This window comes from Durio zibethinus, chromosome 6 (genome assembly GCF_047325235.1).
Source record: "Durio zibethinus cultivar Kanyao isolate XHJ-2024 chromosome 6, ASM4732523v1, whole genome shotgun sequence".
Taxonomy (NCBI): Eukaryota; Viridiplantae; Streptophyta; class Magnoliopsida; order Malvales; family Malvaceae; genus Durio; species Durio zibethinus.
In genome coordinates, this window is record NC_143167.1 from 20211717 (window position 1) to 20283805 (window position 72089).

Below are 72089 nucleotides of genomic sequence, written 5' to 3' on the forward strand. Positions count from 1 at the left end.
CGTTGTTGGTGCCCCACATGAACCTTGAAGAAGCCAAGCTTGGAGGGTTCACCATTCCTAAGGAGTCCAAGGTGGTAGTCAATGCCTGGTGGTTAGCCAACAATCCCAAATGGTGGAAAAATCCAGAGGAATTCAGGCCAGAGCGATTCTTAGAAGAAGAATGTGGCACAGATGCCGTTGCTGGTGGGAAAGTTGATTTTAGGTACTTGCCATTCGGAATGGGCAGGCGTAGCTGCCCCGGAATCATACTTGCACTGCCAATCCTGGGGCTTATCATTGCCAAATTGGTTACAAATTTTGAACTGAAACCCCCCCTAGGAACAAACAAGATTGATGTGAGTGAAAAAGGAGGGCAATTCAGTTTGCACATAGCAAACCATTCAACGGTTGCTTTCAGCTCGATCATGTTATGATTGAATATTGGCAGCTAATTTTTCTTTTTCAAATTATATTACTGCAACTATTGAACAAAGAAAAGTTTCTCAAAAAGGGGCGTGTGGTACACCAGTGGGAAGCATTTACCATATTGTATTTATTTGTTCATTTCTAGCTCAAGTTTAGTTCTCCTGTAACATTACTTTTGTTCATGTTTTTTTGGACAAGAGATTAAAGAAATAAGTGTTTGAATTTATATAATCGTATATTAAAATTTAAACCTTTTCTTGGTACAGTATTGATGTTCAATGAATTATATTCAATGAGAGGAGAAAAGAAACATCCAAGATTATCTCCCCGCTCCCCCCCTCCTCCCTTGTTTCATTGTGAGCAACAATACGGACCTAACAATCCTATGATGTCCCCAATATGAGGAAATATGCCAAGTGCCGAGCCAAGCCCAGCCAAGCCAAAAGCATCATCAAAATCTAGGCCAAGTGGCAGTATTCCTCGAGGACTCGGGTCATCAGTTGATTCAGCAATAGCAAGCACAAGCCTTCTAAGCGTGTAGCGATCCAGCTTAAGCTTATATCATTTCAGCTCACTACAAAAGGCAATCTCACCAAAGCCATTTAACCAAAGTTAACAGAAGAGTTGCTGCAATAACTCCGTTTTTTTTTTTTATGAAAAAGGAAAGGAAAAAAGGTCTTTTTCATAATCGCAAAATTTTCTTTTGAGCAGAAAACAACACCATTGAACAAAATCCTTTAAATAGCAACCAAAAGGGATGGAATGAGGAAGGCAGGGGGAAAGTTGAAAACTTTATGCCAAGGGTCGGTTGTATTCCATCATACAAGTGTTAGGAAAATGGGATCCAGCCTCATGTAAGTGGTTTTGGACCAATCAAAGGTCATGGGCCTTGATCTTTCATTTTACACAAAGCCCTAGCTACTTAATAGAAAAGAGGTGGGGTTGTTTTAAGGGTGTGTCGAAAACCAAGTAGAGAAAGAAGAAAAGCCAAAAAAAGTAGAAAGAAAAATGAGAAGGGAGAGTTGGTTGAACGAAAGTCGATCCGTGGTCCGATTGAGTTGAAACCTTGTCATGAGGTTTATATGATTCAGAGTTCTACATTTTGAACGGTGAAGGTCGGGTTTGAAGCTCTCTAGGAATAAATCTATGGTGTATTTGTTGAGTCACTTATTTGATGAGATTTCTCCAATTGTTTTCTCTAGTTGTTGTTTAGCTCTAGTTTTAGCTAGAGAAGAACTTTGTATACCTATTGTTTGATAGTGAAGATTTTTTTGGTGGTCCGTGGTTTTTTTTCTCTCTACACTAAAGGATTTTTCATGTAAATCTTGGTGTGCTTTATTTTTCCTGCATCTTTGATTATTGATTGTTGTCTATTGCTTCTGTATTGTTGTGATTATTGCTTCAGGCATAAAAAGAAAATAGATTGGAATTAATTTATTCTGACGTAAGTGGTCCCATTGAGGTTGAATCATTAGGTGGTAGCAGATATTTTATTACTTTTATTGATGATGCTTCACGTAAGACTTGGGTGTATATGTTGAAATACAAAAGTCAGGTACTATAGTATTTTCAAAAATTTCATGCCATGGTTGAAAGGATGACAGGGTTACCCTTGAAGTGTATTCGAACTGATAATGGTGGGGAATAGACATCTAAAGGCTTTGAAGAGTATTGCTCAAAGCATGGGATCAGGCATGAGATGACAGAACCTAGAACACCGTAGCATAATGGTATAGCTGAAAGAATGAATCGCACCATTGTGGAAAAAGTCAGATGTATGTTGAGGATGGCAAAATTACCAAAGCCATTCTGGGGTGAAGTAGTCAACACAGCTTGTTATTTACTTAACAAGTCACCATCAGTTCCTTTGGGCTTTGACATTCCAGAAAGAGTGTGGACAGGAAAAGATACTTCATACTCTCACTTGAAAGTTTTTGGGTGAAAAGCATTCATGCATGTGTCGAAAGAGCAGAGATCAAAGCTTGACAATAAAGTTACACAGTGTGTTTGTAGGATATGGTGATGAAGAATTTGGCTACAGGGTATAGGATCCAGTAAAAAGAAAGACAGTCAGAAGCAGAGATGTGGTCTTTCATGAAAAAGAAACCATAGCAAAGCTTGAGAAAAATGAGAAGACTGCACGAGTTACTGTTGAGTGTGATGTTTCAACACCGATAGGGATTCCACAGGAAAGAGCCACAGATGGTGGAAATAAGCAAAAAATAGTACTTGAGGATATGAATGAGCCAGTCACAGTAGGTGATGAGCCAGATGCAATTAGCTTTGAGTAGGGGGAGCAATCCTCTCTACCTGAGAGTGTTGAACAGGAGGAGCTACCTTTGGCATCAAGTGATGTAAAGTCTCAGCCCAGGAGATCTACTAGAGAGCGCAAGTCATCTACCAGGTATCCAAGTTTAGATGAGTGGGGGGAGCAATCCTCTCTACCTGAGAGTGTTGAACAGGAGGAGCTACCTTTGGCATCAAGTGATGTAAAGTCTCAGCCCAGGAGATCTACTAGAGAGCGCAAGTCATCTACCAGGTATCCAAGTTTAGATTTTATTTTAGTTATCAGTAAAGGGGAGCCAGAAAGCTTCTAAGATGTGCATGCTACTCCAGATAGAGAGCACTAGTTAAAAGCAATGAAAGAAGAGATGGAGTCATTACGAAAGAATGGTACTTATGATCTTGTTAAACTTTCAATAGGAAAGAGGCCATTAAAAAATAAATGGGTGTTCAAGTTGAAAAATGATGGTGACAAACTAGTGAGGTACAAAGCTCGATTGGTAGTAAAAGGTTTTTCTCAGAAACCAGGCATCGATTTTGATGAGATCTTTGCTCCAGTTGTAAATATGAGTTCTATTCGAGTGATACTGGGATTAGCAACTAGTTTGAATCTTGAGCTTGAGCTTGAGCAACATGATGTTAAAATTGTATTTTTACATGGTGATTTGTAGGAGGACATTTATACGAATCAGCCTGAGGATTTTGAAGTGAAAGGGAAAGAGCACTTAGTTTGCAAATTGAAGAAAAGCTTGTATGGCTTGAAACAAGCTCCACGACAGTGGTACAAGAAGTTTGATTCTTTTATGGTCAGTCTTAGCTATAAAAGAACAGCAACGGATTCTTGTGTGTATATTAAACAATTCCCTAATGGTAACTTCATTATCCTATTATTATATGTTGATGATATGTTGATTGTAAGACAAGATGCTAGTATGATTTATAGGTTGAAAGAACAATTTTCTAAGTCCTTTGATATGAAAGATTTAGGTTCAGCAAAGTAGATTCTTGGTATGGACATTATCCGAGATAAGAGTGCTGGAAAGCTGTGGTTGTCATAGGGAAAGTATGTTGAACGAGTGCTTGGTAGATTCAACATGCAACATGCTAAATCAGTTAGTAGTCCACTTGCCAACCATTTTCATCTAAGTAAGAAATCTTGTCCAGTGTCTAAGGAAGAGCAACTAGCTATGTCTAGTATTCCTTATTCTTCTGTAGTCAGTTCTTTAATGTATCTTATGGTTTGTACAAGGCCTGACATTGTTTATGCAGTTGGTGTAGTAAGTAGATTTCTTTCTAATCCGAGAAAGGTTCACTGGGAAGCAATGAATGAATTTTTAGATATTTGGGGGGTACCTCAAAAATATGTTTGACTTATGGAGTTTCATAACCAGTTATAGAAGGGTTTACTGATGCTGATATGGCAGGCGATTTTGATGGTAGGAAATCTACTTCAGAGTATTTGTTCACTTTTACAGGAGGAGCTGTATCTTGGCAATCTAAGTTATAGAAGTGTGTTGCTTTGTCAACTACAAAGGCTGAGTATATTGCAGCAACCGAAGCATGTAAAAAAATGCTTTGGATGAAATTTTTTCTTCTTGAATTGAGGTTGAATCAGAAAGAGTATGTGTATTTGGTGATTGCCAGAGTGCTTTAGATTTGAGTAAGAATGCCATGTACCATGCTAGAACAAAGCACATTGATGTTAGATATCATTGGTTACGTTCAGTGATTGAAGAACAACAGATGCTATTGAAAAAAGTCCATACTGATAAGAATGTAGCAGATATGTTGACTAAGATACTTCTCAGGAAAAAGCTTAAGCTTTGCAGTAACTTAGTCGGAATGAGTTTCCTGACCAAGGTAAGTTCCAAATGAAACTACTATAGTGATGAATCTCCTCCTAATGGGGTTGAAGGGGGAGATTGTTAGGAAAATGGGGTCCAGCCTCATGTAAGTAGTTTTGGACTAAGTAAAGGCCATGGGCCTTGATCTTTCATTTTACACAGAGCCCTAGCTACTTAATAAAAAAGAGGTGGGATTGTTTTAAGGGTGTGTCGAAAACCAAGTAGAGAAAGAAGAAAAGCCAAAAAAAGTAGAGAGAAAAAGAAGAAGGGAGAGTTGGTTGAACGAAAGTCGATCCGTGGTCCAATTGAGTTGAAACCTTGTCAGGAGGTTTACGATTCAGAGTTTTATATTCTGAACGGTGAAGATCGAGTTTGAAGCTCTCTAGGAATAAATTCAAGGTATATTTGTTGAGTCACTTATTTGGTGAGATTTCTCTAATTGTTTTCTCTAGTTGTTATTTAGCTCTAGTTTTAGCTAGAGAAGAACTTTGTATAGCTATTATTTGATAGTAAAAATTTTTCTGGTGGTCCATGATTTTTTTCCCTCTACACTGGAGGGTTTTCCACGTAAATCTTGGTGTGCTTTATTTTTCCTGCATCTTTGATTATTGATTATTGTCTATTGCTTCTGTATTGTTGTGATTATTGTTTTAGGTGCAACAACAAAGAGCCTGCAAAATACACATTAACGGATTAATAATACACATTAACGGATTAATGGATTTCGCAAACTTGTTCACCAAAACATCTTGAGCAGCAGCAGGGAGTTGGTACAAATTAACACATTTCCAATGTTCAGATTTTTTGAATTACTCAATTATAGAAGCAGAGGGAAGCCATATTCACATGCCTTCCCACCACAGCTAATCTCTGGTAAATATTCAAGCAAGAGAACAATTTTAAGTTGAGAAACCCATGCCTAGAAACTGGCAATTCAATGATTCATGTTCGCTAGTTAATAATTGTCTCTTCGAGATGGTGGCATAACGAACAGAGATACTGGTCAAGATGAACTTGACGCAATCGATTCTGTCACCTTCGCTTAAATTAAACATGTTTATGAAGCAGGTTACACGCATAACTAACAATTTGATTAAACAGGTCGTAACAGAAGTTATATGACAAGAGTCGATACAACATGCTTACACGACAAGAAGAAACTCTACCCATTTAAACTGGTAATCTTGCATCGAAATAAAATCATATATCAAAATTGAAATTCAGATAAGTGAATATCAATGGAAACAAAATTATTATTAGTATGATGGAATATAATAAAAACCAAGTCAAATAATAACATACCAAAAAAAAAAGTTGGTATTCTATTAACTGTGAAAATTTTAAACTCTACAAGCAATATTAAAGAATTGACATGTTGAATAATGGAAAACACTATAAAATAAAGAAAAAAAGGTTCAATAGAGAAACTTCCTAAACTGTGTTTACAAAAATCCTAACAGCCAAAAATGGAAAATAAAAGGAGAAGAGCATGTGTGTCACAATAATGTGGGAAGGAGTAGGAGCGAAATAGTGGATTTTTTAAAAATCAATTTACCTGGTATTGATTAAAAAAAAAAAAAAACCCTCATCAAGCATTCTGGCACTCCTAATAATGCTACCCTCAAATATATGGTCATCTGTATTACCTCGGCAAAAGTTGCATCCTGAGGAAAACAATCAAAAAAAGAGTTAAAACCAGCAGCCGATTAAGAACGAAATTGAGTCGGACACATATGTTGTATCTGCAACCATTAAGAGATATTTCTGTTAATCTGATGATGATCAATATAATCAACGATTAATTGTTATTCCGTTCTCTCACACTACTGAATTTAGAATTTAAAGCATGTTGTTCAAATATATTCATATCACCCCTCGATAAGTATGATGCTCATGGAAAAACAGATTAAAGAGCACAATGTTCCACTACAAGAAAATAGATAATTGGTGATGCCTTTTTAGCCGTGTTTCACTATAAAACGTCACGAAATTTCATGTTTTTTCAAGTGTAGCAGTGTTTGCATTACAAACACTATTAAATTTGTATTTAGAGGCGTTTATAAAATAAAACACTACTAATGATAAAAATTTTAAGGCGTTTATAGAAAAACCACCACTAAAAGGGTTTTTGGTTCAAGGGAATCCAAACATTTTTTCCTAGAATTTTATTATTGGATATTTAATTTCAAAGTTTGGTTCAGGATAATCAGATTCTGGGGAAAACTGACAGATTCTCAATAGCACCCAAAGTCCCGGAATTAAAAACTCACATCTTCCTATGGTATTCTAGGATTTCGAGAGGAGGAGTAGCATTATTTCCAAATTTGATCTGACTAAAAAATTGTGAAATAGCCATTACCATTTTAAAAAGTATGACTTGAAATGAATGCAAGTTAGTTATAGGTTTCAGCTGGTAAAAAATTTGGTTTATATATGGCGTTTGGCATGAAAAATGCCTTTAATAATTCTTTGCAAAAAATTGAATAGTTATTGAAGGTGTTTTTAACCAAAACTACTTTGAATAATCCCCTTCAAATTTTATGAGAAAATTATTCAAAGTATTTTGTATGATTATTGAAGGTGTTTTTGGTCAAAAAAAGCCTTGAATTATCCCTTTCAATTTTTATTGAAGGTGTTTATGTGCAAAAACACCTTGAATAACCCCATTTAATTTTTTGTAACGAGTTATTCAAGGCGTCTTTTGGCCAAAAACGCTTTGAATAATCCCTAAAAAAATGAGATTATTAAAGGTATTTTTGATAGAAAATGCATTGAATAATCCTCTCTCAGATGGGATTATTTAAGTCTTAAATAATACCTTTTAATTCTAAAAACACTAGAGTAGCTTAGTCAGTTAGAGCATACGGTTATTGACCATAAGGTTATAGGTCTCTCTCTAGCATTTTTTTGGGTTTTTCAAGGCATTATTTAAAGCATTTCTACGACCTTATGGTTAGCAATCATAGAATTTTTCAAGGAATTATTCAAGGCATTTTTAGCAAAAAACACCTTGAATAATTCTCTCATAAAAATTAAAAGGGATTATTAAAGGCATTTAAGACAAAAAAAAATACCTCGAATAACCCAATTAAGGGATTATTCAAGGTATTTTTCTAGTAAAAAATCCTTGAATAATCTAAAAAAAAAAAGGGAAGGGATTATTGAAGGTATTTTTAGCAAAAAACGCATTGAATAATACTCTCATAAAAATTAAAGAGGATTACTCAAGGCGTTTTGGCCAAAAAATGCCTTGAATAATCCCTTATTTTAAATTTTTAATAATGGTAAATGTAATTTTTTTAAACTCTTTCCAACTCAAAACATTAAAATTTAATGACGTTTGTTTGTTGAAAAAACCTTTATTTGTCAGATTTAGGGGCGTTAGTTTATACAAATGCCACTAAAATTGTTCCCAAACTTAGTGTTTCGAATTCCTAACTTTAAGCTTCAGTTTCATTATTCTATTATTTCTTTTTTCAAACCAACTATAATTTACTTCCCCTTTCCTTTAGTTTTTACTATTCTAGCTTTGACCTTTGGAACCTTATTTCTACTATTCCTTCATTCTTTATTTCAGCTTTTACTTCATTCTACTATTCTTTTAGCTTTTGCAGATAGAATAAGGAGTTTCTTCAAGAGAGCATAAAGCAACGTGAACATCTTTTTATTTTACAACTTGGCTTGAAGCCTAGACACAAGGTTCTTCCACTTTGATAAAGTGCAGAGAAATTCTAATTATGAGTTTATTGTTTTCTATTTCATTTGAATTTTGAACTTGAGCTTTTATTTTTTATATTAGGTGTTGCATGTTGGATGTGGAATTGGTGGACCACTAAGAGAAATTGCTCTATTTAGGTAAATAGTAGTTTGTTTTAGAACCTCCTTTGTTTATTTCATCCTTTTTTCCTTTTTCATTGGTTATCATTTATGTGGCTTATATTGTTGATTAGGCTAGTTTTCATGGTTGTTTTTTTATATGTATAGATGAGTGTATAGACTAGGGTCAACAAATCAACCCGAAACCGTTGGGTTTTGACTCAACCTAATCATTTAGGGTCAGGTTTTTTTTTTTAAAAAAAATAGGCTTCAAGTCGGGTCGATTTTATTTTTTAAAATGTCAGTTTCTGGTCGGAGTCAGGTTTATATAAAACCTGAGCCAAAATACTTACCAAAATACCCTATATATATATATATTTTTTTTTTTTTTAGGGTTTCTAAATTTTGATTTCTTTCGGCCTCCTTGTTTCTTATCTATCCAGCCATCCCACCTTTCTCATTTCTTTCGATCTCTTCAAAATTTCTCATCCACCCATCCAGCCATCCCATCTTTTTTCTTCCATTTAGCTTTCATCCATTTCTTAGTAACAGGACAAACAGGAAAGGCTTTGATCCCAATAGGACAGGAAAGAACCAACAGTTTTGAGGTAACCCAAAACCATATCTTTTATAGATCTTATTTACAAGTATCAATTTTTTTTTATCGATAAATTAATTTCTTTTTTTTCATTTACCAAGATTTGATCTTTGATATAAGCTCATCAGCTCTTCTCAAAAGGCAAAAGCTCTTAAAAATCCTTAAAAACTTTTTTGTTTTCCATCAAAGTTGCCCAAAACACAGAACCCTCCAAAACCCATGTGCTCAGGTACAAAACCCTTTAAAAGTTTTAAGGTTTCTCAGTACTCATCTCAATCCACCAAGTTCCTTGAATACATAGAGAATGTCATCAATAAGCCAGTAAATATCTGAGATCCTCTTGAATGGACTCTTGTTGTCTGACTTTTTGGTATGTTAGCTGCCCCCTCCACTTTGAAGTGCACTTTTTACGGATATGGTATCTCAAGTTAGGCTGAAGCCGATTAGATGATTTTACCCTTGTATTTTCATCTTGGACCTTCAATAATTTGATATTATCAAATATCAAACTTGTTTTTTACATTGATGTAGACTTTTGTATACTTTTCGATGTGGGTCTAGGCTTGCCTCTTTGAATAATCCCCACCACTAGTAATGCGTGAAGGGACACTAACCTTTGCCCTCAAATGAAAGCCCAAGCCAGTAAAGTAGTGAATATAGTGCACATGCTTCTGACCTGAAAGTGAAATGCCCTCTGTCATTTGGGGTGTTGTTCAAGGGAAAAAAAAACTGGTTAACCGTGTCAAAATATGTAATTGTTTTAAAACCTTAGGAATAATCCCTAATGAACTAAAGAATCTAGAATTACCCTCTACTGTTAAGGTTATGTCTGAGCGTGTTAAGTTTTTACAGAGACTTGGATTAACTGTTGATGATATCAATTGAATACCTTTTAATGCTTGGTTGTAATATGCATAAAAACATGATACCTGTCTTAGGTTACTTGGAAAAAATTAGAATTCCTAAGTCGAAACTAGGGGAGTTTGTTAAGAATTATCCGTAAGTGTTACAGGCAAGTGTGGTTGTTGAGCTTGCTCTTGTTATCAAGTTTCTTAGGGCGTTTGATATGGAGAAGTAGGATATTTGATATGTTTTATAAAAGTACACAAAGTTGTTAGGGTTTAAGCATGAAGGGACAATGAATACTTCTATTAATTAAAAAAACTTCTATTAATTGGTTTTGAGATGAATATATAAAACCAAAACATTTTTTCTATGTTCTTTTTCTGTAGCAAGCTAATTATCTATTACTAACAATGTAGGCATACATTGGGATTCACCAGCCAAAGAATATAGATGAGGCTGATTTAGCTCGCAAAAGGCTCTTATTTGACGAGTTCTTTTACTTATAGGTAACCTTTATTTGTGATTTAGTATTTGCTATTTAAAAAAGTGAGATGTTAGTATTAGGCACATTTTTCAATATTGCTACCATTATGATTTTTGTTTCCATTTTGGCATCTATCTCTATTGGAAAACATCTTTTTCAATTAATCAGATTTACTTCCATTATTGTTAAAAACCTTCATATTCATAAAATCCTTCTCCTAACCATTAGCCTATATTTGAGAACTACAAAGGGAAGGGAATGAGAGGAAACAGAGGAAGAAGGATAGGATATGGTTCATGAAGTGCTCTTGTTGGACTTTGGCATCATTTTAGAATGCATTCTTTTATTACATTTTTGGCTTCAATTTTGGTTGATTACTTACATTACTTACATTGCTTTTTATGTTTATCAAGTGTTTCAACTAAGATAAAAACTGTGATTCTGTACTTTAATATGTTATATTTTATGTTTATCTTTATTTTTTTTTGTTGTATTTTACTTTAATTTGACCCCATAGGAGCCCACATGTGGGGCAAACAAAGAAGTCAAATTGTTGTTAATTGTGCTTTATGCCCCTTGGAAATATCTTGGTTGTAAAAATTTGATTCTCTTGCATTAGTGAAGACACATGAAAATATTTTTACTTGTTTTATATGTTAATTAACCTCCTTATTTGGCTAAAGGTGCATGCTAAGTGAACAACCTAAAGGTGTATGCTAAGTTGTACATAATAGGATAATCTTTTACTTTTTTTTTATGGAATGAACTTTTCTAATTTTTTTGATACTTAGATTCTAAGTTTTTTTTAAAATTGTTTCAGTAACATTAACCTTAATTTTTTTTTTTATGAAAGAAGCTACAATGTTTAATTTTGGAGATAATTCGTGTTCTTCAACACCTCATACTTCTACCTCACATCAATCATCAATTCAGCAAACTCCCATTTCAACATTTGATGAAAATACAACTCCATCACTAAGTGTGACTAACGAAGGTACTGAAGTTGATGATAGTGGGTATAACTCAAGTAAGCTAAAATCAGAAGTATGGAAACATTTTAAAAGAAAGAAGATCAATAATGAGTGGAAGGCAATATGCGATTATTGTAAGAAAAAACTTGGTGGTGATTCTAAGAATGGGACAAGTAATTTGCATGAGCATTCAGAGAGGTGCACAAGTGATTTCAAATGGATATTCATCAACAAGTGCTGCTAGCAAATCAAAGGAAGGCAGATGGAAAAGTAACACTAAAAAACTTTTTCTTTGATCAAAATGTCACAATGAGGGAGCTTGCCAACATGATAATCATGCACGAATATCCATTATCAATGGTTGATCATGTGCAATTCAGAAAGTATTCTTACAGTCTCCAACCTTTGTTTGCTATGCCTTCTCAAAATACTATAAAGAATGATATTTTAAAGATTTTCAAAGAGGAAAAGGCAAAAACAATATCCAAGTTGAAAGCTAATGAAAGGAAAATTGCTATCACAACTAATATGTGGACTGCTGATCACTAAAAAAAAGGATACATGGCTGTTACTGCTCATTACATTGATAATCAATGAAACTTACAAAAACGCATCATCAGGTATATTTTATTAAATTGTCTTATTTTGATAGTATTCATTTTTTATTAAGTGATTATTACTATTGAATTAATTATTAAATTAGTGTAAATAATTGATTGTTTAATTAAGTTTGAATATGTGCCAACTCCACATACGAAAGAGGTCATTGCTTCAAGTTTGATGAAATGTTTCTTTGATTGGAATATTGATAGAAAACTTTCATCTATTACAGCAGATAATTATTGTGTGAATGATGGTGTTATTGAGTTGTTAATTGATAGAATTGATTGTGATGCACTTTTTACTTAATGAGGCTTTTTTTCATATGCGTTGTTGTGCACACATCTTGCATTTGATTATAAAAGATGGATTGAGTGTGATTGGAGATGGAATTGAAAGAATTTGTGATAATGTCTTTTTTTGTGGTGCTACACCAAAGAGGTGGGAAAATTTTGAAGAGGCAACACGTTAATTGCCTATTCCAACTTTAAAAAAGTTGTGTTGATGTCAAAACATGATAGAACTCTACTTACTTGATGCTTTGAACAGCTTTGTTTTATAAAGATATTTTTCCTCATTGTGTGCAATTACATAGTGATCCTTTGTATAAATATTTGTCAACTGAAAATGATTGGATCATTGCAACTGAGATTTGTAAAAAGTTAAAATTGTTTTATGATATCATTGAAGAGTTTTTTGGCACAAAATATGCTACTGCAAATCTTTATTTTCCTAATATTTGCAAAATCAGATTGGCATTGAATGAATGGATTATGCATTCCAATAGAATTATTTCATGTATGGCTATAAGCATGTTAGGCAAATTTGAAAAATATTAGAATGATGTGCATGGTATAATAGGTGTTGCCACAATTTTAGATCCAAGGTACAAAACAGAGTTGTTGGAGTATTACTTTGAAAAGATTTATGAAGAAAATGATGAATTTGAAATTGAAAAGATTGTGCAAATATGTCAAGATTTACTTAAGGAGTATGAGGACAAATTAGCTTTGGAAAAGGAAGAATGACCTTTTATTTTAAGCTTTTCATTTTTGGATGGTGTTGGTGCTATTGAATTGGAAAATTTGAGAGATTATGATGATTTTGTTTCAAGGAAAAAAAAAGAAATCAAAAGTAAAATCAAAGTTAAATCGTTACTTGGATGAAGAAGTCATACCAAGAAAAGAGAATTTTGATATATCGAATTGGTGGAAACTAACTGGACCTCAATTTCTGATCTTACAATTTATTGTTAGAGATATTTATGCCATACCAGTTTCTACTATTGCTTCAGAGTCTACTTTTAGTACTAAAGGGAGGTTGTTGAGTGCATAACGTAATAGACTTCAGCCATCAACTATAGAAGCTTTAACATATTGTCAAAATTGGTTATGGGCTGAAGAAGAAAGTACGATAATGCATATTATGTAATTTTATTTTTTATTTTTAACATATTGGTAGTTATTATATTTTGTTGTTATATATTATTTGTTAATTTTTATTATTTCATTTGTAGGGTCAATTTCATTAGAAAAAAAGTTTTTCTATGAAGATATTGATGAGAGTGAGATTGAGGAAAAGATAACTAGTTGGTAAATAATATTATCTTTTTTAACTAATTCATTTTTTATATTATTGTTTTTAAATATATTATTTTATGAGATTTATTTATTCATCTTATTGTTTTATTTTATAGGACTAGTGTGGTTAGAGGAAAATGAGGATATGGAGCTTAATGATGATGAAATGATTTGTTGCGATTTAGGCAAAAGGTAAATGACACTCCTATTGCTATTGGTCATGCTAATGAACTAGGTGAATGTTGAATAGTGTATCACATCCAGCTTTACTACTTTAGCCCTTTTTTCATTATTTATTGGCAATTTAAAAACTGATCATGCACTTCTGTTATTTTGTTGACATTAAATGATGTGCATTCTCCTTTTGATAATGCTTAAGATGAGCTTCATTTATTTCCATATTTTTTAGGAATAATACAACATTTTTAATAATAATATTCTCAAAATGGTTAGTTTATTGCAGAGAAGGTGTTCTTTGGAGGATTGGATGGAAAAACTTTTATCAGATATTAATATTTCCAGAAATGCCTCAGTGGCAACATTTTTTGAGCTGAAAGCTGTTGTGTTTGAGCTGGAAGCTGTTGTGAGGTCTTGTAGGTTTTTTCTTGATGCCTCTTATAAATGGATGAATATATGCTTAACCTTTAACTGCAGCCTATTTTTATTGTTAGAATTTAACTGTAAATTCACATTAAATTATGCTTCATGGTCTAAACGTGTTTGTCTGTTACAGATGCTATTTCATCTAAAAATTTAAATTGGTAATAAACTGAATTCGGGTCGGTTCAGGTTGGATTCGGGTAAATAATATTCTTAATGGGTTAGGGTCGAGTTTTTCCACTTGAACCTCCGAGCGAGGACGGGTTGGGTATAGGGTAAAAGCATTAAGGCTTCGGGTCAGAGGTGGGGAAAGCAAAAATCTAACTCGTCCTGCCCCGATGCCAACTCTAACATAAACTAGAGTCATCTAACCTTAGTTTTTGTTTTTTGTTGAACCTATGCTTTTTGTTAATTATTTTGGTAGAATAAAGACTTTGAAGGAATTGTTTGCACTACCTTCGAACGAGCGTATTGTAGTATCTGCAAACTCTGATAGGCAACCAATTGGTGAAGAGTCTTAACTGTTGGCTGGATTTCTAGGCATGATTATCTGTAATGGAATGAAATTGCCTATTCATTATGAAACATGGCATAAAGTTTCAGCAGAAGTTAAGGTCGATGCTTTAAACTTTATTGAGGTATTAGTATAATTAATTACATATAAAAAATTAATTATTTTAAATTTGGTTTATTGATTAAAACTTTTCTTTTTTGTAATATTATAGTTAAGATTTGTACTTGAAATACCTACTTTATTTGTGCTTAAGTCATTAGGAAAGAAATGAAAAGACTATAAGCATAATTTAAAGAAAAAATATTTCGATCAAAACACTATTGTAAAGGCCACAATGGAAAATCTACCTTTGTAATGTGATTAGGTGACAATATGAACAATTAATTAGATTTTGGTTCTCAAGAAAAAGAGGCGTACTAATTTATAACTTTTAATAGTAGTTTTAATAATAAAGGTGTTTTATGATTTTAGTTGGTAATATTTGTATTTCTACCATATACGCAACTATTATTATGATAAGAAAAAGAAATGCTTGGGGTTGCTAGCAGAAAGCAATATAAATATAGCCATATAAGTGGATCAAAAAATTTTACAAGAAAACAAAAAGAAAAGTAAGTTTATAATATTAAACTTATCCAAATAAATGAACTTGGTTTCTATTGTTGATATAGATGTCATTACTTGCAATTTATGTCTATTTAGGACTTTTGTGCCATTAAAAGGTAAAAATACAAATTTATAGTTATTATTCTATTTTAATAGTTTTGATAATTTCAATACATGATATTAAACTTGTTTGAATAATTGAACTTGGATTCTGCGATTGATATGTATGAAAAAGTTGTTGTTTATGCTTGTTTAGGACTTTTTAAGCTGTTAAAATGCAAAAATGCAAAATTGCTATTGTTGTTCTATTTTAACAGTTTAGATAGTTTCAATACATGATATTAAACTTATCCAAATTATTGAACTTGGTTTTCATAGTTGATATGTATGAAAAAGTTATCATTTACATCTATTTAGGACTTTTTGTGTCGTTAATAGGTAAAAATAAAAATTTACTATTATTGTTCTATTTTAACAATTTGGATAGCTTCAATACATTATATTAAGCTTGTCCGAATGATTAAGCTTAGTTTCCATAATTGATATGTATGATAAAGTTATCGTTTATATTTGTCTAAGACTTTTTATGCTATTAAGAGGTAAAAATGCAAATTTGTTGTTATTGTTCTATTTTAATAATTTGCATAGCTTTAATACATGATATTAAACTTATCGAAATAATTGAACTTGATTTTCACAATTGATATGCATGAAAAAGCTAACATTTATATCTGTTTAGGACTTTTTATGCCATGAAAAGGCAAAATACAAATTTGCTATTATTGTTCTGTTTTAACAATTTGGATAGCTTCAATACATGATATTAAACTTGTCCAAATGATTGAACTTGGTTTTCATAATTGATATTTGTGACAAAGTTATCGTTTACATCTATTTAAGACTTTTTGTGCTATTACGAGGCAAAATGCAAATTTGTTGTTATTGTTCTATTTTAACAATTTGCATAGCTTCATATATGATATTAAACTTGTCGGAATAATTGAACTTGGTTTCCACATCTGTTTAGGACTTTTTATGTTGTTAAAAGGTAAAATGCAAATTTGTTATTATTGTTCTATTTTAATAGTTTGGATAGCTTCAATGCATGATACTAAACTTGTCTAAATGATTGAACTTGATTTCTACAGTTGATTTGTGTAAAGAAGTTGTTGTTTACGTCTATTTAGGACTATTTTTATCGTTAAAAGGTAAAAATACAAATTTGTTGTTATTATTCTATTTTAACAGTTTGGATGGCTTTAATATATGATATTAAACTTTTTCGAATGATTGAACTTGATTTTCACAGTTGATATATGTGAAAAAGCTAACGTTTACATTTGTTTAGGACTATTTATATTGTTAAAAAGCAAAAATGCAATTTTGCTATTATTGTTCTATTTTAACAGTTTGGATAACTTCAATACATGATAATAAACTTGTCTGAATGATTGAACTTGGTTTTTACAGTTAATATGTATGAAAAAATTATCATTTACATCTATTTAAGATTATTTTTACCGTTAAAAGGCAAAAATACAAATTTGTTGTTATTGTTCTATTTTAACAGTTTTGATGGCTTTAATACATGATATTAAATTTTTTCGAATGATTGAACTTGGTTTCCACAATTGACATATGTGAAAAAGTTGCTATTTACCTTTGTTTAGGATTTTTTATGCCGTTAAAAGGCAAAAATACAAATTTATTGTTATTGTTCTGTTTTAACATTTTGGATAGTTTCAATACATGATATTAAACTTTTTCAAATGATTGAACTTGGCTTTCACAGTTGATATATATGAAAAAGTTACTGTTTACCTCTGTTTAGGACTTTTTGAACCATTAAAAGGCAAAAATACAAATTTACTATTGTTGTTTTGTTTTAATAGTTTGGATAGTTTTAATACATGATATTAAACTTGTCTAAATGATTGAATTTGGTTTCCATGATTGATATGTGTGAAAAGGCAAAATGTTGTTATTGTTTACGTTTGTTTAAGACTTTTATGCTGTTAAAGGGCAAAAATATAATTTTACAGTTATATTTTTATTTTAACAATTTAGATAGATTAAATACAAGATGTTAAACTTATTCAAATTTTTGAACTTGATTGATACGCTCAATATGCATAAGTTATGGTTGATATGTATTTAACAATAACATATATTATTATGTAGGAGACTGAGATGGGTAAAAAAATTAAATGTGTGAAACTTTTTCAATTAACCAACACAAAAAAAGATCGATCTTACATGAATGTTGAAACACAAGAAATTATGATAATTTGTTAGATTTGTTTTATACAAAAAGTAAATATTTACTATTTTAAATATATTATTAATTAATTATTAAACTTGATAGTTTTATTTAATTAATTTATAGGAGAAAGCAAAAAAAAATGGCTACTGAGATTGAAGTAGCGTCTAATGTTTTTGTCAACATGCAAGAATTGAAAAATCATATTTTCATAGAAGTTACTGGAAAAGAGAGACATGAATGTTATTACATGTATTATTAAGCTTTGTGTTACATGCATATTTGAACAAATTATGCATTTATAATATTCAGTTTATGAATTTAAGTTCATTTTTATTTCTTTTAACATTTTTTATTTAATGATAATAATCAATATTAAAAGAAAATTTTTTAAAAAAGATAAATTTCTTAATTTAGTGGTGTTTATATTCAAAACGTTGCTAAATGCTAAATTTAGTAATGTTTGTATCATAAAATTCACTAAATTTAGTGACATTTTATACTACAAATGCCACTAAATTTAGCATTTAACAGCATTTGTGCTTCAAAACGTCACTAAATTTAGCGACATTTTATGATACAAATGCTACTAAATTTAGCATTAAGCAATGTTTTAGAACACAAACACCATTAAATAGAGTTACATTTTCTGATATAAATGTCATTAAATTAGTTGTATTTTTTTTATATAAACACCATTAAATTAGCAACATTTGTCTTTAAAAATGTTGTTGAATTAGCGATGTTTTTTTATAAAACATTGCTATTTTTCATAATGTAGGCAAAGCTGACGCTCTTAGTAGCGTTTTTGACAAACGTCGTAAATCTTTTAATGGCATTTATAAATGCCGTTGAACGTAAAACAAAATGTCACTAAAGACCAAATCCCCTGTAGTATTCATTTTAAATAAAAAGAAAGATCATAATGTTAAAGCAATAAAAATGATAAAGAAAAAAAATATGAAATGGAGACAAATAATATGGAAATGCTTGTTAAGTGACAGCTATTACAGATGATGCAGCCATAGAAAGAGATACTTTGTTATTTTTGTTGAGAATGTGGGGTCCAACCCTATTCTTATGTGTTTTTACAAATTAAAGACCATGGGCCTTGTGTTTTAGGCTACCCTAAGAGAATCCTACATAATAAAATAAAAAGGGACGATTTGGGTGTGAGTATGTGGCATCGAAAATTGAGAGAAAAAAAAAGTAAAAAAATAATTAAAAAAAAAAGAATTGGTTGAACAAAAGTCGATCAATGATCAGATTGAGCTAAAATTTTGTCAGCAAGTTCATAATTCAGTGTTCTACATTTTGATTGGTGGAGATTAAGATTGAAACTCTTTAAGAACAAATCCAAGGTATATTTGTTAAGTTATCTATTTAGTGAAATTTCTTCAATTGTCTCTCAATTGTTGATTAGCTTTAATTTTAGCTAGATGAGAACATTGTATATATATTATTTGATAGTGAAGATTTTTCTGGTGGCCCATGATTTTTTTTCTCTACACTGGAGGATTTTTCACGTAAATCTTGGTGTGCTTTATTTTTCTTACGTTTTGAATTATTGATTATTGTATATTGTTGTGGGTTTATTGTGATATATTGCTTTTACATTGTTGTGCTTGTCTTTTTAGGCCCAACAAGTGGTATTGAGCTTGATTATTTTGAGATATTGATACAAAAGCAATCCAAGACAAAAATAAATTATATTTGAGATTTGTATGAGCTAGTATTAAGTGATTCGACTATACCAACAGATACGATAGATGAAAGTTAAAAGAAGTTAGGTAAAAAAATATTGGTCACAATCAGAAAATAGGTTGACATCAGTATGTTCTATCATGTAAAGTAAGAAATAAATGTCCACACTGTTTGAAAAAAATTGGCAACATTGTATGAAAGAAAAATAGGTATGAATAAATTATGCTTATTAAAAAACTTGTAACTTTACAATACAAAGATGAACAATCAATTACAGAGTACTTGAGTGATTTTCAAGATATATTTAATCGGATGATTACTATGGTGGATGATGAAATGAAGCTGTTGTTTTTATTTAGTTCATTGCTAGATAGTTGAAATAATCTAGTTGTAACTATTTTTAATTCTGCTTCTAATTACAATGTGACATTGGAGATGATAAAGAACAGCATACTTAATGAAGAAGTAAGGTAAAAAGATTTAAACCCTAGAAATTAAGCTTTTGTCATAGAGAACAGAGGTAAAAACATCGACAGAGGTCAGAACTCAAAAGACTGTAGTGAATCTAAACATAGATCCAAGTCTAGAGATAAAGTGAAGTGCTTCCATTATGGTAAACCGGGTCATATAAAATAATACTAAAAAATCTTAAAGTAAGAACGAAAAGATGAGAAAAGCAAGAGTTTAGATGATAACAATGTTATAGCAGTAAATTCAGATAATAATATAGTTACTTTGATTTATACATATGGTGATTATAATCATATTGGTGATCCTGGCATTAAATGAATAGTTAACACAAGAGTGGCATATCATTATGTTCCTAAGAGAAAGTTGTTTACCACTTACAAAGCAAGAGACTTTGGTTGCACCAAGATAAAAAATAAGAGTATATCATAAATTATTGAGATTGGTGATGTTATTGTATGAACTAGTACACGCTATATATTGACTTATATTTCAGATATGAGAATAAGCTTGCTTGCTATTAATGTCCTTGATAAGAAAAGATATGAAAGTCAACAAAAGAATGGACAGTGAAAGCTTTTCAAACGATCTATAGTAGTTGCAAAGGAAAAAGCTACACAATATACAAGATATAGATGCAATTGAATGGCAACCAGATAAATGTCATTGAGGATGATGCTTTAGCAAATATGTGGTATAAGAGGCTGGCACATATGAATGAAAAGGGGTTACAAGTTTTGGCCAATATAGTCTCTCATTACCTTGACTAAAGATATATCTCTTGATTCATATTATTATTGTTTGTTTGGCAAGTATTGTGAAGTTTCTTTTCATAAACATTTTTAAGGAAAAAAATAGATTAGAATAGACTCATTCTTATACATGTGATCTCATTGAGGTTGACTAATTAGGTGATAGCAAGTGTTTTATTACTTCTATTAATGATGCTTCACGTAAGACTTAGGTTTATATATTGAAAAACAAAAGCTAGCTATTGCAATATTTTCAAAATTTTCATGCTATGATGGAAAGGATAATAAAGTTATCCTAAAAATGTATTCAAACTAATAATGGTGGAGAATACACATTGAAATAATTTGAAGAATATTGTTCAAAGCATGGGATCGTAGCTGAAAGGATAAATTACACCATTGTGAAAAAAGTTAGATACATGTTAAAGATAGCAAAATTACCAAAGCCATTTTGGAGTGAAGCAGTCAACATAGCTTGTTATTTATTTAACAGATCACCATCAGTTTCTTTGGGTTTTGACATTCCAAAAATAATGTAGATAGGGAAAGATGCTTTATACTCTCACTTGAAAGTTTTTAAGCGTAAATCATTCATGCATGTGCCAAAAGAGTAGAGGTTAAAGCTTGACAATAAAGCCATATAATGTGTGTTTATAGGATATGATAATAAGGAATATGGCAATAGGGTATGGGAGCTAGTGAAGAAAAAGACAGTCAAAAGCAAAAATGTGGTCTTCCATGAAAAAAATCATAGCATACTTTAAGAAAAATGAGAAAACTACTTGAGTTACTATTAAGTGTGATATTTTAACATCGATAAAGGTTCCACTAAAAAAAGTTACAAATAGTGAAAATGAGCAAAAGACAGAACTTGAAGATATGAATGAGCCAATCATAGTTAGTAATGAGCTAGATGCAATCAATTTTGAATAAGGAAAGCAATCATTTCTACCTTAAAGTATTGAACAAGGTAAGTAGTCCTTTCTACCAAAAAATATTAAGTAGGAGAAGCTACCTTCGATATCAGGTATTGTAAAGTCTCAACTTAAGAGATCTACAAGAGAACATCAACCATCTACTAGGTATCCAATTTCAAATTTTATTTTAGTTACTAGTGACGGGAAGCCATAAAACTTCTAAGATGTACAGACTACTCCAGATAAAGAGCATTAGTTAAAATCAATTAAAAAAAATGGAGTCATTGTGAAAAAATAGTACATATAATCTTGTTAAACTTTCGAAAGAGAGAAGGCCGTTGAAGAATAAATGGTGTTCAAGTTAAAAAAATATGGTGATAAATTAGTGAAGTACAAAGCTCAATTGGTGGTGAAAAGTTTTTCTTAGAAATCCAACATTGATTTTGATGAGATCTTCTCTCCAGTTGTGAAAATAAGTTTTATTTGAGTGGTATTGAGATTAGCAGCTAGTTTGAATCTTGAGCTTGAGTAACTTGATGTTAAGACTATATTCTTGTATGGTGACTTACAAGAGAACATTTATATAGATCAGTCTAAAGATTTTAAAGTAAAAGAGAAAAAGTATTTAGTTTGCAATCTGAAGAAAACTTGTATGGCTTGAAACAAGCTCTATTACAGTGGTAAAAAAATTTGATTCTTTTATGGTGAGCCACAATTATAAAAGAATGGCAGTAGATTTTTATGTGTATTTTAAAAAAATTTTCAATGGTAACTTCATTATTCTTTTATTATCTGTTGATGATAAGTTGATTGTAGAACAAGATGCTAGTATGGTTCATAAGTTGAAAGAACAATAATTTAAGTCCTTTGACATGAAAGATTTAGGTCTAACAAAACAAATTCTCGATATAATATTATTCGAGATAAGAAAACTAAAAAGCTATGGTTATCACAGGAAAAGTATGTTGAATGGGTGCTTAGTAGATTCAACATGAACATACTAAATCAGTTAGCAGTCCACTTGCCGATCATTTTCTTTTAAGTAAGAAATCTTATCCGGTGACTAAGGAAGAGGAACTAGTTATGTTTAGTATTTCTTATTCTTCTACTGTCGATTCTTGGATGTATCTTATAGTTTGCACACGATCTGATATTGCTCATACAGTTAATGTAGTAAGTAAATTTCTTTCTAATTCAAAAAAAGTTCATTGGAAAGCAGTGAAAATGATTTTTAGATATTTGAGAGGTACATAAAAAATGTACTTAAGTTATGAAGTTTCACAATTAGTTCTAAAACGATTTATTGATGTTGACATGGTAGGTGTTCTTGATGGTGGAAATTTTACTTTAGGGTATTTGTTCGCTTTTATAGGAAGAGATGTGTCTTGGCAATTTAAATTGCATAAGTATGTTGCCTTATCAATTACGATGGCTAAATATATTGCAGTAACCAAAGTAAGTAAATAAATGTTTTGCATGAAACGTTTTCTTCTTAAATTGAGATTTAATCAGAAAGAGTATATGGTATTTTATGATAGCCATAGTGCTTTAGATTTGAGTAAGAATGTCATGTACATGTTAAAACAAAGCACACTAATGTTAGATATCACTTGTTACATTTAGTGATTGAGAAATAATAGATGCAGTTGAAAAAAGTTCATACTTATGAGAATGCAGCAAATGTGTTGACTAAGACACTTCCCAAGGAAAAGTCTGAGCTCTGTAGTAACTTGACTAGAATGGGTTCTTTAGCCAAGGTAAGTTCTAAATGTGACTGATATGGTGATGAATCTTCTCCTAATAAGATTAGAAGGGGAGATTATTGAGAATGTGGGGCCCAACCCCATTCTCATGTGTTTTTACAAATTAAAGGCCATGGGTCTTATGTTTTAAGCTACCTTAAAAGAGCCTACGTAATAAAAAAATGGTGATTTTGGCATGAGTGTGCAGTGCCAAAAATTAAGAGAAAAATAAAGAAAGGAAAAGTAAAATAAAAAGAGAAAAAAAGAAGATAGGAGAGTTCGTTGAACAGAAGTCGAATAGTGATTCGATTGAGCTGAAATTTTGTCAGTAGGTTCATGATTCGGTGTTCTACATTTTGAACGATGGAGATCAAGATTAAAGCTCTTTATGAACAAATCTAAGGTGTATTTGTTGAGTCACCTATTTTATGAGATTCTCCAATTATCTTTCTAGTTATTGATTAGCTTTAGTTTTAGCTAAAGGAAAATATTATATATCCATTATTTGATAGTGAAGATTTTTTTGATGGTTCGTAATTTTTTCCCTTTACACTAGAAGATTTTTCATGTAAATCTTGGTGTACTTTATTTTTCTTATGTTTTGGATTATTGATTATTATCTATTACTGTGAGTTTATTACAATATATCACTTCTACGATGTTGTGTTTGTCACTTTAGGTCCAATAATTTTCATATCTATCATATCTTATGTAAATATATAAAATTAAAATCTTTGACAAAAAATGAAATAGATGATTTATTCTTTTGATATGTAGACGATTTTGAACAATAATCACATGTCTTTCATTTAATTACCTTCATTTTATTTAAATTTTACAAGTTATTTCAAAAAATAAATTATATTTCCTTTTTTTTTTTCATTTTTATTTTTCTTACATTTGCAATCACATACATATATAGTCTAACTTCATCAAACATGTGCAGCTATTAATGTAATCTTTAATTGTCAACTTGAATTTAGCTTTTATAATAAAATTTGTATTAATTTCACATTTTAAATTAGTTACTATCCAAATAAATTGATCAAATTTAGCTTATATAAGGCATAATGAAAGGTGAACAGAAATGCATGTAATTGAAAAAATGTCTTTATTATCTAAATTATACTAATGATTTTAGAGTTACTCAAAATTTCTTCTTTCAAGTGTTAATTAATGTGCGTCTTATATTATTTGCCATCAAAATATTTGGTCAACTTTTTACCATCAGATTTTTTTCTTATTATTAAAATGTATATTTCGTGGTTTTTTTACATGTAAGCAAAGAATTTATAAGGTAGACAAACTTTTTGTTTATTAAAGTTAGAATTTGAAATCATACCTTGTCAATTGTCAGTATATTATTGATTACATTGTCTTGTTCAAACATGTTTGACATAATAAAAATAATCTTATATACATCTTATATCTTTATAAATATATAAAAATTAAAGGTTTTAGTAAAAACATAAAAAATTCAATGTGGATGATATATTTTTAAGATACGTGTATTGTCTAACTTGATGTCATGTGTTTACAAATTTTATTTTATTTTTAAAGTACTTAATAGCTAACAAGATCAACTAATTTTTTTTTTTTACATAAATTAGCTAGCAAAATTTTTCAAATCAAATTATTATAAATTCAGTAAGAATGAGATTTTGAATTTAAATTCGTATCACATGATCTAATTCCAAACTTGAATGTCTTTTATTATTGGTAATATTAATGGAAAATATATGATATTTAATTACAAAATTGCAATTTCAAGCTATAAAAGAGTCATTGATACATATTACCATCCAAAAATTAATACAAATCATATATAGACTTAATTTTATAAATATCACTTTTTTATTTTCCTTGATGTCACAAATTTAAAAGAGGCATTAATTTTCATTAATTAAGTCTTACGCATCTGCAACAATATACTAGAGGGAAGAAGGTTACTGTTTGGAGACAAAGACATGAACAATTAAATAATTCGTTTTTAGTTTTCATGTATAATTGTATGTACATCATGCGATCAATATTTGCTACAAAACTTTGTTTGTCTAATTATAATATTTGACCGACAATTATTTCTATCTAAATCCTAATAAAACTTTGTTCGCCTAATTGTTATAATGTATAAGTTAATGGACTTAATCACTAGATATAAATTCAAAATCGTCACAATTTTTTTTTATTTATGTACAATTGACTACTTATTTAAATTTGTTTTTTTTTTATCCTAAGTTGGATTCAGATTCTTTAAAAGGGTAGATTATAGTTCATAAAATTAAATAAGGCCTTAAAGTATAGTTATGGATAAGGAAGGCTATAATACTCCACAATATCCATCCAAAATATGGTATCAACTAATTTTGTGTTACCAAAATCCTTAAAACATCTTAAAATTTTATGAATTAATTTAATATTAAAAATTATTTTTAAAATTACTCTAATAATTTAGAAGTAACCTAGGAACGTATCCTATCTCAAAAGTATTCAAGAAAACTATTATTACACTTTATCGTTGGATTATTAAAATTTTAAAAAATTATTAAAATTAAATAAAATCTTTTAATAGTTTCATAATATTTAATTTTGATATTTAAATTTTTCAATAGTTTGATAAAACTGAATTTTCATAGTTTTTAAAAAATCATTAAACATTCTAATAGTTTGCTAACATTTAATTTTAATATTTTGGATAGATTAATTTAAAATTTTTACTTTTCAATTTTTTTTAAAAACCCATTACATCTTCCAATTTAATTTTAAGATTTTAATCTTATAATAGTTTGATAAGATTAATTTAAATTTTTTTTGTAAACCTATGAAAATCCTCGTTGGTAGGATTTCAAGAATTTAATTTAAAAAATTATTATTTTTTATCCCATTAATTTTATTAGTTGAAAATAATATGTTTAACAAAAAAAATATATAAAATTTGAATAGACATGAAAACAAATAAATAAGCAAATAAATCATGTGAGCCAACAAAAAATTTACCACAATTTTGGGAAAAAAACACACTTATTCCCGGCCTGGATTAAGGTTAGCCCAAATGGAGGCAGGTTGGTGAGCAATTGGTTCGGATCAGTTGGGTTGTATACAGGTTGTGAAGCCGGGTGGATGAGATCAATTCCTTTAGTGTCCACAACTAAGCCGTTCCATTAGGATATAAAAATCTCCCTTTCAATTTTTTTTTTTTCTTCTTCATTTGGCTATTTTCACTTTAAAGGGTATTCTTTCGCTTCACTATACCTCTTAAACTTTAATCTCTAAAATCTGACCTAAGGTTATAAATGAATTGAATAGGAACAAAACGTATATATATTTGTGATTTATTCATTTATTTTTAGAAATATTTGGAGTTAATTTATATTTGATAAAAAATTTATTTTATTCATTCAAGTTCAATTCATTTAAAAAGATAAGATGTTTACGTTCGATTCATATTTAGTTTTAATTAAGTTGAATAAATTCGTTCGTGAATATTAAATAAATATATTTATGCACATATATAAACAAACATGTTTATAAAAAATAAACAAATTATAAATAAATAAATTTAAATAAACAAACAAATTTTAAACGAATATTAATGAATCTTAAAATAAGATTAGAAGAAAGGATAAAAATATAATTTTGTTAGTATTATTATAAATGAACAACAAACAAACAATAAATGAATAATAAATAAATGAGCTTTAAATGAATTTTAAATAAATTTATTCATGAACATAAACGAACCAAACAAATATTTATTTGTGTTTGATTCATTTAATAAACGAACATTAAAAAATTATTAAAAATAGTTTGTTAAGCTTAATAAACGAATAAACCTAAACAAATTCACTAATAGTTCATTGAAAGCTTTATTTGTTTACATTTTTAATTCGATTTAATGTTGTAAATTAACCAAACATAAACTAACGTATGTTTATGGTTTGTTATACCTAATGTCCTATTTTTTCATACTAAATACCTAATATTACCTAAATACCTAGTGTCCTATTTTCTCATATTTTCGGGAAGAGTTGACATACGAGTTCTTAAGAAAGATTGATATACGAGTACTTGATTCGATTTATTTTTTTATCTCCCCATAAATTGTATGTTTGTAACAATAGGAACAGAATTTCTTCAATTCCAATCAACTAGGTGTATTATGTTGATTTTTTTGAGTAATATACCTGAAAATGCCCGTTGATTTCTTATTAACGACATTTCAAACCAACTAAGCGTTGGGGTTTGGTTCATGTTAGATAAAAAAATTACTTTGTTCATTTGAACTTAATTCGTTTAAATGATAAAATATTCGCATTCAATTCATATTTAATTCAATTAAATTACGAATTTATTCGTGAATATTAAATAAATATGTTCATGAATTTATATATATATATATATATATAAATGAACATATTCATAAACAATAAACAATCATAACTAAATAAATTTAAATAAATAAACATTGAATAAATATAAATAAATTTTAAAATAAAATAAAAGTAAAAAATAAAAATATGATTTTATTAATATTATTATAAATAAACAACAAATAAATAATAAATAAATGAGTTTTAAACAAACTTTAAATAAATTTATATTCGTATTTGATTAGTTTAATAAAAAATATAAAAATATTATTTAAAATTATTTATTAAATTTAATAAAAAATAAAAATGAATATGGAAAAGAACAATTCGATTAAAAGTTCCATTTGTTTACACTCTTAATTCGATCCGTTGCTGTGCCATCGGTGCCGCCGCCCTCCGCCTCAGCCGCCACTCGTCAGTTCTAGAATCGCCCCAAAACACTTCTCCAGGTTCTTCTTTCCTCCCCCTTTCACGATCTCTAGCCAATTTTCTTTGAAACTTGATCGATTTTCATAGATCTAGGTTCAAAGATCACGATTTCTTTCTCCAAAATCATCTCTTTTGCTACTCCGACGGATCTAAAATTCAACTATGTTCTTCTTCCTTCCTTGATCTTTCCCTTCACAAACTTTAAAGCTCCAAAACAGCCTAGATCAACCTCAATTGGGAATCTAAGAAAGAGTCCCTTTCTTCTTCTTTTTTTAATTACTTGTCTGGCTTTGGTTTTGGTGCAAGTGGAGATTGAAAATGGAGATAGCTCTGTGGTGAGGATTGGTGTCTCAGTGCCCAGCGCATAGGTTAGTGACTAGCTTCTTTTTTGGCTTTCTCTATTTGCAAGTGTAGGTTGGCTATGATGGTTAATAGTTGTGACAGATTTGGTAGGGGAATTTGCAATGAATCAATTTTTTTTTTAGAAATGTGTACGTCTTTCCCGGATTCGTTGCTATATCTGAGCTTTGGAAAGGATTGGATGAAAAGAATCTCTAAAGTGGCTTTAAGAATGGGGAAAGATTGAATAATATTGTTAGGCTAATTAATGATAGCAGTAGCCTGTTAAGGTGAGGTGATAATGAAGGCTAGATCCTACCTTGTGTATGAGCTGAGTTTTATTGTTGAAAGTTGTTTGTGATACTCTCTATACTCTGGTGTTTGCTTTTAGTATTACCTAAAGCTGTTGATGACTAATGGTAATTATGGGTTATTGGTAGCAGATGGTGGAGACTATGTCAGCTCTCCCATTTGATTGTGGAAATTGTTGTTTAAGTAGAAAAGGAATATCAATTAAACTAGAGTTTAAGATTAAAACAAAGTCTTGGTTCAAAAGGATTTATTTTGTATTCGAAAATTTTATCCCGAGATTGAATTTAAAACTTTATCTGCAAGAAGTAACTCCATGAATTTTTTTTTTTTTGAATTATTTTATTTTATTTTTAAATAAGTGAAAAATAAATAAATAAAAACCAAATTAATAATAGGTTTATAACGCTGATCAAGGCCATGGCTTAGTTACACAATTACAGCCCAAAAGAAATTTAAAAGCCTAAATTTTGAAAAATGAATTTCAAAGCTAAGAAACTTCAATAAATGCGGATAAAAGAGGATGCTTATACTAATTAAAATATTTTTAGCATAATTTTTTCAGATGTGGTGTTATTTGTATGAAATTTAAAATTTTTTTTTCATTTATTGTAAGAAAAGGGAATGCATCAAAATTTCTCACCAATGATAAATTAAAGACCTAATATAAATTATGGATCCGATTGGTAGATATCAATTTTGATTATATAATTAAAGGAAATTATATTTGTTTTATTTCCCTCCATGAAAAATAGAATAATTATAGTTTTAAAAAAGAAAAGAATATTTTTGAGCATGTAACATGGGAATAAACTCAGTTAGGAGAGTTCATAAACTCTGGCTATATAAGATAATAAATATATAAAGAAGTTCCATTTCTTTTTACCAATTAAACAATCAAATTTATGAAATGAATTTAATTAAAAACATTAAGCCTTCAAGGTCTTAAATACCTATATACTTTCTTAAAGTAAGATAGAGATTAAAAAGTTAGTGTGAAAAATTTGTCCATAAACCATATTTTTTATTTAGGAATTTTTGTACTATAAATTTATGAACTTTAAACCCCAACCAAAGGATTTAACATAAAAATTTATAAATTTAATAAAAATGAAAAATAAAAAGTGAAGAAACAAGTACTTAGTGATTTAAAAAAAAAAATCGATCAAACAAAACAGTTAATGAAATAAATTGAATATTAATGTAATTAAAATATCCCCTGCATTTCAGGGGGGTAAAAAAACTAGTTAAAAATTACTCCTAAATTAATTTTGGGTCAACCATTGGTGTTGAAGATTTACATTTTATCATAAATAAGAGTATCTTGGTCTGTAAATTGTATGTTGTCACTATTGTTTTATGTGTCCTTGGTAGAAACTTGTATCTTGCCTTTTCTTTTTCCTTTTGTAATATCTCCTATTTATTTTCATTCATACTATTGATTGGTTTTGTCACTGATTTTGGCTACTCTCAATATTTATATTAGTTTTAGCGGTTTCAACATAATTTGGACTTTTATTTGATTAGGTTCAAGGCCATTTCTTAAATATAAAATTATATTCCAATTATAATGACTTTATTTTTACGATAATATTATATTCTTTAATCATATTTGTTTTTATAAGTATATGTTTGTCAAATTGTACGATCACTCTCTCTACTTTAGTTAAAATATGAACTTAGTCCTTCGTATAATAATTTTAATCATGGCGAGTCCCTTTACTTTTCGTGATTTTCAATGTCCCTCCTATCCTTAACACTGTTCAAATTCTACTGGTAAAGTGGATGACGTGGTATTAAATTGCTTATGTGGCATTTCTTATATTTGATACATGGCCTAGTTTTAACTGACGTGGAATAAAAATTCCACCTAGCCACCACCCTTAAACCCATCTAAATAATAATAAGATATATTATTTGGAAAAAAATAAAATAAAATTTGGGATGAAAAGAAGGTCAAATTGTACCAAAAAAAAAAATGGTTGGGGTTTACCAAATCCTCTTTGATTTTATTTTATTTTTTTGTACAAGGAAAAATAGGGTCGAGGGAAATTGACTTGAATTGGCTTAGGGTTTCAATTTTACACCAAGAAAAGGGTAAGAATCCAAAATAAAAGAAATTGCTAAACCCAAATTGTGGCAATGATTTCAAGACCAAAATTGACCGAGTTCTAGGAAACTAGTTTCGCAAAAAGGGTCTGATGGGCTATAATTAAGATTTCAATGGACTATTATTTCTTTCTTATCGAATGATTCCAAGTTTCTTCTCTTATTTGTAAAAGAGTATGCAACACAAAAACACTAGTGATGAACATCAAGTAATTGAAAGCTCAAGTTCATATATTAAGTGTTGTTTCAGGAACAATAAAAAATTCTTTGGATGAGATAATGCATCCATATTTCTAACTAACTAGTACCAATTTTGGGCCTTTAATTTTTACTAGTCTAGTCTTTTCTCCAATTCTAACAGTTTCAGGTCCAAGTAGGATGAGTGCGCCTTGTTTTATATTTTTTTATCCTTAAATCAAAAAATATACATTTCTGCAGCTAGTAGACTTGTAAGAGCTTTATATCATTCAATATTAAAAAAAAAAAAAAAAAAATCTATTTGTAGTAAATTGAGAAATTTTTATTCAAAAAACCTTAATTATAAAATAAAAATTTTTACCAAAACTAATCTTGAGCGTATCAATGTATGGATTTGAAGGGCATGCAAACCAATTAGAAAGATTGATTTACCATATTTTGAACTAGAATATTTCTCTAACTTCAAAATCAATAAATAATGATTATTAAAAAGAAAAAAAATTAAAACATATAATATTCATCAAAATAAAAAATTAAAAAAATTTTAAAAATAATTTAAATCTTATTTCAATTAGTTAATTTCAAGTGACCACCTTTAAAGGATCTGATAGATTTAAAATATTTCAAATCTTAGCGTTAACGATCTATTCCCAATCACATCTATTGTATAAATTGCTCGAAGAGAACTCTTTATTACCACATTTAAAAAAAAAAAAAAAAAAAACCTATATCTTATTAATTTCCGAGGCCAAATCGGTTACAAAAACTTACATAGATTGTTGGAAGTTATATTCCAGCAATTATGTGTTTTTTTTCAACCACCTTAATCATTTTCTGTTTCATCCCAATGTTCATTTTTAGCAATCACGAATTTTCCACCCCTCTATCCATTTTCCTTGGAAGTTTATCATGCTACGGGGTTTCCTTTTCTTCATTCCATTTCTCCATTTTTTTTTTCTTTTAATTTTCTCCTTTCTTTTAGCTCTTGCATGACATCATTACCTTTTACCACCAAAGATCCTTAAAATTATTGTTAATCCTATAATGAAAATTTACCCAAATTTCAGTCTCACACGTAGAATAATAAAGATTTATTTGAATGAATAGTAAAATTATTTTTTGTGAGATTACAAATAAAAATAGAGGTGAAATTGATATTTGTAATTGTGAAATTAAAATCATCCATGGAGAATGTGTTTAGATGTAAAATAATAGTGACAGTAAAATAAATTATAATAAAAAACAACTATTAAAAGCATTAGATTAAAAAATTTATATAATTATATATTTAAATTATTTAACATTTATAAAATTAATAAATAATTTAAAATTTATTAAATTACTTTAATTTAAATAATAATTATATTAAAAATTAAAATTAATAAAATAATAATACATCAAATAATATTTTTTCTTATATTAAATTAACAAAATTATTTTATATTTTTAATAAAAATCAAAATGAAAAATAAAAAAATTTAATTATAAAAATATATTGTATTTATATTACAGAGCAAGAAGTAAAAAAAACAAAACAAAACAAAAAATGACCAGGGAAAAAAAGTAATGAGGAACTAACACAAGTTACATTGTCTGTTTAAATTCAATTGGTTGCTTAGTATCAGTGGACACAAAAACCCTTGGTAACTGCACCTCCCATAGAGATGCAGATAAAGTTCAAATTACAATTTTACTTAGAAAGATAGAACTAAATTTACCACACAGAGTGCAAATTTATTATTCCTATACTTTTAATTTAATTAAAAACCCAATAAAATTAATAATAAAGGAATATTCATGATAAAAATGTGCATATTGTAAAAAAAAATTCCAAATAAAAATTATTAGTTAAAGAATATTTCATGAAAATATATAAGCAGACAAATTTCTTGTTATAGACCTATTCTTGTCTAGATTCATTGTTGTGTTTGGACCTAATGTTTTACATGTTAGGCTTGTTACTTTACTTGGTTGTAAGGCCTGTTTCTTATGAAGGCCCTTATTTATGTTTCTTTAATTGCTTTTTCACTAAGTTGGCAACAGAGTATCTCGGTTTATTACTATTAACTGAGCACAAAATGGGAAAAAGGAGAATTGTAGAGGTAATCTATTATGCAATTATTCAACTTATTCTCTTTCTGAAATTTTCTCTCCTCTTCTTTTCCTTCCTACTCTTTGACTCTTCTGAAAATTGCTTCAAATTTTTTTTTTTTTTTTGAAACAATGAAATCTCATTCATTCATTTGCAATTGCAGCATCAGCCTGTAAGGCCTTACATAAAAAGAGAGGTGGCTCTTCAATCCAGTACCTATTTTGATCACAACTCAAAGCATGCTTGGCTGGGCTATGAGCTACATTGTTTCATATCCTTCCTATATGCATGAACTTACAACTGGTAAACCCTCCACACATGTCCTTTGCTTCTCCAATTATCACGCCTAAGGGTGACAAGTCCTTCTCGCCTGATTGCAACCTTTTCAATACAGCCAATGAATCTCCCTCTAATATTACAGAATTAAAACCCATTTGCAAGGCAAAGTTGAGAGCAGTAACAGCTCCTCTTGCTTATGCGATGAACAAGTTATCAATCCTATTGATCCTGGTCGCGCATGCTCCCATTAGTTGGCCTTGTGAATTACGCACCACAACTCCCACTCCTGCCATCTTCTCAAATCGATTCAGTGCAGCATCAAAATTCACCTTATAGCTTCCACCGTTGGGTGGTTGCCATCTAAGAGGCTCCTGTTTCAGTTCCCTCTTTGCTTTCTCCTGAGCTTGGTTTGTATTCATGGATGTAGTGTCTAATTAAGTTTGCATTATGACTTGCTTTGCCCATATCCTCTCCATGAAAAGTTTTGTTTCTATTAGTCCAAGTTGACCAGCATGTCACGGCCAGCTATTGCATTTGTTCAGTTGTTAGCTGTAAAATATTTCTTTTCAGCCATAGCTGTCCTTCATCTAGTTCATCCTATTGAGTATCCCAAGGAACGTTCAGATACTGCCATACCTCTTCCAACACTTCACAATTTTTCATGGCGTAACGTGGTGTTTCTCTTTCCTTTCCTCATCATCTTCCACAAACCTTATCAACTTGAATACCTCATTGTGCCAGGGCAACCATGGTTGGTAATATGCCATGACATGCCCTCCATAGGAACATTTTGATTTTGTTTGGAACACTTGCTGTCCATAATTTCTTCCAAAGTTCCTGTTCCTGCTCCCCCAAGCGTGCCTAGTCATGATGCTCTTCGCGACTTAGCATTCTATACCCGCTTTTTACTGAATATTCTCCCCTGTTATCATAGTGCCACACAAGCACATCTGATCCTTCCTTTATGCTCACTGGTATCATGCTGATGGCTTATACTTCCGCCTCCACAAATCTGTTCCTCAAGGTAGTCTCTTTCCATTGCCTGGAATTAGGATCAATTAACTCATTCACGGTCTCATCCGTGCTCCATGCATCCCTAGGCGACTGGATATAAAGTCGGTGTTGCAAAGAACCTACTGGTCAGTCCAAATTTTGATAGATTTTACGTTTCTTACCCTCCACCTTACTCCCCGTTTAAGTGTAGAAATAGACTCCCACAAACTCCTCCATGTTAATGATGGTTTGTTGCCCAGACTTGAATCAAGAAATGAACTTTTTGGAAAGTATTTGCCTTTAAGCACTCGATGCACAAGTGTGTTTTCATTCTTGAGCAGCCGCCATCCCTGTTTAGCCACCATTGCCTTGTTGAAGTTTATCATGTCACGGACCCCATTCCTCCATACTTCTTTGAATAGCACATCTTATCCCAACTAAGCCAATGTAAACCTTTTTTGTCCTTGTTTTGTTTCCACCAGAATTTGCTTATGACTCTTTTCATTGCCATCAACAAAGTTTTTAGGAAGTAGAAAACATCCCATGTTGTTCGCTGGAATAGCTTGCACCACAGACATGATAAACACCTACTTGCCCCCTTGTGAGAGCATTTGGCTCAGCCTTCCAATCAATCGCCTTTCCATTCTGTCCTTGAGCTCTTTAAAAGCTCTCTTACTTGCCCTTCCTACCATAGAAGGCATTCCTAAATATTTTTCCATGCCTGATATGTTCTGAATTCCCAACGAGGTCTTTGTTTCGGCTTTCATCCTATCCTGCGTGTTGCAACTGAAATACAAGGCTGCTTTATCAAAGTTTATGTATTGGCCAGAGCTTTCTTCATACCTCCTTAGCACGTGCCTCACCGCCTCACTTTCGTTTCCATCTGCTCTAGCAAATAGGATACTGTCATCAGCGAAAACAAGACGAGTAACTCTAGGTCCAGCCTTGCATCCATTCCATGGATTCGACCTTCGCATTGGTATTTGTGTAACAGTGATAAGAGCCCTTCTGTACAAATTAGGAACAAATATGGGGAAAGTGGGTCTCCTTGTCGGAATCCTTTTTCGGGTCTGAAGACGTCAGTCATGCAACCATTAATCAGAATTGATTAAGAGACTGAAGTTACACATTTCAAGATAAGACCAACCGAATGTGAAACCCCAATCTAATCATCATTCTAGCAAAAAAATTCCATTCCACTCTATCATATGCTTTGCTTATATAAAGTTTTAATGCAAAGTAACCATCCCTCCCTTGCCTTTTGTTTTTCAAGGAATGAATCATTTCGTAGGCAACCAGGATATTGTTAGTGATTAATCTCCCAGGGACAAAGGCACTTTGAGCATCACTGATACAAACTGGAAGGATGTGTCTGAGCCTATTGACAAGGACTTTTGCTAGAATTTTGTAGATGACATTACACAAACTAATTGGTCTAAAATGGCTAACAATTTTAGGATCTTTGATTTTTGGAATAAGCATAATGTTAGTATGATTTATGTCTTTAATCTCCCTCCCCTCGTTTAGACATTCTAAGCAAAAATTTATAACATCAGTCCCAATAATATTCCAGAATTTTTGATAAAAAAGTGCTGGCATACCATCGGGTCCTAAGGCTTTGGTTGGGTGCATCTGTCTGATTGCTAATTGAATCTCTTCAGCTTGAAACTCTGCAAAGTGTGAATTGTTCATTTCATTTGTTACCTGCGACTCAACTGCCACAAGGACATCCTCGAAGTTATCAGTCCTGTTTGATTGGAATGGTTTCATGAAGTATGCAGTGACAAGTTGTTGGATTTCTAGATCACCCTCACACCATTCCCCATCTTCATTCAACAGCCCCTTGATTAAATTTCCTTTTTTCGTTGGGTTGCCTGTGCATGAAAGAATGCTGTATTTTTATCACCTTCCCTCAACCAAGCAATCCTTGACCTCTGTAGCCAGATCAGCTCTTTCTTTTCTAACAGAATATTTAGCTCCCTTTTTATGCTAGTTCCCCGTGACAAAACTTCATCCGTAGGGCCCGCATGTTTAATGCTTTGGAGCTCCCTTTTTCAGAAGGTTTATTTTATTCCTCCTACTGCCAAACCTCCCATCATGCCAAAGTTTTAATTGTTCCCCCGTCCTTTTCAGCCGTTCACGCACGTCCCCGTGCAAACCTCCCTGCCATTCATCTTCAATCACGTGCCCGCACTCCCTCTCAGTGGCCCACATAGCCTCAAACCGAAATATGCTTCTCCCTTTGTGTTTGTTCTTCTGTTTTGCAACTTCTGTATTCATTAGTATAGGCACATGTTCAGACACTGATGCAACCAAACGTCGAACTTCACTATTGGAAATCTTTCAACCCATAATTTTGTTGCAACTCCAAGGTCGAGACGTTCACGTATATTATTATTCCTTGTTCTTCCCCATTCCCACGTGAACCATGAACTCTTAAAACTCATATCCTCCAAGTCACAATCTTTAAGTGCATTTCTAAACTCTATCATTTGGCTTTCCTTCCTAAGACAGTCACCTAATTTATCAGAACTTTATAATATTTCATTAAAGTCTTCCATGCATAACCATTCCATATCATTCTGAAGCTTAAGCCTCCTCAAAAAGGCCCATGTGTCGTGCCTTCTACTAGAATTTGGTTCACCATATACACCTATTAGTCTCCACGGTCTAGCTTCGGTTTCTTCCCTCACTTTCATATCAATGTTGTTTTGGAGTAGCTTAACAATTTCACCTGCACACTTTCTCCTTAAAGAACGGCTTATCCTCCACTTCTTCCTTCTGCATTAACTCCAAAGGCAACATTCATTCCACATCGTCTTCTTATTCTATCGAGCTTCCTTTCATGCAGCTTAGTTTCACTTAAGATATACTACATGGGGATCTTCTTTATTGATTAGCTCTCTCAGAGCTCTAACTGCACGTGGGTTCCCAAGCCCACGGCCGTTCCAGGCCATGCACCTCATTGTTCTCCGTGGGACTGGATACCAGTCATCGCCGTTTTCAAATTCAGCAAATCCTCCCCTTTTTTTTTTTTTTTTTCTTTTGGCATTATGCTTCTGCTCGCTTTGTTCATTCATTTTTTCTCTTCCTTCCACATACGTTGTATCCCCCTTCTGCTGTTTAAGACCTAGCCAGTTTCTTCCATTTCATTTTAGGATTGATGGGTCGCGTTGTGTGGTGCGCCACTACCACCTCTGCCAGTTTATCTTGGTCTGCTCGTGGACTCAAAGCCTGGTTATTAATTGGTGCACACACTGCAGACATCCCAGTATTCTTTCCAGTTGTTACCACATCTACACGGGCCTCTCTCTCCCCTGCTGGGCTCTGTTTAGCGTTTTTTTCCCTTCCTTACTTCCATTGGGCCCGATCCTCCCAGCCCCTTTTCCGTGTATCTCACCATTCCCTTTATTTAGGCCTTCTTCGGCTGAGTTGAAAATCCCTACGAACGAGGAAGATTCGTGATTTTCGCAAGAGAAGTTATCACTGCTATTTTCACGCTTTTCTTGTTGACTTGCCCCGATAATTCCGCCCTGTTCTAGGTTCAGTCAGCGGTTGACGCTTCCCATTGCGCCTTCGTCCGCCCTCGATCCCTCTCCCATCGTTTCACTGGCCTTATCACTTCTCCCAGATTCGTTGCTGTTTGTCTTTGTTTTTTCCCTTTGACGTGCGTACCCTCCATAGTGGTTCAGTTCTTTCTGGGGTGGTGACACTGTCATCCAGTTTCCATACTGTCTGGCTTTCGTTTGTATCGTCACCATTTTCATTCATATTACATGCCATCTCTATATGCCCCAGCAGCCCACCTGCATAACAAAAGGTTGGTAATCTCTCGTACTTCACCTGCCCATAAATGGCTTCTCCTTTGCCAGGCCTAGCGAGATAAACCTTCGAAGCGGTTTTGTGATGTCTACTTCTATTCTGAGCCGCATGAAGCTCTCCAATTCATAAAAGGCCGTTTAGGCATCCAACTCCACTAGAGTTCCTATTTTATTAACTATTCGTTCTGGCATTACGCTATTGATCATGTTCAACGCAAGGCCGTACATGCGAACCCAGAAAAGAGCACAAGTGAAATTACAATCCTCTGGTCTAAGAGTGCCATCATATTCTCTGAATAAAACCAGATTCTTATTAGAGGACCAGGTTGATCCATCCAACCCCCTTTGCTTATCTTTCAATGTCACAAATTTGAAGAGAATCAGGTTGGCATCTATGAAGGACACTGTTACCTCTTTCGACAAACGCCAGACTACTTTTAAGTGTCCCTACTATCGCATCTTTGTTGTACGGTCTCCCTGTCAATAGTTTTGCGACCAACCAGTTCTTCCCTCTTCTGCTTCATCCGCCTCTTTTATTCCATCTGTGCTTACTCGTTCCAGTTCATCTTCAGTCACGATCAAGTTCTGCCATAATTTTTTCTATGTTTTCAATTCTCTCCATACAGATTCCGCCTTTACCCTCCACTACTCCTATGTAACCTAGATCCCTCCTACCACTGCCACTGCTACTCTGCAACTATAACAATCCTCAAAAGACTGGACCCTTGAGGCCGCTCTTGTGGACGAAGACTCTCGCAAATAACACTACTAAGCAATACTCCTGCAGAGACCTTTTATATATGTGAAAAATAAAAGGGATAAAATTATATATGTGAATAATAAAAGTAACAAAATTATATGATAAATCTGATGCATTACTGGGATAAATTTTGAGAAACTGTTAGTCCAACACAAGGTGAATCCCCCCTTCACAAAAATTGAAGTTGAGATCACTCTTTTTTCTTTCCATTTGACAATTGAAGAACATATCTACACATTTTATATAGTCGAGACCAAGCCATACAATTCATGATTTTTCTTTGCTAAAAAACTGGAGTACAACTAACGAACATCAAATTTCAATTCAAAGGAGAATAAACTGGAATATCAATTTCTCCACATACAATCAAACCTATTAACGAGTTCAAAGCGTATATCAAACTGGATTCTTAACTAAGCTTAACTGTCCCTTCCAAACTATCGGTGCAGAGAGTGTTGATAGATTTCCTACTCTTCCTTCTGCTTCTATGATCTATCTGTTCTTCTCTAAGCATAAACTTCAGCCAAAATTGTAAGTGAACATCATCTTACTGCACAGAAGGATCGTTCCACCTTTTGTTACCATTGGAAAATGAAACTACCAATATGTGGAAGATATAAGCAGTATGGAAGGCTATTAAACCCTAGCTACAAACAAATGATATAAGCTCCCAACAACTAACAGTCATTGGCTTGTTGCTAGACTAGTTTATGCGTTGCCGTTGCCAGAGCTGCTACAGGCTTGATTAGGAAGCACAGAGTTCCCAAAATCTCCATCCAAACTCATCTGCTGCACTTCCTGAGGGGAGAGGATCTTAATGCATCGGACACAGTTGACAAACTCACTGAAATGGAACAGATGTAAAAACTGTCAGAGAAAAGGGCTAACTACATTGACAATCACAGGATCAAAAATTCCTGAATGTTACAGAATTTAATTTATTTTTTTATCAATTTGGTCTTATGCCAACAATGAAAAGAATAGATGGGAAGGGCTATAAGAGGAAAGGAACAAGAAGACTTACTCCCATGGGTCATCTCCAACTAGTAGAACATCATTCTCGTGATCCACATAGACTAGTTTCCAGCCGATTCTGCCCCGGTCTTCCAGCTGCCCCTCAATGCCAAACCTACGAGCCAGATCTTGTTTGAGTTGATCATAACCTGAATAACGGGCTATATCTATCGATCTTCCAACAGCTCCACGTTTGTACACCTTGAAAAGGTAAAAATGTAAATTAGAAGCCTTGACAACTGGATGATAAGAAAAGGATTTGCCATGTGTGGAGTGTGCACACTCACCTTTGTGGATTAGGGTTAAAAGGGGTAGGGATCACATGTATAGAGATTTACTCAATATGATTGTTATGTTTAGAACAACTTATCCAAAAAAACAATAATAATAAAAAATAAGTTTAGAACAACAAACCTTAGTATATGTTCGCATTCTCTGAAACTGTGGTTGTGGAGCCCATGCAGCCCGGTTTATGAAGCTGCTATCATTTACAGTGGAATCAATGGAATTAAATGTCATATCTGGAACTCCAAATGATTGGGAAACCATCGAAGATGAAAGTTCCTGCTGAACGTCTTTGGGGTTTTCATAGCTGGTGAGCATTCCCCCTGAAGAGAGGTTATTGGAAAAATCTTTCCCCAGCCCCATCATGCCCTTTGTCAGCAAATTGTCAGAATTCATGGTCATCCCTATTTGACCCTCCATATTCGTGCTGTATGAAGCATTGTTCCTAGGATCTGCCTGAACTTCTCCATCTTGACTTGTGTCTCTCAACAACATTGTTTGAGGATTGTAAGTCAATAAGTTGTTTTGCTGCAAATGAACATCATTCTGAGAAAGGCACACTGAAGTCGTAGAAGATGATGTGTCCAAATAATCTGCCTGTGCATTAACACCATTGATGTAGTTTTGTGGTGCAAAAAGGCCTAGATTTTGACTCTTGGAGATATTTAACAAGGGTTTAACATCAGACTTCTGCTGTAGTTCTTTATTTATATTAGCATTAGATGACATGGTTTCCAAGGTATTAGGATTCAAGACTGTGGCAGCAGACTGAGCCATGTCATCCCCTAATCCAGTAATTCTGTGGGCTCTGCTGTTTATCAGTGGTTGAAGAACATTTGGACAGTTTGTTGATGGTGAAGTGGAACAAGATGGATTATCATCAGTAATCACAGACTGTGCAGCTATAACAGCACCTGTCATTACACTGCTAACAGCTGTGGAGAGCTGATTTGTTGCTGTGGTTGGGGAGGGACCCACATGACCAGGAATTTCAGGCAGCATTCCAGGTTGCTGTTGCTGAAGCTTTGACTGCAGAGGTGGCTGGGAGAACCGAACATTTGCCCGGCTGTTATTTTTGGACATCTGCTGTGTGACAACATTAGACTGAGGTAGCAAGGTAGGTGACATTTGAGGCATCTCTAATACTTGGCTAGTTGCCACAGACGTGGAGAAGCTCTGAGATGCATCTAACAGCTGCCTTTGTTGATCTTGGGGTTGGGCAAGTTGAGCAGGCTGCTGAAGTGCGGACTGCTGAGCCAAAAGTGACTGCTGTTGATGCTGAAGCTTCTGCAACAGTTGAAACTGAATCTGGTTGTCAGGCATTTGTAAAAGCTGGCTAGCTGGATCAGGCAGCTGGGAATGCATTAGGTTTTGCTGTTGATTTGGGCCCATAAGATGTTGCTGTTGCTGCCGCTGCTGCTGCAGGTTTTGAGGAAGACTTCTCGGGAGTTGATGGATTTGAGTAGATGTTTGCTGCTGCAGAAGGATGTTGTTACTTTGGACAAGGGTTTGAGGCTGCAGAACTTGAGCCTGAACTTGATTAGATGGTAGGGTCTGAGCAATCAAATTTTGCCTTGACTGCTGAGTCATGTCACTCAGCTGTTGTGGCTGCATAATGGATCCCAATGTGTTCATCGTAGATGGTAGCTTTGGAAGCTGATCAAGCTGCTGCACTTGCTGAGGTAGCCTCTGAGCATTGAACTGCAAATTGTTGGGCTGAGGAATTTGTGGTGCTGACAAACCCATTTGGCGAGAAATATCTGCTCCAGCAAAGTTTTGCATGACAGACCCAGACAGAGACTGCATTACATTTGGCTGGATTGTGTTTGCCAATACAGGATTATGCTGCATATTCATCCACTGGACCAAGCTAAGCCCCGGAAGGGCCTGGGAATCCTTCATGCATATATCATCGCCAAGCCAAGGCATTGGCCTCTTAAATAGATTATCTAAGTCGGAGGAGTCATCATCTGCAAAATTGTTCGGTAGGTGGCTAAACCATGTCAATATATGAAGAAAGACAAGAATGTTTAAGAATTCAATCATCAGCATAGCACAGTAGGAGAGTTGGATATTAAATAGACCAAATAGATTAAAAGGAAAAATATCAATCGACACAAGAAAAAAGAGGAAATATATCCCCAAACCCTGCCCCACATCACTTGCTGTTCTCATTGCAGAATTGCAATAAGTGGATGTCATTTACTCCTAATCATTGCTGCTCTACAGCTTTGACCACGGAAAAGACCAAACTGTATGTTGAGAATTACAAGAGCTTCATTGTCTATGGGACAATCATTTTCAAGACCCAAACCATGCATGCCCAAAGATAACCTTGACTATGGAATCTAACATTAATCTTATCCCACTGTTTTGTCTCTCATAATTTCCCTAATTTTGTATGTTGATTTCTTTCTTCTTTTCTTTTTGGACCAACTTTGAAGTTCTGAATATGTACTTTGTTGCTTCTTCCTTTAAAAAAATTAAGCATAAGACATTCCATCAAAATATACAAATGCAGTGAAGAGAAATTTTCTAAAGAGAAACCCAAAAAGATATTAGTAAAGCTTAAGAATAACAACCATGGGCTCTACCATACAAACAAATAAGTCTGAAATATTCGAAACCTTCTTCAACTAAATTCAGATGCAAAATCAATTAATAAAGCTTTTAATCTCCAAAGTGTTTGGGGTTTAAGCTACAAATTTATTCATCAATGCAGCTGAGACAACATTTTTCCTAAGCAATATGAAATTTATTTCCTGAGTAATATTTCTCATCATCATCATCATCATCAAAAACGTTTCACTTGTCTTTGCAGGCAAAGGAAATTTACGCAAAAACCAGAATTTCCAAACCCCACAACCATCAGCAAAGAATTCAAGAAGTGGACAATGGGTTTATGTCAGGTTTAACTTAATGAATTTTCTATACATACTTTGTGACAATGACTGCTGATTATACTAGGTTAGTCAATTCCAATTTAATTGCTCATTTCATCGCGTGCATACTTCACTGTATTAAAAAAAAGGGCTTATTTCATAAGCCTTCTGTTTGGTTTTCTGATTAAATATATTTCAATTTTGGCATCTTCTCTTTGTAATTTTTAAGAAACTCTCTTGCAGACATAGCCTTTTCAGCCTTGACTCCAGAGGAAAAATATAGCATACAAACAACCAATAGAAGGCAGAGAGGATACTGCCAAGAAACAAACTTCGTAAGTGACATCTAAGTAACTGTTCATGCACAAATAGAAAATGATTATGCAATGATACGAAGCTATCAGATCTGCTACCTGGCATTCCAGGTTGTCTAGGGCGCTTTGATCTGAAGAATGGAGGGGGACAGATGAAAAATGGAGCTGTAACTGGTTCAATCTCCCAAATGGATACTCGATTACGTCTTTCCCCAGCAGTTGACTCATCCCAACCAACCTATTCAAGAAAATAAGCTGGTTAAAAATGTTATCTAAATCATTGAAAAGAAAATCCTCATATTGCTACAATAAAAATAAAGAAAAACAAAAAATAAAATTAATAAAAAAATCTACCTGCATATTACGCCACTGTGAGTTTTTCCATCTTACAGGATCAAGATCGCTAATTCCCGTAATTGTACCCATATACCTGAAGGGAAAAGGATTATTTTATTTTCCACCATTATTTATGGTAGATAGCCAAATCAAAATTTTCTGATCCAAGAATTCAACATCTTAATGCTCAAGCCACATTTAAACTCAGGTTTATAATTGCTAAGTTCAATATAAAGGCATCAGAAATTTAAATGCTAAAACATCTGTACTTCCAAAATTTTGGTCATTCCATTTGAGTTATGCCAACATCAAAGCAATAATTAACAGCCAATTTTATAAGGCAATACAAGGGAAATTTGAAGATATTAATCAGTATTCGAAAACAAACAAAGATTTGAAATACATCTACCTTCTTGTTCCTGACTCTTCAGTTTCAAACATCATTCGAAAGCGCATGCCAGGTGATATTTGATTGTTGTACACAGCCTTGTAGTACTTGGCTAAAGGAATAACAAATTCAGATGGACTAGTCCTAAACAAACAAAGATTTTTTTAGAATGAATACTTACAGGGTAAGAAATTTTCCAAACTAATCAAGTATTTTAATGTGGGTAAACTTATTTAAAAGTCAGAAAGGAATTGTTATGGACCTTGGATTATAGAATACAGTAAAGGGGCTATTGTTTGCTGTTGCATGAGCAGCTGCAGCAAGGATGCCAATATGCATGCTATCACTAGACAATACTGATGATGATAGATTGGTGGGTTGCCTGTTAGCCCGCCTTATACCTAAGAGAAGCTGCTGCTTTTCATCTCTGCTCACAAATTTTAAACATCATAAGAGTGATAAAATTGCCTTTATATGAAGAGGGAGCAGAAAAAAAAATTGGACACATAATATGACAAGGCTTCTGTAAATAAAGAGACATGAAACATTATGAAATCAGTAATTAAAATTACAGATTCCAAGAGGAACATCACTTCATTACCATTACCATTACCTAATGAATAAAACCGAGTCACCAGCAAAAAGTCTCTTTCCACTAACAAATAGACTCCATCCTGTTGTAAGCAAGTGACGTTTTGGTTGTCCTGAAATTGAGAACCAGGGTCTGGAATTAGATAGATCTAGTTTATAAAGCACAAATAAAACAATTATTACTAAGACTGTAATATCAATTCATAGATCCAACTAGTGAAAGTTCAAGGCCACAAAATGAACATACCACGATAGATATGGCGGAAGGTCCAGACATTGTCATGCAGATCTCTGGCCACAAGTTCTTGAGCAGGTGGTTGCATTGAGAAATCCTGTCAAAAGAAGCAGGAAAGGGATTAATTTGTGAAGTTAAAACAACCAACCTTCTAGGTGAAGTAAAACTGCTTACAAGAGGAGGAAAAATTTTTTCGGCCGCACGGCGAGGAACAGAAAAACCTCCATGAGTGCTTGTATCACTTGCTGTCAATGTCTTACAGAAGAATTCTGGCGGTGGCTTATTTGCCCTAAGAGAAAGATCTGATCTCAGTAACGCGTCTTTATCAAACTGCACAAAATATCAATAGGTTAAGTTCTTATAGCCACTTAACCATACTAAGGTCATGTATATATTTTTCAAGAAATTTAGATTAGTTTGATCCTGCTATTTTACTTCCAGTTGCTTTCTTTAAAGCCATATAAAATCCCATATCATATTCAAAATTCTGTAACAAGATATAGATTCTTTTAGACATTTGGGATAAGTTCTTTACAGAAGAAACAGGTTGGAGGGTCATCTGAGCGTAGACTTCGTCTGTGTCAGGGTCTGCCTGCAAAATCACGCAAAAGAAAGTTGAGAAAGTGAATAATATACACAAGATCATCAATATTTGTAAAAGGCAAAGAAGAAAAGGCAGAAAGAATTAGGTAACAATACATGCAAGGTGACATTGTGAAGGAGACATAATAGCTTCGAAGGAAGATTTGGGTAGTTTGGAATTTGAGCATCGACATCTTTCTTCATAGATGCTGCAACCTGAGATTGGAAATTTCATTGAATTCAGAACACATGCTTAACCTAGATAGAAGATGAAAGGTTTAAACAAACAACAATTTTCATGTGCTATCACCATATATCTGAATATAGTGGCCATTCTTTCCATGCTACAAAGTTTGAGTTAAACAAAGTTCAACTACCCTCCATAATTTCTAGTAAAAGAAACTTTTAAAATTCCATGAACACAACACTCAGGAAATTAAGACTGCAACTGACAATATGATATGATTGAGGCAAATCAATGCAAACAGAAGAATAAAATCAAAAGAAGAGCTGTTGTAAATGCAAAGTAGGTGTGAGAGATGCTGATTATGAGGATAGTAACAAAAGTAGTAGCACCAATATTATTGCTTTGAAACCAACATGACAGAACTAGTATTGTATAGTACTAGAAATGCATACCAATTGTTTCATTAATACAAACAAATAAACGCATAGAATACAAGGAAACAATTTCTTATCTAACTGGTAAAAAGGGTTTTCTTTTTAGTGGCCAAAATAAAAAGAAAAATCAACCGAAAACATTATATTCTCCTCCCAACTACCCATCACACGATTCAACGCCCAAATACTTTTGAGGAAAATGCTAACAACAACCACAACACCGGATCAAACCCAGATTTTTTTTCTTAAAAAAAATTCATTCACAAAGGAAAAGAAGAAAAGAAAATAGAAACAAAAAGGTAATCATAAAAAATCTATACTACTTATTGAGTGATCCAATTAATGTAAAGAGTAAATGAAGACAAGAGTTGGTAATTGATTTACCTGTTCGCTGTGGCCTTGAGGGAAGTAGACAACGTGGGTCCCAGCCGCCGGCAAGTTCACCAGCGGCCCAGCACACGCCTGCCATAGCTCCGGGTTGATGCTCTTCTCTGGAGCTCCACCTGCATCACCACGTTTTAAGCAACAATCGGTCAACTCACTTACCCTCATTTTTCTTTCTTAGCTGGGTGTTTTCCGGGAAAAAAGGAAATAAAAAAAAAGAGAAATTCTCAAAATAAAAAAGAAATAGACTTTATTAATTCGGCCAGAGATTTTGGTTTCAATTAAAAAAAAAAAGCTGAAAAAAGAGCAAAGCTTCCAGCTTTTAAAGTAGAGATTGACTCAGAAAATCGGACAAAACCGACGTAAACAAGAACGAAGATAAAGACAAAAACACCTCTTACCTGATCCATCGGTTCTTTCAATGCTTTTTAGGATAAACAAAGTGAAAATATTAAATTAGTGAAAGAGAAAGAGCTGACCTTCAGACAAATTCGGAGCTGCCGCGTTGGGTGCTGCTCCGGCTCCGGTCGCCGGCATCTTCATTGCTTTCTCCTTTCAACTTTCAGACAAAAACAAAATCTAAACTTGTCAGCCGTTCATCTCTGGTTTGGTTGAAGAAGAATAGCAAGGATGCTAGCGTACTTTTGACAATAGAAGGGGTTGCTGTTGAGTTGAGAGCTCAGATCAGCTGATTTAGAAAGTTGAAATAATAATAATAATAGTAATAGTAAAAAAACAACTTTATTTCCCGGGAAAGAAAATAATTTTTTTTAGAATAAAAAAAGACAGACGGATTCCGGCGACAGTGCCGGCAAAAGTGGGGAGAGAAAGAGGCCAGAAAAACAGTTGACAAGGAAAGGGAGGCAGGAACAATAATCTAAAAGGAAAAAGAAGAAATGGGGTTTGAACTTTGAAGGCTTTGTCACACAGGCCAAATCCTGTTATGTACCCCTACAATACCCACACATTTCCTTTCCTCTGTTTTTCCTTCTTACTTCGCCCACCACTCTCTATCTTTTTCCTTTTTTTTTCTTTTTTTTTAATTATTATATCCCTTAATTCTTTCAATCGTTAATCAGAAAAAAGTCTTAATTAATAACCATGCTTGTAATTCCCATAACTTTTTTGTTTTGTTGCCAAACTTACCCCTTTGCTTGCTAATCCAAAACCACTCCAGGAACAAAGCACAGACAAAATCATGTATCTCATTGACTCAATGCTTTGACCATCATTATCACACCCCCATTATCATCATCATCATCCTACACCATTCAACATCCCCTTTTTCACTATTATTTCTTGTCCCTATTTCTTTTTCTTTCTTTTTTTTTTTTAATCTTCTCTTGTTTCCAGGTTGAGTGTTCTTTTAGCACAATTCAATTTTGAACGCCAACAAACCATTTTGGTTTCAAGTACTAAGATGCTTGAAGCAAATTGTAGAAAATAAAAAGCAAAGAAACAGATATTGAAAGATTTGTTAAATGATATAGCATCTTCCTTTTTTAACAATGTGTGTATTTAATGCTATGTGGTTCCAATAATTTGTTCATCATTCAAACGTAAGGTTTAATATTTGGGACAACAAACACAAAATTTCCCCTTAAAGTTGCAATTTTGACTCGTGTCTTTCCGACCATTATTGTGTCCTTTCGACCACTGGAACAACTAATCAGTAGAGCATTTACAATAGTTTCCGAAAATACTTTCTGAAGATTTTGAAATTAAATTAAAGATGAATGGATTGAAATTTATAATATAGAAAATTATTATTATAACCCCAATATTACAAATATAGCATTTACAATGGAATGATTTAAATAGCTAACTATTTTAGAAATTTATTCACATAATGTAAGCTTGAATTTAATATGTAAATTTTTTATTACCTGTTTGATGTGACTATGGCAATCGGTGGAGTAATTAAAACGGACGAGCCTTAGATGAAGTTATGTATCATTGTCAATATTTATATAGCCATGCCCATCTTGTATGGCTGGCACTAAAAGCTCCTTTCAGGATTTTCATTTTTTCTTTTTTTCTTTTTTTTATTACAATCTTCATCAATAACGTTGGTCGTTGGTGCTAACACATGGTAATTATATATTTATTCTGTCATGTTTTGTTTTTTTTTTTTATATATATATCTTAAAATTTTTTTTTTTTAACATCTCATTTTTCCTTTATATTCTAAATTTTTTTTTATGATTTTTTATTTTTTAACATTACAAAGTATGATATGTTTATCAAAAATGTATATGATATTTTAATATAAAATACAATAAAGTAAAAATCTTTCTCTTAAGCATCATGAAAATTAAACACAAACAAGCAAATATGAGTCAAAGGGTATAATAATAGGAGTGTAAACTGTTATAAAATATTTTAAAATATTAAAACATGATTAATTAATAACTTAATTAAAACAATCAAGTTATGTTAATAAATAACTTAAGGTAAGGTCAAAATTATGATTCTATATTTAAAAGAATAATGTCTAAAGACTAAACAAGAAAGCAGTTGATTGCTATGCTTAAAGCAGTTGATTGCTATGCTTAAAGCAGTCGACTACCATACTTAGAGTAGTCAACTGCCATAGACATCCAGGAAAAGTAGTTAATTACCAAAGGCATGGAGTCAGCTGCTTTGTCAAACAAAAGCTAAACTTAGTTTTTGTATAAGTAGTAATTAATTGCTAGTTTAAAGTGATCAACTATTATGCTTAGAAAGAGAATGGAGGTAATTCCAAACTCTTGCGGAATCGATTGCCATTAGTTGATAGTCTTCTAGAATTAATCTATGTTATAAGTAGTTGATTGCTATTGAACGAAGTTAATTGCTATATAAGAGGCCAAATGTTGGAAGCTTTTTAGAAAAATGAGTCAACTGTCATATAAATCAATCGACTGCTCACTTGTTGAATGCATTCTATATAAAACAAGGAGTCAATTGCTTTATAAAGGAGTCGATTACCTTACTTTTGAAAACTTTCTGAAAATTGAAAATACAAAGAGGCAGTCAACTGCCTTCTTGGTGTAATCAACTACTCTATATTAAAAGTTACAACTTCCAAAAACATGAAAAATAGTTTTTCTTTGTACGAAAAGTTTGATTATTCAAATGAACAAATATGTCTACAACCTTTGAAAGAGACGTACTTATAATCAAAACAAAGTGATTTTTTATTGAAATAACATAATTAAAAAATCACAAACTTAGAATTCAATATCTATAAATTAAGATTGATGTGTGTTTATTTGACATTCAATTAATATCCACTTCAATTTTGAATTATTCTTTTCTTTCTCCCTTTTTCTTATTTAATTTAAAACAAGTTATGTTAGCATTATTTATTGCAAAAAACCTTGCAAAGACAAGGTATTTTTGTTCTTAATAAGATGTGTGTATAGTAGTGAATCTTGATATATGATTTTAAGGGGTCAATTAAAATTATATATATTCATTTGTTATATTATTTAAATTCAAGAATTAATATCAGATACAGTATGTGCTCAACAAGAATATATTAATTTTTTCTAAGTTTTTTTTTTTAGATTGTCAAATCTCTATCTTCATGTTTATTACATGTATATCAAACATAGATACCTAAAAAAAAAAGAGACTCCAATCAATTAACATAATTTATTTGAAATTTTATCAAACAAAAAAAATGAAAAAAGTTACAAAGATATGGAAGATAAATATTGGCTAAAAAAAATAGACCTTTAGTATTTTGTTGAAAAGTTTTAATCTTGTTGACAAAACTAGAAAGTTCATTTTTTTTTTTAAGTTTACATGAATGTGACTTAATATTTATTACAAATATATTATTTTTAAGAGTTTGTGAATAATGATTGCAAATATAATAAATAAACAAATAATAATGTGATTTTAATTCTTTATAAATTACAATTGTTAAACTTAAATTAAAAATAAAAATAAAAAATAAAATTAACAAAAAATAATTTTAATATGAGAGCTAATTAAATTAAATTTAAATATATAAAATAATTATAGTATAATATATATATATATACATATATATATATATATATTAAAGGGTTGAGGAATACTAGAAACAATTGCTTATGCAATTGTCTTTCAACACCTACTCATATAAAAAAGCACATCATGCTATCATATGAAAGAGTGAGAAATGCTAAAGTCAGTTTTTTTTTTTCTATGAATAATAAATTATGAAATTTTAAATTGTTAAGAAAGTTAAAATTTTATTACCATAAGCTGCCAAATTTTTAAGTTATTATGACTAGGCTCATTAATATAACAAATGTTTAAATAGCTATTCATTTAACTATCCCTAGTATTGGTATTAAAGGGTTTGCAAAATTTTTTTTTTTTAGGAGGAGGGCAAGGCCCCCTCAAGCTCTAATGAGGCCTTGTCTTTATGTGTGTAGTGGTTTTTATACTAATGCAAAGTATAAACAAATAAGGCTTCATTGCATCTTGGAGGATTTTTGTTTCACCTTTTTATATACTATAACTAGTGATGACAAAATAATTTTTAAGGAAAGTAGCATTTGTAGCACGTTTTGAAACCATTTCTTTCATGATTAAAGGTTCATAATTGCTAAACTCCAGCTATTTATAAAGAGGCAACAAGAAGTTCAGAAGACAATTAAATATCTATAAGTTATATCTTATAGCCTTGTAATCCATTTATTTTTCTAACAATCTTAAGGATTATTTCAAGCAATATGGACAAATTCAATTCTATCAGGGAGATGACAACTGATTTCTAAATATAGGAATGGTTTGATGAAGGCAACTACCTAACGTAGCAACAAAATATTCATATCCTCATCACATTGAAGATTGGATATGTTCCTACCATTCCAAGACCAGAAAAGAAAAAGGATGAATCTCATAATGAAACTCCAAAAAGGTAAAAGTGAAACAATTATTACTATACAATGCATAGATTGCATTTTAAATGGTGTGTCTAATTGTCTATTTGATACCTACATTACATACACATCAACAAAATAAGTATGTGATAAGTTGAATGTAAGGCACTTGAAAAAACATGTTACATCTAAGAAGTTCCTAGTTTTAAGATGGAACATGTATAAAATGATCGACTCAAAATTAGTCATGCATTAATTTCTTGAAATTGAGACTATTTTAAATAATTTCAAACAATACAAGATAAAGATGGATAAAGTAATTATTGTGTCATCTACAATTGACAAGTTTTCTTCCTCATGAAATGACTTCAAGAAAATATTGAAACACTAAAAGGAAAATATTAATCTTGAAGAGCTTGCAAGTCATCTTCGCTTAAAAGAGCAATATCTCAAGGAAAATGATAAAGAAATGGAGGCTAGTTATTCAAATGTCAATATATTGGAAGATGTCAAGCCATCTACATTCACAAATTGAAAAGAATTTTCATCAAAAGCCAAGAAGTTCAAGAAAAAAAAGGTGCATGTTTTTATTGTAGTAAGCAATGTCATTTCAAAATAGATTATCTTGCAATCAAAAAGAAGAAAGATGAACCTAAAGCAACCAAAGAAAACTTTGTTGTTATAATTTCTGAAATGAATGTCATAAAAGACAATGAGGCATAATGGATTGATTCCGACACCACAAGGCATGTTTGCACTAATAAAGTATTGTTTAAAACTTTCGAAAAAGAATTGAAAGCAATGTGCTATACATAGAAAATTATTCTATAACTAAAATCAAAGGTTGGGGATTAATTAATTTGGAATTTACATCGAGTTAACAATTACAAATGTTTTGTATGTTCTAGAAGTTAGGAAAAATCTTGTACCTACTAACTTACTTAATAAGCATGGTTTTAAGTTAGTATTTGAAAGAGATAAGTTTATCTTGTATACAGGTGGTATATTTTTGGGAAAAGGGTTATGCTTATAATGGCATGCATAAACACAATGTATCTCTTATTATTATTAATAATAAAAATAATTCATTTGCTTATTTACTTAATTCTTTTAATTTTTAGCATTATAAATTAGGACATGTTCATTATAATAAAATGAATGCAATGTCTAAATCAAATTTAGCTTCAAACATTAAAAAGAACAATGAAAAATATAGAACATACATGTTAACTAAGATAACTAGAAAACCTTTGCATAAAGTTGAATGAAATTTTAAAATCCTAGAATTAATACACAGTGATGTATGTGATTTACATAGTGCTCCATTAATTTATGGTAAAAAGTATCATGTAACTTTCTTTGATGATGATTTAAGGTATTGTTATGTTTACTTGATACAATATAAAGATGAAGCATTAGATAAGTTCAAAACTTATAAAAATGAAGTAGAATTGTATTATAATTTTAGTATTATGACTTTAAGAACTAATAGAGGAGTTGAATATTTTGATCCTAACTTTTTTTACTCTAATAGAATTGTTCATGAGGTGACTGCACCTTATAGTCTGTAATCAAATAGCGTGGTTAAAAGGAAAAATAGATCATTGATCGAAACGGTTAATACATTGTTCTTTTACTTTGATTTAGGATAAGGTTTTTAAGGTGAAGCACTATTAACTTCATACCATATCCAAAATAGTCTTAACAAATTGAATAAGTTAGCTCCATATGAACTATGAAAGAAAAAAAAGCATAACCTAAATTATTTCAATGTATGATGTTGTAGAGCAATAGTAAGGGTTCTCGAATCTAAAAGAAAAAAAATTAGATAAAAAGAGAATTGAATGCATATTCATTAACTATGTTCAATCGAACAATGCATATAGATTCATGGTGATAGAGCAAAATAAATCAATACATATTAATAAGGTAATTAAATCTAAGTATGCTACCTTTGATGAATATAGATTCAAACTAGAATCTAATTCTAAAGAAATTGCTCTAGATAGCTCAAAAGAGTAAGGAAAGGTAACTCCCATTGACAAAAAAAAAAAAAAAACCTTGTACCTAGAACAAGTAAAAGGGCATGAAAAGTTAAAACATTTGGGCTGAAATTTTACATATTCCTAATTAAAAGAATAAGGGAAACAATCAACATACATATAGAATATATTTTTAATATGGAAATGGATCCTAGGACATTTAAAGAGGCAATGAAGTCTTAAAATATAGCTTTTTGAAAATAAGCTATAAATGATGAAATGGATTTTATTATAGGAAATAATACATGGATCTTAGTTAATTAATCTCTTGGTTACAAATAGATTTTCAAAAAGAAAATGAAAGTTGATAGAACTATAGACAAGTTCAAAGCTAAACTTGCTGCTAAGGGATTTACACAAAAATATGGTATTGATTATTTTGATACCTATGCAACAATAACAAGAATTGCTACAATAAGGATGCCTATAGAACTAGTTTTTATATACAAACTTGAAATTCACTAAATGGATGTTAAAACAACATTTTTAAATAGTGAATTAGATGAAAATATTTATATGAAATAATTGAAAGGATTTATGCTTCTAGGTCAAGAAAAGAAAGTATGTAAATTGATTAAGTTATTATATAAACTTAAACAAGCTCTTAAGTAATTGCATCAAAAATTTGATGATGTGGTTTTAGATAATGGATTCAAGATTAATGAATCTAATAAATGTGTTTACAGTAAGTTTGAAAAGTGAAAAAGTATCATTATATGTTTATATGTAAATGACATGTTAATTTTTTGTACGAACTTGGAACAAGTTGAAAATACTAAAAACATTCTTATCTGGTAATTTTGTTATGAAAAATGTGAATGTTGAAAAATGTGATTCTTGGAATCAAGATTATTAAAGAAAACTCTAATATATCTTTATCACAATCATATTACATTGAGAAAATTCTCAAGAAGTTTAATTATTTTGATAATGCAACAATAACAACACATTTTCATCCTAATTTGAAGTTAACTCCAAATAAAAGGATGCCAGTTGCATAACTTGAATATGCAATGGTTGTAAGTTGTCTAATGTATGCAATGATTTGCACTAAATAAGATAGAGCCTATGTGGTTAGTAAGCTTTTTAGATATACAGGTAACCCAAGTAATTTGCATTGTAATATTATTAAAGAGTGTTTAATTACTCAAAGAAGACTATAAATTATGGCATTTGTTATTATGGTGAACCTTCGATTTTAGTAGGAGACACTGATACAAGTTGGATAACCAATATGAATTATCATTATAAGTGGATGGATTTTTATGATTAGTGGGGGTGCAATTTCTTGGGGTTCTAAGAAACAAACTTGTATAACTGATTCTGTTATGGCATCTACATTTGTGGCACTAGCTTTTTCTTGTAAGGAAGCTAAATGGCTAAAACATTTACTATTAAAAATTCCTTTATGGCCTATACCAATGTCTCTAGTATCTATCCATTTTTATAGTCAAGCTACACTTGTAAAAGCTTATAGTCAAGTGTATAATGAAAAGTCAAGACACATAGGTTTAAGATATAACTATATTACACAACTCATAAAAGATAGGATGATCATCATTGATTTTTTTAAGTCAAATGAAATTTGGTTGATGCATTGAAAAAAAAAAGTCTTACAAGAGATTTGGTGTTAAAACTTTCGCAGGGATAAGACTTAAGTTCATAAAATAAGTCACATATGATGAAACATCAACTCAACTCTTAATTGCACATTGAGTCTTGACTTTTAATGAGTAAAATACATCATTTGTATATGACAACAAGTACTTTAAATTATAAACCATCCCAAAGTAGATAAGTATTTAAACCATATGTGTCAAAGTTAAGAATTGACTCTTAATGAATCTATAACATGGTAATTTAATGTTAGAATGCTTATATGGTTGCATTTTTTATAGAGTTCACCTATATAAGTTGAACTAGTTTTGCTTTTAAGAATATGAACTTAATTCTGAAAGCAACAATGAAAATACATGACACATGGCCATTGAAATTGTGTCAAAACAAAGCTAAATGACGTCTTGGTAAGATTTGAAGTTTTATGTGTGGTATTAAAGCATGACTAGTCACATAGATTGGTTGGTTCAATGATCTAAAACCTACCATTCTATTTGACTAATTCAACAACACTTTATCACTAAGGTAAAGATTTTGAAATCATGTATTAGCTTTGAATTGATCCTTATTTTGAAATGATAAAATATTAAGCTAAATAAATGCGATCTAGATTTTGAAAAAGATTTATTTAGTACATGTTCTTAAGTTTTATTATTTTGGTACTAAATAAATAATATGATTCTTAAAGTTTAAACAAACCTTTCTTTATGTTTTATTATTTCTCAAATCAAAACTACTTTAAACATTATTTATTTAAGCTTAAATGAAAGTCCAATTTTTGTTTTGTAAAGTGAACTTATTCATTTTGAACTCAATACAATTTTAATAATATTGGTTTTGAGAAATAGATTAACTTAAGAAGTTGTTTTACAAAAACAAAGTTTTTCAACATTGAATTTATTTTATTTTTCTGTATTAATTCACAAAGTTTTAATATTTAAATTTTATATGGTTTGAAAGCTCTTTGAGTCTACTTTCTAAAGATCAAATAAAATCAAAATTCAATTTTCTAAGACAAGATTTTTAATTTTACTAAATACTATGCAGTTATCTAAAAACTACACAATGGGTGGATTTGAAATTTAACTATAATTCGAATACAATGAATTAGATGATGAATTTTATATGGATAAAAAGTCCTTTAAGTCTAGTTTCTAAATTTTCAAATGGTTTTTGATTTGAAGTTGTATAACTCAAGATATGATCAAATTAATAAGTAAAGTGCAAAATAAAAGACAACCAGCGGCATTGTTCATTTGGGATAATTCAGTATCCAAATTTTGGCTAAACCAATCGATTGGGTACCAAAACCAATTGATCCCCTCTACTGTAATGATCAAAAATTGAGTGAAATTCAAGAACCAATCGATCCCCTATCAATACCAATAAATCATTTCATCTTAAACAAGCTCCAACGACTAATTTCAAAAATGGAAAACATGGTTTTTCATTTCCAAAGCATTCCCAATGGCTATTTTCTCAATTTCTTTATAAATTGAGCATTTCAACACACTAAGAAGGTTAATGAATTAAGAGAACAAGATCAAACAAGTCATATTTTCATTCTTTCAAAGAAATTAAGAGTTTTAGAGCTTAAATTTAATATCCTTTGTATTTCTTGTATGCAAAATATTATTGTGTTTCATTCATCATTTTTTTATACTTCATTAGGCAAATACTCAACTTTGAAAAGTATTTTAGTTTGCAAAAGTCATTTAGGTTATTTTGTAAATAAAAGGTAAGGTAGCCTATTGATTGTATAAGGGTAATAGTTTCTATCTTAAACCTTAGAAAAAAAAAATAGGGTTGTATTCTCAATTCAAGATTAATGGATTGAAGTCTTGACATGGACAACCAAGAGAGAGGACGTAGGAGCCTTGCGGAGAAGGACTGAATATCTATAAACCATTGTGTTTGATTTATGTATCCCTATCTCTTTACTTTGATTATAGTTTATATTTGCTTCAAGTTCATCGATTCATTGTTATTTACATCATAATTTGATATCAATTTTAATCTTCTATTGAGTTATATTGAAATATATTTTTGGAAAAGAATTTTGAAAAATCTAATTCACCCTCTCTTAGATCACCATCTCATTTAAAAAGCAAACATCATGTTATATGATATTTTTACTTTTGCATAAAATTTCTAAAAGTATCAAAACTTAGCCTTACTTTGAAAATAGGTGAAGGAATGTTAGATAATATTTTCAAAATATAAAAATATGATTAAGTAATAACATAATGAAAGAGAAATCAAGTTATGTTAATAAATAACTTAAGATAACGTCAATATTATGATTATATACTTAAAAGAATCACATAATAGTAGTCAACTGTCATGCTTAGAGTAATCAACTACCGTAAACATCCAAGCAGAATAGCAAATTGCCAAAGGTATAGAGTCGACTACTTTGTCAAACAAAAGCTAAACTTAGATTATGTATAAATAGCAATTGACTGCCAATTTAAAACAATTGACTGCTATGTCTAAAAAGAAAATGGAATTGATTCCAAACCCTAGTGTGGAATCGATTGCCATTAGTTGATAGTCTTTTAGAATTAATATATGCTATAAGCAATCGACTACTATTGAAGATAGTCGACTTATTTATAGGAAGCAGAGTGTTAGTACATTTTCAGAATTGAAAGGAGTCTATTGCTCATACGTTACATGTATTTTATATAAAGCAAAGAGTTAACTATTTTATAAAGATCAGTTGTCCTATTTCTGAAAGTATTCTGAAAATTAAAAATATAAAAACATAATTGGTTACCTTTTTTAAACAATTGATTGCTCTATATGAAATGTTACAACTTTTAAAATTGTGAAAAATGATTTCTTTTTTTTATGAAAAGTTTGATTATTCAAACAAACATATACATTTATAATCTTTAAAAAAGACATTTATAATCAAAAGAAGTGGTTTTTGATTGAAACAATACAATCAAAGAGTCACAACCTTAGGATTCAATCTTTATAAATAGAGATTGATATGAGTTCATTTGACATTCAATTAACATCCAATTTAATTATGAATTACTATTTTCTTTCTCTCATTCCTTTTTCAATTTAAAGTAAGTTGCTTTAGCATTGTTTGTTGCAAAAAACCTTCCAAAGGCAAGGTATTTTCATTCTTACAAAGGTTTGTTTAGTGGTTTGTTAGACTAGTGCAAAGTATAAACAAACAAGGCTTAATTATATCTTGGAGTTGTTTCAATTCACCTTTTTGCATACTATAATTAGTTGCGACAAAATAATCCTTAAGAAAAGTCACATTTGCAACACAACTTGAAGTTATTTTGTTCATGATTGAAGGTTCATAATTGCCTAACTCCAACTATTCATAAAAAGGTTATAAAAAATTTTTAAGTTCACAAGATAATTAAATATCTACAAGTTATATCTTATAACCTTGTAATCCATTTATTTTTCTAACATAAACGAATCAAATATGAACAAATTTTAGTATATCCATCATCTATTCATTTAACTAACGAACTTTGAAATATTCTTCATGATCATTTATTAGGCTTAATAAACAAACATAAATGAACAAAAATTAAGTTTGTTCATGAACTATTCATCCAACGCTTTATTTATCTATATCCCATGATGTAAATGAATTGAATATGAATGAATGTTACTATATTCATGATTTGTTCATTTAAGTAACTAATCCTAAAATATTGTTTGTAATAATTTGTTAAGCTTAATAAAAGAATATAAATAAACAAAAATTGAGATTGTTCAAGAATAATTTGTTGAATGTTTTATTCATTTACATCTTTTATAATAAATAAATAGTGTGATATGAAAGTAAAGATATAACAAATAAGTAGTTTGACACAATTAATTAATGGTGTTAAAATTTTTTACATGAACATGACACATTTCTTATGTAAATTACATGACAGGATTTAACACAATTAATTAATAAGTCTAGTACATGAGAACGATATAATTAACTTATTTAAATATGATTAATATGTTTAAATATTATGTAATTAATCAATATAGATATAATTAACCTATTTAAACACAAATAATAAGTTATTTGATATATTTAAAATTAAAAAGTCTAATAAATGGTTTAAACAAGTTAGATATGTTTAGTATATGTGGGTTGATTTAACATGACTAATTAAATGAGTCATGTACAAGTTCGACGAATCAAGCCTCATAAGATATGAAAAACTTTAAGGTGAAAAATGATTTGACACAGATTTGATTATACAAAACTCAAAGCTACCTTTGTTAAATATTACTAGGTTGTGGACAAAATTTCCTGTCTACTGTCAAGTCTATATAAAATCTATTTTATTTATGGTCAATGAAGTTAAACGACAAAAATAGGTAAAATAATCACAATGGTGTATTTTAAAAACAAAACCAATTAAAGTCAAAATTTGTATATTACCAACTTGAATTGCTTTCAAAAGTAAAATAATGTTATATTATGTCTTGTAGTAAGCTACCAAAGAATAAAGCTTATTAGTCATATTATGAAACTTTGGCATAGAGTAATTGAATGTAAGTTGTGGCATGAGGTCACTATTTCTAAAAATCAATTTAGATTTATTCTAGGACACTCTACAATAGAGGCAATTCACCTATTAAGGATTTTCTTTGAAGGTTTTCGTATGAGAAAAAAAAGATCTACATATGGTATTTATTAACTTGGAGAAAGCATAAAACAGAGTTTCTAAAGAGGTGGTTTGATGGGCCTTAATGAAGAAAAGAATTTTTTAAAAGTACATTAACATAGTTAAAGATATGTATAAAAAAGTTGTAATGAATTTGAGGATGTTTCGGGGCATGACCAATAGCTTTCCCATTATCTCGAGATTGCATCAAAGCTCAGCATTAAGTCTAACTTTTTTTGCATTAGTTATGGATGAGTTCACTAAATATATCTAAGACAATGTGCCATAGTGTATGTTATTTGCCAATGATATAACCTTAGTTGCTAAAACTAATGACGATATTAATGTGATATTAAAATTATGAAGGCATACGCTAGAGTCTCATGACTTTAAATTGAGCAAATCTAAAATTGAATATATGAAATATAAGTTTAGTAATCATAGAAAAATGAGTGCTAGTGTGATTAAGTTAGATGGTGATGTAATACTAAAAGTAGTCATTTTCGATATTGGGGATCAATTATTCAAAATTATATTGAGATAGAAAGGGATATAAATCATAGGATTCAAGCATGATGGATAAAGTTGTGAAGTGCATTGAATGTGTTGTATGATTGCAACATACCTTTAAAGTTAAAGGAAAAATTGTATAAAATAATTGTAAGCCTACGTTATTATATGAAATTAAATGTTAGACCGTTAAGATACAACATAAGAAAAAAATAAGTGTAGTTGAAATAATGATGCTTAGATGGATGTATGGTAAGACTAGAAGAGATAAAATCATAAATGAAGAGATTTAACAAAACTTCTAAATAGTCTGTATTAATGAAAAGATGAGAGAGAGCCATTTGAGATGGTTTGAACATTTGAAATGAGGCATATCTGTGCACCAATTAGGAGAAATAAGCTTCTGGATTTATAAAAGATAAAAACTTTTAAAGGTAGACTACAAAAAATGTAGATGCAAATAATAAGAAATGATATAAAGATTAAATAAGAAAATAGAAAGGTAATTTTAGAAAAAATGAATGGCGAAAGAAGTTTAAAATTACCACCTAATATGATTTTTTTTTTTTTTAGCATTTTATATATCTGACCCTAGAGTTATAGGATATAAGACTTAGTTTGTTGTTGTTGTAGAAAATCAAATTGACTATGTGAAATATATGTTACATTAAGCATTATATTTATTAAGAATCTTTTTTACTTATTAGTTTACTTATAATTGTCATTATTAACTTATTAGATAAAGTTCTTAAAATAAATACGTGTTACAAAGTGAATTATAAATATTATAATCATAAAATCTATATTATATCAAAACATTATTCTTTATAGTTCCTAGCTATGCATTATTAAGATCTAGCACTAATAAAATCGAAAGATTAACACATGTAATGTTTTGACTTATGAAATAAGTAATTAATTTTACAAGTTAAATATAGAGATACGTAAACAAACATATGGGTACTTGTTAGTGAATAAATTCATTAAACAAGCTAGCTATGAGAATATCATTTAAAATATCACTTAATTGTCTATGGTATATTTTCATGTGACAATTATATAAGTCATTCATGAATTTGACATAACTACAATATTTTGTTTGTCGAATGTTATGCTTTCAGTTTATCTTATGAAATCCTCCAGTATGCTTAAAAATATAGATAGTAAACATAGCACGAAACACATAGAAGTAAATGAGTATCAGCAGAGGATTCATCACTCTATGTAGTTAGAGAGAATATTTTGTTGAATCTTAACAAGTATTAACTAAAGAAATCCTTGCTTAAGATGGAATGAAAATTTGGAAAGAGTTCCAAATTTGGTTTATGAATTAATGAAATTCGATCAAGATGGTTAAATACATATAAATTAAGCATTAAACCATGTCCTATGTCTAATCATGATGTTAGATGATGAAATGATTAAAATATACTGAATGACTATCATGTAAAGACTTCTAAAAATAGTTGTTAAATTGCAATACGTATTGTAAATCGAAATCTTATATTTGAAAATCTAGTATCGTATAGTAAAATATAGTAAGTAATTTTTAAAGTAATTATAAATAACATATACACATATAAAATGAATAAAAAATATTATACATATTAATAGGATTCAATGATTATGTGGTATAAATAGAATATATGACTGTTGTACATACTTATAACGTGTTCATTAATATTATATATTTTTAAATAAAAATTTTCTTGAATTTTTATATTAAGTTAGAAGTATAAAATTTTTATATTATTTATGTTTAAAATATTTAGAAAATACGTTTATAAGTTTGTCAAAATTTGTTAAAATTACATTTCTAAATGATTAGACTTGATCAAATTTTAATTGGGCTAGACCTAAATTAACTACAAGCATATTGAAGTGTATTGTACTTATCATACAATACACATCGATTTGCTAGTGTATCATCAAATATGCCAACAATTCATGATAAAAGTGATTCTCTATATAAATACATTTTAATTTTGTAGTTAATTGAATCGTGTCATACGTTTTGTGTCGAGCATCATACAATATTAATAACTAATTGTAAAACCACTTTGATAATTCCTAGTATTTATATAGTCATGATACATTATTAGATGTTAATATTGATCTTAAATATGAATCTATTAATTAAAAAAGTAATGATAAATGCAAAGGAGATCGATTCATCTAATTAAAATTACTTTAGGATTACAAGTTCATATTTATTATCAATTAAACTTGTCCCCAAGTTGGGATTTCAAGTCTTAGCATGACTTAACCCGTCCTAAGAAAATGTTTTATTATAAAATAATTTGTTTATTTAAATTTAATTCTAAACATATTTTAAAATATTAATATAAAAATATTTTCAATTTTTTAACTATAAAATTGAATTAAATAGGATTAAATAGGCTTTAGATGATAAATTGGATTGGATCAAGTCTTTAGCAAATCTCTAAATGCTTTTCACCTTTATTATCAATATATTAAAACCTAATGAATCACACACATTAAAAGTAATTAAATGAGAAATTAAAATAGGAAATCAACTAAGTTAGACTTGACTAAATAAGAAAATTGATACTTTAAAGACTTAATTGAAAGAACTTAATAATTAAACTACTTTTCTTTCAAAAGATGTGCAAATCTTATAGACTAGGAGAGCCAAGACTCCTTCTTTATAAGTAATGCTTAGGCATGCTTTTATGTATCCTTCACAAAAAAAGGTAAAACTCCACTATCACTATATTTGTCCAAGCAATCTTTCTTACTCCTTAGATTTTCTTATTTATTAATTATGTGACTCATCACTAAAAACTGAACATTTCATTAATTGGTAATTTGCTACAACCTTAGTTAGGTGTTTCTTAGTATGACCAATTGTCAAGGTTAAAAAGGGATTCATTTTAAATTTTTAAATAGTGTTACATTATATTAAATAAATCAATCTATGATTATGTATTAGAAATTAAATTTTATGTTTTTGTTGTCTATTATACATGCCATTGTATGCTTAATTCCTAACACTAGTATCCAAGCCTTATTTTTCTTTTTTAATGTAATATGATGTTTAATTATTATTGATACCAAAAGAATTTGATTTTGTGTTGAATATTGATGTTCTGGTTTGAAAGCTTTTCAAAATTGGTTTGATCAAAGTTTTTCAAAAACTTTGATTGCATCATGGAGTTCAATTAAGCACCTTACAATGTTTGAAATATGTGTTAACTGCTCACAGGGTTTGGTAAAACCCAATCAACTTCCTAATTTAATTTGGTCTTTGTAATTTTTCGAGCACTTAATAAAGCTTAGAAGGTTATTGACTTAGTCGTTAGGTTATGTTAACTTGGTAATCAAGGTAAGGTAAATGTTAACTTGTTCATCAAAGCTTAAGACTTGCATACTTGTTTAGAAGGTTTAAGGGTTGGTTTTCTTAATCCTTAAGTTATAGTAACCTGCTTCATACACCACAAGATTTGTAGGCATGATCGACTTTCTTTTAAGGTGTTAAGCAATGCTTAGTTAATTAAATGATGTGGCATATGATGTCGCACCTTAAGACTTCTCATACTCCAAATTGGAGACCCCCTAATATGGATTCCTCATTTGTTTTGGACTTCCATAGTTATGTTTCAGTTAGGTTTCATAATGGGATTAGCAATCCAAAATGGTTTAAAATTTTTAAAGATTAAAGCGTAGTTTAGCATTCCTGCTTAAAATAACTTTTGCATTTAAAAGCTATTTTTTACTTAAACTCAATGTTAAACAATAAAAAAATATATGGCTTTTCAGTTTAAAAACTTGGTTTACCAACCCAAACTAAAAAGTTGTTTAAGAGGTGTTTTTACGGTAAAAAAGTACATTTGGAATAAAAAATCACTATATTATCATATGTTTTTAATATTTTGTTATTTTATGAATGTTTTTTTAGATATTTTAATTATTTAGTATTTTTTATAGGAATACCAAACACTTATAATTTCTAACCATACTTTTTAAATGTTTTTTCCTAACTCAAATTTTTTCCACTACAACAGTAATGCTAAACTACCCCTAAATTCCTAATGTGATTAGAAATCCTAAAATGTTTATGGTCTTATAATTTACTTGATAAGTTAAAACTAGACGTGGCAAAAAAGCGAGTTCAAGTCAAGTCATTTTCAATTTGAGTCAATTCAAGCTCTAGTCATTTCGAGCTTCAACCATTTTGGGTTCAAATCATTTTAGCCTTCGGGTCTTTTTTGGGTTGATTTTCTCAAGCTTTAGTTAGAATGAAATTGATATTCAAATTTTTACCAAAAAGTTTGCTAATTTTTATTTTTAGTATTAAGCTTAGGTTATTATGTGTTTGGGTCAAATCGACCTCAAGTTTGACCTAAAATCCTAAAATGTTTATGGTCTTATAATTTACTTGATGAGTTAATACTAGATGTGGCAAATGAGTGAGTTCAAATCTAATCATTTTTTATTCATGTCACATTAAGCTCTAGTCATTTCAAGTTTCAACCATTTTGGGTTCAAATCATTTCAACCTTTAAGTCATTTTTGGTTAGTTTTCTCGAGCTTTAGTTATAATAAATTTGATATTTAAATTTTTAACTAAAAAATTGTTAATTTTTATTTAGTATTAAGTTCAAGTTATTACGTGTTTAAGTCAAATCGACCTTAAGTTTAAGTTATTTAAGTTCAGATCATTTCAAATTGGACTAATTTTAGTTCAAGTTTCTTTAACTTGAATTTTGACTTTTTGGTCAATTCAGGTTTGGGTGGGTCAAAGTTCATTTTGCCACCTCTAATTATAACTCATAATTGAATTAATAAAGCTTAAAAAGTTTACGATTTCAAATTACAAGGTTTTTTAGGTAAAACAAAGTGTTAATTTAACCAAATTAAAACATGCATCATATAATTTTAAATAGTATTATCAATGTTGAAAAAGTATTAATCCAACTAGCATATAGGACCAATAATTCGAATTAAATGTGGTTTACTTTTTATAAATGGATTGTGAATTATGATAGATGGTTATAGACTTATTTTGCCTCTATGTGTTTATTAATATTGGTTGAATGATTTTGTGGTATTTGTGAAATAAGAACTACGTGCCTTTCCACTTTTTATTTCTTTGAAGTTGCAAAGTTCTTTTCTCATCTAACTAGTCATGAATGTAACTCAATGTTTCTTTAAAAGTTAATTAAATGTTTTATAGCTTAGAAATTTAGTTTAAGATAATTTGTAAACTCAAGAATAGAGATTCAAGGCACCATGAAGAACTAAGGAATTCCTTATTAAAACTTATGAAGATCATGTAATGGAATTACTTAGGTTTTGGTAATCTAGTATCTTTTTCATGGCTCTAGGAAAACTATGTTAGAAAGTCTAACAATCAACCAAGTAGTATACATGTTATACATTACATATGTTTTGTGTATATGTTGTGATAATAATAAATGCTATGCATGTCATGGAACTTTAATAATTAAATATAATATCTCTTATTCAAATATTAAGTTGCATGATAAAGTTACCTTTTATTTTCATGGAAAAAATAATTTTATTTTTTTTAACTATTTAAGTCTATTTAGGATTACTTTAACCAAAATATGTTTATACTATAATAAATAGGTCTCACTTAACTAACTTATATGATTTTGATAAATCACTCATAATCATGCTATGTTAGTGGCAATGATTGAATGAAATACATAGGATGTGTATCACCCAATTGATTTAAAAGTCACATAAAAATGTGATTGATGAGCTACTGTATCCACCCCAGTTATTAATTATGATTTGTTAAATCACTCAAGGTTATAACAAATTAAATAAGATCTTTTTTTTTTGTCGAATAAAACTTAGATTCATTAAATAGAGATACAATTCTCTTGTAGTACAACATCATAAAGCTCATCAAGAAATCCAACCAACCGAATAAGGTTTTCTTTTCTAGTTATGGCCATTTTTGCTAGCCTATGAGCCACCTCGTTTACTTCTTTGTACGTATGAGAGATTCTCCATTTAGTGAACCTCAATAACTCTACTTTGGTATCCTCCACTAAGTTTTCTACCACATATAGGTTTGGTCCCATATTTTGTTTAAATTATAAAGTTACTGTAAGTGTATCACCCTTCATGATCACCCTTTTGTATTCTCAAGTTTCCTACAAACTTTGTTGCTTTAGCCAATGCCATGCCTTCAATGACTTCTAGGTCTTTAATGCCATTTACGTTTATACAAAAAGCTCCTTTTACCACGCCCAAATGATTTCTTTCAATAGCTCTAATTCCTACTCTATTCTCTTTTCTTTTAAAGGCCCCATCAAAATTAACTTTCAACCATCTTTTCATAGGTGTTTTCCATTTATCTACTATTCTTCCCATTATTGCCTTATCCTTTTCTTTAACTCTGCTGTACTCTAGCAAGAACTGGTGTACAAACATCAATATGACTTGGACCGTTCTGATTATATTACTCTTAATTTCATCGTTCCTAGCCCTTCATAATGCCCAGCACATTGTTGTAAATCTCTCCAACCCATCCTCATTCAATTCATTTGTCACCTAAGCTAGCCGTTGTTTGATTTCCCTTATCTGCCTATCTTACCAATCTTCATTTAGGTATGCAAGCCTCTAGCTTTCCTTTGTACGTATACAATCTTTTATAGTATGTATCATTGCCTCATTTTTCTCGTTGTATCTTGGATGCTGTGAATTCTTTATAATTTTTTTCTTTGTAACATTCTATGTATTGGTAAAATATCATTCCACATCATTCATAAAAAGATTATAATCTTGGTAGGTATTGACAATACTTAGACCCTTTTCCAAAACATATTCATATCGCTATTGCCTGTGCCTCTATTATATTCTTCCTCTTCACTTGTATCCGGGACCTGGGTATCCACTAATTCGACGTCTCAGATTAGCCTACCTGCCATGGTTCATACCCTTGTGATGTATTATCTGTTCTAGCCCTCTTGACCTCAAAGTTTTATCTTACAAAAAGTACCTCACAAGGAAGAAATGGTGTGAACTTTTATATACCCTAGTGACCTTCCTTTTATATTCGATGTGAGATTCAAGACTCTTTCTTAGGTTCGTGACATTCTCTTCCACACAACCTCGTAACGCCCTCATCACAGAGGCTGGCCACCCGCCTACCTCCCTCGAGGTACTTGGCGTGGATCGAATGATTTAGGGCTCGCTCTGATACCACTTGTTACAGATCGAGACTTAAGCTCTGACCTACGCGGTTCCGAGACCCGAGCATCCACCCATCCGATATCCCATATCAACCTACCTGTCACAGTTTACACCCTTGTGAGGTATTGTCCACTCTGACCCTCTTGGCCTCACAATTTTATATTTGATGTGAACCCTTATATACCCCAATGACCTTCATTTTATATTTGATGTGGGATTTAAGACTCTTCCTTAGGTCCATGATCATTTTTTTCGGGACCAATTTATGATATCCACTCTTTATAGAGTAGACTCCACTCTTGGTGTAATGTCAAACCAAAATATCCTATTGACCACTCAAGCTAATAGGTATAGTTCTAATTCTTTTTTTTGTCATATCCTCATGGAACATATTATCTAGCTTTTCATCGTTTCATTATATTCCATTTACATAGAACAAATTCTTCACCATTTCATCGCCTGGTATGTGGTCTGTTTAAGGAGTAAGGCTAAAGTTACACACTGTTGAAATCCACTTATCATACCAAATCCTGATTTTTTCCCCATTTTTCACACTTCATCTCAAGCCAAGGTTTAGGACAGTAATTCCCTGCCAAATGCTTCAAGATAGCAATTCTCTGCCAAATGCTTCTCTAAGTATAGAAAGGTGTTCTCCTTAATTCTACATGAAAAAAATTAGTTCTAGGGAAATAACTGGCTTTTAGCACCTTGTGAACAAGCAAGAAAGGATTCTACATGAATCATTATCCTTGTTTTGCAATAAGAGCCTTGTTGAACAAACTCATGTCTCTAAAGCCCATTCCACCCTCTTCCTTCCTTATACATAGTTTTCTCTAACTCATCCAGTGGATTCCCTTTTTTTCCATGGAGTGCCGCCACCAAAACCTACTAATAATCATGTTGATCTCATAGCATAAGCTTTTCGAGAATAAAAAATATGACATAGCATAAGTAGACATAGATTGCAGAACTATTTTAATAAACACTTCTTTTGCTTTAGTTGATAGCCATCTGTGACTCCAATATTTTATTTTCCTATTTATTTTCTCTAAAATCTCCATGAAAGCCTTTTTTTTTTTCTTCACCTAATGAACATAAGCAACCCCAAATACCTATCCAAATAGAAGTGGACTAGATCCCAAACAATATCTTTGTCATTTCAATCATTTATTCACTTATATTTGAGCTTAAAAATAATCTAGATTTGTTGTAATTGATCTGCTACCCAGAACCTTTCTCATACACCTTTAGTATGTCCCTTACCATATGGCATTCCCTTTACTTTGCCTTAAAGAAAAGCAAGCCGTCATCTACAAAAAATAGATGAGTGATTCTTGGGCCTCAGGCACTAGCTCAGATTCTTTGTAGCAAGCCCTCCCTCTGATGAATGAATAAAAGTGTCGACAATCCCTCTATACATATCAAAAATAAATAAGATGAGAAGGGATCCCCTTGTCAAAGACCCCTCTTAAGAGAGAAATTGTCAGTCAAAGAATTTTTTATAACCACCCTATAAAAGATAAAAAAAAAATGTAACTCATAATCAGGGATCTTCATTTACTACCAAAGCCTAGTTTACTTATAATAGCATCGAGACACTGCCATTCCACCTAGTTATATGCTTTGTTCATATCTAGTTTAAGTGTGACCTAACCATCCTTACCTTTTTTTTTTCTGTTTAATAGTAGGTAGCAACTCATAGGCTATAAGAATATTATTAGATATATGCCTACCTAGGACAAAGGTGCTCTAGTTTTCACTAATATAAGTTGGTAACACCAACTTTATTCTATTAGCTAAAGTTTTAGCAATAATTTTGCAAAGCACATTACACAGGTTGAAGGGTCTATATTAGGTCATTTTCCTAGGACTACTAGTTTTGGGGATGAAGATAATAGGAGTTTCATTGATACTATCTAGGCTATTAGTTTTATTCAGAAAATCTAAATAGAAATTAATAACTTCAGGTCCTATGATATGCCAAAATTTATGGTAAAATAATGCATGCATACCATCAAGTCCCAGAGCTTTGGTAGAATGAATATATTTGATTGCTTCTTAAATCTTTTTGGTTGTGAACTCTGATAAGAGAGAATCATTCATCTCATTTGTGACCTAAGAAGCAATTAATCTCAGGATATAAGCTAGATCTAGTGGTCTTTGAGACTTAAATATATTTTTAAAATATCTCACTACTTGTTCAACCACTTTATGTTCTCCTTCATGCCAAACCCATTCTTATCTTCTACTACACTCCATCTATTCACTTTTTTATGCTGAAATGCTTGTGCATGAAAAACTTATGTATTTTTATCCCTCTCTTACAACCAATTAACCCAGGATCTATGTTTCTAAAATAATTTTTCTTGTTCAAGCAAATTGTTAAGGCATGCTTTAAGCTCAGTCATCTTACTTAAATTAGCATCATCAATAGCCTTCTATTACTCCACCTTCAATTGGTTACATAGCTTTTGTACATATTTCTTTACTTAGAATTTGTTTGCATACCAATCATGAAGCTTAGCTTGGGTCCTATACAGCTTACTTTTCAAACTAAGTAATCCTCATTAGTCCATTCTTTATCCATAATATCCATGCAATCCGATTCGATAAGCCATGAGACTTTAAAGTATTTTCTTTTCCTCAATGATCAATTCCATCTATTTTTTTAACCCATGTTATGTCAATTAAGATTGGATAATGTTCTAAAGTATAGCAGGTTAGGTGTTGTACCATGAAGTCGGGGAAACTATTTATCCAACTTTATTCCCAATGATGCAATCCAACCTTTCTTGGATCTTTTTCTCCATTATTTTACCCCTGATCCATGTAAAGTTGTATCATATTTAACCTAAGTCATGGAGCTTAACATCCTTTAATACCTTTCGAAACACATCCATTTGTGCTACCAATTTCACTTCTCCCCTAACTTTCTCCTTATCCTATAAAATCTCATTAAAATCCCCCATGCAAAGCCACACTTGATAACTATAATTACCTAATATTCTCAACATATCCCATGCATTATGCTTAACCTATGTAGCTAGTTTTTCATAAAACTTGTAATCTTCCATTCTTTGCCATCAACATCCACAACCCCATATCAATGTGATACTTAGAATAACTTTTTAGTGACATATTAAATTCCATTCACCATAGCATAATTAAACCCCCATTCTTCCTCACTACATCTACCATAAACATTCTACTATATAAGCATGCTCTTCATACCCTATTAATTTTTCTTTTATTGGACATGGTTTTTGACAATAAAAAGCACATCAAGATCTTTTTCTTTAGAATATTCCAAAGATCACGAACTGTGCATGAGTTTTCAAGCCCATGGTAATTCCAACCTATACACCTCATTGCATTCGATGAGACCGGAAACTAGTCTTTATCATTTCATCATGATAGTCATTTCTCACCTCTTCTTCCTCGAGTTTGTTCTTTTTTGTATCACATCAATATCCAAATTCTCTAGTACATAGTCCTCATGCTTTTTTTTTCGCCTCAATTTATCTACTTATTTGTGTATCTTTTGTTTGTTTTGCTAACCTCTTCCATGTTGGTTTGGAGACTACCCTCTATTCCTTATTTTGATCCTTTATTGTTGTGTACTTTTCTTATTGTTTCATGCATGCTTTGTGCATCCCCGTGCTTTCTTTATGCAATATTACTTTTTTTGTTTAGTTGGAGTTAGTTTATTAGTGCATTGTATATTCTCCTACATAAGACCTCATCGTCATTCTAGTTGTCCATATTTAGGCCATTATTCTTGTGTTTAGTGGTCTTGTTATTATCACCCTCTTTTTGTAGGCTCATATTCATTGGCCCCATTATATTTTCAAACTCCTAGTTAACGTTTTTAGACTTAGATGCATACCTTTTTGAACTCTAGTTATGGGATTTCATATTTCGTAAATTCCTATCATTATCCTCTAAAATAGGTCCATCATTATTAAGTGATTCTTGTGATTCAAGCTCATTCAAATTTTCTTAATCGAATGCCAAGTCCAATTTTTATGCAACTCCACTGTTGGTCGTTATTGTAAGAGATCTGTCGCCATGGCTACTCCTTTTGTTATTCCCTTGAAACTCGTTAATAGCCTGTCCTCTCTCTCATCCTGAAGGTTCATTCTTTAATGGTAAAGCACAAAGCCATATATCGTTTTGCCTCGTCGAAGTATCATGATCCCCTTCTTCTTTTTTTTTTCTTCATATTCATCTTCAATATGACCTAGCCTTCCACAAACATAATAAAAGCTTAGTAGCCATTCATAAGACAGCTTACCCCATATTTCCTTTCCTTTTTTCTCATCAGTGAGTAATTTCACCTTACACAGAGGTTTTGTAATATCAACTTCTATTCTAATATGCAAAAACCAAAGCTATTCATTTTACTCCAAGGTTGTATCAACCGACTCAAGACTGCTTATTTTTTTCCTATCATAGTCGTATTCATCTAGTTCGTCATCCTTAAAGGCAAGCCATACACCCTTATCCAGAATAGTGCAATTGAAAACACATAGTCCTCTGGCCGTAACTTCTCATCAAATTCATTAAACATGATTAATGGTTTGTCAAAACTCCATGATGATCCATCAATCACTCTTTGCATATTTGAACTTGTTAAAAATTTAACAGAAATAAATTATCATCCAGATCCATAATTTTCACTTGTTTGGCAAACTTCCATATTATCTCCAACATGCTCTTCATTGCCTTTTTGCTAAAAGCTCTTGTTGTTAACACTTTCCCTCGTGATTTTTTACTCTGTCCATCATTATTTATCACCAAGGTATTTGCATTGATCCCTTTTTTTTTTCTGCTTCAATCAACTATAAATGCTTCTATAAGATTCTAGTTCATCATTCATCCTTACAAAATTTACTAC

General features: G+C 31.0%; 2 protein-coding genes and 1 long non-coding RNA gene across 3 annotated transcripts in view; 2 read left to right on the forward strand and 1 right to left on the reverse strand.

Moving 5' to 3' along the window:
- Positions 1-666, forward strand: part of LOC111285451 (cytochrome P450 CYP73A100-like) — a 1987-nt gene extending 1321 nt beyond the window's left edge. The window contains exon 2 of the mRNA XM_022874922.2: positions 1-666. This exon is cut by the window's left edge and continues 323 nt beyond it. Coding sequence (XP_022730657.2) covers positions 1-413 — 413 coding nt within the window. The 3' untranslated portion in view covers positions 414-666.
- A 27351-nt stretch (positions 667-28017) lies between these two features.
- Positions 28018-28498, forward strand: LOC149518484 (uncharacterized). Its single transcript, XR_016342885.1, has 2 exons — positions 28018-28157; positions 28275-28498. It is a non-coding gene; the product is annotated as an uncharacterized LOC149518484 (long non-coding RNA).
- A 10452-nt stretch (positions 28499-38950) lies between these two features.
- On the reverse strand, positions 38951-47301 carry LOC111284568 (auxin response factor 19-like). Its single transcript, XM_022873269.2, has 15 exons — positions 46964-47301; positions 46801-46880; positions 46322-46440; positions 45434-45532; positions 45270-45326; positions 44909-45064; positions 44747-44831; positions 44522-44612; positions 44171-44335; positions 43930-44052; positions 43539-43614; positions 43284-43422; positions 40118-41958; positions 39714-39904; positions 38951-39533 (listed from the first exon to the last, which is right to left on the reverse strand). The coding sequence occupies exons 2-15, from the start codon at positions 46862-46864 to the stop codon at positions 39398-39400; spliced, it is 3342 nt and encodes a 1113-aa protein (XP_022729004.2). The 5' UTR covers positions 46865-46880; positions 46964-47301; the 3' UTR covers positions 38951-39397.
- Between the last annotated feature and the right edge of the window lie 24788 nt (positions 47302-72089).

Coding starts and splice junctions, on each gene's coding strand:
- LOC111284568 (XM_022873269.2), bottom strand. CDS start 46,864: ATGAAGATGCCGGCGACCGGAGCCGGAGCAGCACCCAACGCGGCAGCT. Junction 46,441..46,800: donor AGCTCCGAATTTGTCTGAAG/GTCAGCTCTTTC, acceptor GTGGTGATGCAG/GTGGAGCTCCAGAGAAGAGC. Junction 45,533..46,321: donor CTCAAGGCCACAGCGAACAG/GTAAATCAATTA, acceptor TTCCAATCTCAG/GTTGCAGCATCTATGAAGAA.